Genomic DNA, 70,423 nt, shown 5'->3' with positions numbered 1-70,423 from the left:
CGCGCTCCTTCCGACGAGCTTCTCGTGAGTAGCCTCGAACTTTTCCTAGTAAGTTTCGAGGATGTCCCGTTTGGCGTGCAGTGTGGTAATCGTGAGCTAATCCGCATCCTCGGCGAGAACCTCATTGTGGACACGCTCGATGATGGCACCCCTCGACGTTTTCAGCCCCGTGGTGACTTCGAAGGAAGCCATGGCTGTCCGGCTGGTACCGGTGCGAGAAAACGCTAATAAAAAATGTAAAACTGGATTCTCTTATGCTCCGGAAGAACCCGGAAAAAAATACCAAAAAAAACCACCGCGGGTGAGCAGTACCAATGCGGAAAAAAATACAAGACTTAGCTGTAGGTGAGTAGACTATCAGGAACACCACCAGGGATGGGCAGTTCCTTCCACACGGATGAATTGCCGGCGCGGGCCCTCGGTGATGGCGAGTGAGCACTGGCAAACGTCCTCTGCAGTTGCCGCGCTGACTGGATTTTCCCCACTGCGGCCAACCACAAAAAAGAACACAAAAACCCGAAAATATTCCTCCGATCCCGCTCGAAGGACCAAAATGTTTAAAGAGGGACCTGGATTAGAGAGCATCGGTGCGGGTGGGGGTGAGCAGCTCCAGAAAAAAAATACACTCGGCGCGTGTTGCGTATGGAATACGCAGAACATACAAAAAGATGGTATCGCCAGTTATTTCTATTTTTCCGGATTAACGGAGTTCATTTGATTTTTTATTGACACCAAAATTCTGTTTGATTGTAATTTTAATCCTCGCGTCTGCTCTCAATCGTTTTATTCTTTTATTATCCTCAATTCTCCAAATCTCCTGGGGAATCCCCAGTTGTCTGTCCCCAACCTGGAGAAACACCTCTACCTGCTCCCGCTTTCCTGCAGATACCTCTACCTGCTTCCCTAGCCTCACTTAAGGAGGTCCTACCCTAGTTGTCCTCTTCCCATTCAAATCCTCAACCTCCTATCCCTCCAATGATGGTTACTTCCCACCTACCTGCGCCCAATAGCATATAAGCCGGACATTTTTCAAAATTATTCTAGTATCACCGCATCCTTCACGGCTCTGTCAAAATACCTCTAGTGAATAAACGGAAAGAAAAAAAAGACAAAAGTGTTTCACCCGATTTATTTCAAGTCCCCCGGAATTCACCCGTCACATTCTTTCCACACATTCCTCAAGATCCATAACTACTAAAAACTGAATCAACTGCACAAAGAACCGATTTGGTGTGCAGTAGTTAGAGTTGAGATTGTTTCTACAGAGTAGAAATCTAGAATTTACAACTCTAGAAAATTCAAGTTTAATTGCAATCTCAACCCCTAACAGCGCGTGTCACCACAGGTCACTTTCATGTAATAAAAAAACATAGTGACTACACAATATCAATTATACGAAATACTGATGAGCGCTTCCACGTACAATAATAATAATAATTGAGCGGTCGGAATAATTAATTAGCCCGATATGAGCAATACAAAAGGAACCGTTGACGAGCGGGTCGAATTTTCGAGAGAGTTCGAATGTAGAGCTGAGCAGTACACCGAAAATACGTGTTGTGATTGACACGATGTGAAAACGAATGACCTGGCGATTAGCGCGATCGATGAAATTGTTCCGATTTCCAATCCCACGTGACTTTTGGTGGGGCTATTATACTATGCAGGATAATAGTGAGTTGTGTCCAGGAAATGGCGCCCCGAAACCTAAGATATGCCACTTAGACCCATGGTAACTATCGATTTGTTCTGATCGTTGCCTAACGGTGAACGGTACGCAAGTGTGGGTAAGTGCGGACCTACCGAAAGGCAGGAATTCCAACATGAGGATTGATTGACTATAAAAATGAGTCCCTACATTGCATATCACGCAAGCGAACCTGGTGGAGGAACAGTGGATAGATATACTACTTTTGGTAGCGTATACTTTGAAAGCCCTTACCAGCGAGGCCATGGAATTGGAGCTTTCCTTGGGGGCCATTTCCGACGCGTTCTACCCTACCTGGGAAGAGCAGCTCGAGCTGTCAGCACGGAAGCTCTTAATGCGGGTATTAACGTTGTTAACGATATAGAGACAAATGGTAATCCTTTGAAGGTGGCGCTGGAAGACCGATTAGCCGAGTCTGGATTGAAATTGAAAAAGAGGTCCCAGGACAAAATTGGGTCCATCATGCGTTCAGGATATAAGAGGAAGCGAAAACGCCTTGCCTCTCATACGCTACCGGCCGCGGATCTGCCAAGACACCCAAATCTCGGAAGAAAAAAAAGAAGAGCGCTATTGCAAACAAAAAAAGGAAGAAACGGAAAAAACTGACGAGACATAAAGTAAAACGAAGACTCGTGATTTGTACGATATTTTCACCTAATCATCATCTCTTTTCTAAATGCGCAATCTTCGAAGTGTGTGAAGGATGAGGTGACCCCATTTACCATACCACCTACCCAAACAAGTATTGAAAATTCTCAATTTGATTATTACAATCCCGTATCTATGCTCTTGAACGATGCCCCGATTGAATTCATCGTACCAGGCCATGGAGAAGAATATATTGATTTGGCACATACAAGGATCAAAGTTTGCGCCAGAATGCGGATACCCGATTGCTCTGCTGCTCTGGAGGACTCTGTTGGTCCTGTGAATAATTTTTTTCATCCAATGTTCAATCAAGTGGATGTATATTTCAAGCAAAAGACTGTTACGCCTCCAAATAATGTGTAGGCCTATAGAGCATACATTGAAACATTACTGAACTATGGAACAGATGCAAAGTCCTCACACCTTCGAATGGCTCTTTGGGCTACGGATAGCTATCGTGCAATCGATTCTACTGCTGTAGAGTCGGGCAATGCGAGAAGCAACAATGGGCTAGCCGGACGTCAGGCATTTAATAAAGGTAGAAAAGTATCTGATTTGCTGGGGCATTTACATTGTGACGTTTTCAATCCAGTTAATTTTTTGATGAATGGTGTAGAACTACACGTTTGTCTTATCCGTGCAAAGGACGACCATTGCCTTACGGACGATAGTACACAGCATTATAAGTTGAATATAGTAGCAGCCTCCTTGATTGTTCGCTGTGTTAAACTCAGCCCTGGAATTTTTATAGCTCTCGCTAAAACCCTTGGAAAGACAACTGCGAAATATCCTTTGACACGGGTTGATGTCAAATCTTTTGTTCTCGATAATGGGATTATGGGTGAGATAATAGACAATGCGATTTTGTGACAGATGATCGATGAAGAAGCAAATCTTCAGCTTTCAAACATTTCGGATAAACTTTTGATGCCTGAATATAGATGGACGTCCAGTACCTACCAAACCTCTGCAGCCAAGTTTCACCTCTGGCGTTTGCCTAGATCTGGAAGCATTATTGGGGCGGAAGGAGCTTAGACTGATTGGTCTGTAGGCTTTTGCAATGTCATAGCTGCATTTACCCGGCTTAGGGATAAAAACAACTCTGACTTCCCGCCACCCGCTGGGCACATAGCCGAATACTAGTCACGCCTTCAGTGCCGGTAGCTGTCTGCGCGGGAGCAATGGACCCCCTTTTCGCAAGAGGGCCGGATATATCCCATCCGGATCCGGGCTCTCGTACATTTCGAAGAAGTCCACCGCCCACCGCAGCCTGTCCAGCGTTCCTATTTTTGCAGCTAGCTACCAGTCGGGATCGCCGCTTCCTGTTCACGTCCAGTCTGCCTCAGGGCACTCTCCTGGTTGCTCTATAATAGAATCCGGAAAGTGCGTGGAAACCAGATGCTCAAGGACCTCTCGCGGTTCTGTGATGGTCTCTCTGCTTGTCAGCGTGATTCCACCCAGCCTTTGAGCAGGGCCCTCCGAGAAAACCCTGCGAAGTTCGGAGACCCTTGATAGTGCCTCCAGTTCCTCACAGTATGTTCTCCAGGTGAGCTCCTTCGATTGCTTGATGAGTCTCTTGTACTCCCTCTGCGCATTTCTGTACAGAGTCCAGTCCTCGGCTCTCTTGGATCTGTGCGCTCCGTTCCAGAGTCTCCTGGACTGGCTTCTGAGCCTGTCCAGGAGACTGTCCTGTTCTCGACTCCACCAAGGCACTTTGTTCCCTTGCCTGCATGGTTTACCCGGGCATCCCATCTGGAAGGACTCGGTCAGGGCGACGTGGATCCTCTCGACCACGTCCTCCAACCTGTCCTCCCTGCAGGGCCTTACGCGTCCTACCCTGAGCTTTTTCCTCCAAGTTCCTCTCGAAAGAGTCCCAGTCGGCGGCCCTGGGGTTTCTGCGCAGGCGATTCTGCTGTAGATTGGCACAGCCCTCAATGCAAAATTTTATGCGTCGATGATCGGAGAGTGTGTCCTCCCGGTCCACTCTCCAGTCCATGCATCGCCCCGCCAGTCGGCGGGTGCACATAGTTATGTCAATGTTACATTAAGAGCGCAAGGTGACAAATGTAGGCCTAAAGCCCCTATTTAGGATCTCCAGGTCCACGGGTGTCATAAATTCCAAGAGATGCAGTGACAGGGGCACTGCTCTCTTGGAATTTATGACACTGCATGCGGGAGGTAAGCCGAGCAGAACACAATGTCCTCCACTTCTGCCGCCCCCCGAAGCCTTATGACAACCGCCACCAGGTCTCTGTGACAGAAGTTAGCCGTTCCCCTGACTCCGCACGCTCTTTTGACAGCAATCCAGACCCTGGGGCCCAGGTCACCACGGGCATAGAGAAGCTCCTCCTCGCCTCCAGATAAGCCTTTAACAGAGCCTCCATGATGCCACGGCTCCTGCATTAGGCATATTAATACTAATAATAATAATAATAATTCTGTTTATCCCTTTTTTTAAATTCATACTATTATGTACCACCCCTCATACAAGAATAATTTCTGAATAAATGATTCATATACGTCAATAAATTATGTATCATAATTAGTTCATTTTCTACACATGTACGCACATTTCCGACACCACCCACTTTGCACCACCCCGTTTTGCTGCATTTTTAAGCCACGTTACCCTGACCACCCACCCACTACCCACTTCCTGTCGAACAGAAAAACAATTTTTTGGGGACCCTCACCCCAAGGAGTCCCCCAGTGCGTTGACGTCCTTTTCAAAGGATATGGCGACAAAGGGAAAACCTGTTCGGACGGGTCTGCACAAAAGGGGTGAAGGGGGAGAATCCTCGGAATAAATTCACCAATCGTGCTCACCTACTGGAATGGACCCGAGCGGTTGGGTTCGAGTTTCCGGATAACACACGCGGATAGAGGCTAGGAAGAGATATCTTCAATCGATTAACTACCTTTATTGGTTATTTCCCAAGTTTATTAACAATTAAAGACTCGCTCGTATAAGTACAAAACGCTTAAAGACTCGCGAGTATAAGTACAAAAGAGATAACTCTTAATGAACGGTATTCGGATAACTGGCCCAGAGAATACGATCCTACGAGTATTTATTGTCTCGTGGATTCGTATTACACCGTGCACGGTGACGCGCTGGTGGCCAGTTCGAGGTGTAAAGCGCTGACGCTGCGCCCCAGGTATCTACAAAAGTTGAATATACGTGGATTTATCCACATATATTCATTGTTGTTATTTTTCTTTCTTCATATGTTTCGCATTCCGAATAATACGTGCCACTTTCGTGTCCTCGTATTCTCCGGATTACGAAACTGAAATGTTATGGCATTTTGGGGCATAACATCCCTCGCCGCCGGAGAAGAAAATTATAACTGATGATAATTTTCATCTCTAACCCTGCCTCATCAATAATTATGAAAACATTCCTTTTTCCTCCGTGGAGGTAAAGAGAAGTTCCCTGGAAAAGTAGAAATCCTAAGAATATCCACGATCATCACTTCTGGAGGCATGAAATAGTGAAAGGTTAGACAGTTGAGCAGGACTGTACAGCCTTATCTATGAACAATTTCGCGGAAAGGGGCCAAAAACCCTATTCTATATTTAATTTGTAAAATCCGTCCGCAAGAGATTTTTCCTCGATAAAATCAATATTGAAGAATTTATAGCCAATCAAAAGTCTGGGTCGATCGAAATTCGACCAAAACTTCAGTGCGCCTTTAAGAAAGTGAAATCGCATTTAAAAAGAAGGAAACATGACTAAACATGAAAATTAATGTCAATAGGTATTTACAGGTATATCTTTCAACTTCTTTCGCTTCTCTGACAGACGTAGGCTAGGGTTTCCGGCACCAGCAGTACAGACATGCTCCTAGTACAAGGGCAAGAACCATCAGAACCATTGAAAATATTGTTGATGGGTGTAGTAAGAATTCTGGGTAGTCGAATTTCTTTTGAAGCTTCCCTAGATCTTCCTTCTTGGTCTCTAGTTGCACATGCAGGCCTTCCAATTCCTTCAAGTTCCCGATGACGTTTGTGAGTCGAATGTTGCTCACGTTATGGTCCTGTTGTTGTAGTTGCGTAATGGTGTCATTATTTAATGTCAAGTTCACTCTAGGCTTGATATGCTTCTCCCAGGTTATTTCCTTTGATTTTCGGCCACGGATACTGAAATCAGGAGCGATAACCTCACCGAAATCTTCTATCCATATTATTCCTGAACCTTCAAGGGTGTCTCGAATTTTCCCCTCTCCGCAAGCTATAGCAATTGCTTCAGGTTCCGGTGCCACATAAAACCATGCGTTAGTCTTCCGCATTTTGATGAGTGTGAGACCTTGTAGCCGCAGATGTCTTGTGCTACAGGTTTCCGGTATCTTATCTGGGCTCAGGTACATTCGTACTTCACACGGGCTAGTGTCTCTCGTTTTTTGAATCGGCAAAGAGTCGGTGCATGAGTATTGTCCCCGAACTTTCTTGCAGCAATTCAATTGCCCTTCGGTCATTGGCACGTAGTGATATGTTGCGCCATGCATGACCAGAAGTGCATTTGATGCCTACAAGTACGAGTGATACTCGTTCGTTATCCGCACAGGAATGCTATGCATCAGCATAACGTCGAATGCTTGGAAATCCACCAGGGGTATTCCTATTACCGTGATGATTTTCATGCCAACTGCGGATATACAGGGTGCTTCAGAAAAATGTATACACACTTTGAACTATTGTAGTTTTGGCGCTCTACAATATTAATGTTTTATTTCTTCGCCAGGTGCTAGCACAATCCTCCCTCTATGTTATATTATCAGTTGGAATTTGCAATAGCAACATGGGGGACGTACGTTTGAGTTTTGAAGAACGTAAGCAGGTTATTAAGTGGTACTGGAAGTTTGAGAATGAAAGTGAAGTTCAAAGACAATGGAGAAGGGAGTATGATACAGAACCACCTTCAAGATTAACAATTACACGCATACGAGACAAATTCGAAGTTCATGGAACAGTGTGTCATGTGCATAAAGGTCATTCAGGTCGGTCTCGAACAGCTACAAGTGATGAGTCATCAGCGGCAGTCTTGGAACTGTTTCAACGCTCTCCTAACAAATCTTCAAGACAAGGAGCACGTGAAAGTGATATAAGTGCTAGCAGCGTGCTACGCATTCTGAAGAGAAGCAAGTATCGTGTTTACACTCCAAGGCTGGTGCAACAGCTAAATGACGGCGATCCAGATCGAAGGTTGCAATTTTGTGAATGGATTCAGGAGATGGTGATACGTAAACCGGGATTTATGGGTAGCATCATTTGGTCGGATGAAGCCCAATTCAAACTTAATGGAACTGTTAATAGGCACAATTGTGTTTACTGGGGTGAAGAAAACCCTCACATTACAATTGAAAAAGCTGTAAATTTGCCTGCTGTAAATGTGTGGTGCGGTTTGTCTTCAAGAGGACTCATTGGACCTTTTCGATTTGAAGGCACTGTAACTGGTGTTAATTACCTAACAATGCTTGCTGAGTCCGTATTTCCTGCCATTCGTGCATTATACGGTAATGATGATTTTTATTTTCAACAAGATGGTGCTCCGCCGCACTATCACAGAGACGTACGAGCTTACCTGGATCAGAATTTGTTGGGCCAGTGGATAGGACGCAGGGGGCCAATCGAGTTTCCAGCACGCTCTCCAGACCTTACACCACTGGATTTCTTCTTGTGGGGCACAGTAAAAGATGAGGTGTACAAACGTAAACCACGTAACCTGGACATTCTTTGGAATGAGATTCAAGCAGTGTGTAGAGAAATCTCATTGGACGTTTTGATACGCTGTACAGAATCAGTGGTGACTCGTACTCAGAATTGTATTGATGCTGCAGGTCACCAATTTGAACAGTATTAACATTTGTTATTTATGTTTCATTTACATTGGACTTTCAGCTTTCTATTTTCCTGAAATTTAACTTTGTAGAACGGTAAATAAATTTTCTATGGACGTTCAAAGTGTGTATACATTTTTCTGAAGCACCCTGTACTAACAGTTGATACCTCTTGCAGTTCATGTATTCCTGCTACCTCCAACTCAAAGGGGAAACTTAAACCCTTCGGTAATTTGGCATTCCTGAGAAGGTCGACCAATCGTTCCTCTGTGAACACTCCTGTGTCGAATATTAGCAGCTTGGAGTCAGTCCGCAGTTTTTTTAATCTCGCAGCATCCCGCATCACTCCAGTGTAGATGACATCGACCACCAAAAAATGCTCATCTACGAGTTGCCGGTGTGCCATCTGTGTATCCTCATCCCTTATTCGTTTAATAGACTTCAACAAGATGTTTTCGTTCTTCTGAATCATCTATTCCGTATGAGCTAGATGAAGAAGCGTAGAGTTAACAATCCGCAGCTGCTTCCCAGAACTATCCAGTGTCCCTTGAACTCCAGCCTCCAAACGTGAAATCCTCTCGCGTATTTCCCGTTCATCCTCAGCATCCATAGTCCCGAATAGTGACTTGGCTACCGTGCCCAGGTCATTTATAAGACCTCGATGGCCCTTCCTCCTGTCATTTAACCCAAACAACACCGTGATGACGTTTCTCGTCTCCTCAAAATCGATAATACATTGATCCACGAGGTGATGGAAATTGAAACCTCATGGTCCAGCCCTGAAGCAAAGTTGCTTCGTATAATTCATATGTTCTTGCAGTTGGTCAGCTCTCGCCAGCCATGATGCAGCATCCGTGCTTGCAGCAATGGTCCAAACGTAGTTGCCCAACTGCAATTTCCCAATCGGCTCAAAATAAATTCCCGGGGTGTGGCTGAACCTCTCAATCACATGTTCCTCCTCCCGAACTTCAGCGATGCTCCCCAGCATTAGCCACATGGCAATAAAAATTAGCGCATTGCTTGATTTGTCAATCGGGAAGTGCGTTGAACTTTCCAATTTTACCTGACGTGGACGATGTCGCCAACCCGATGGCCGCCATGTTTGATGACGCAGCCCCCTTGAATATAAAAGTGGCTGCCGCCCAATTGGGCCACAGTCTTACAAAAAGTTAACAGTGAAGAAGTTAACATCCCAAGAACCAACAACATGAACACCGGAAAGTGCTTTAAGTGCCGTAGATTTGGACACACTGTTTCCGACTGCTTCCAGCATCTTTCCATCCATGTTGACCGGATAAGATCTTCACCATCCTGTATTCGGGGTCGGCTGTGCTCGAATCGCTCCTTGAGGAACCATCCATACCTGCGACACTCCATGGATGACTTCGTATTCGAATATCTGGTGAGTACGGATACCTCCTTCACCTTCCTGTTACTCTGTTCCTTATTACCATTCGAAGTCTCTATTTTCCCTAATTTCTTGCTATTTTTGGAATTTTTTAGCGCTATCGATACCCCTACTATCCCGGGTACTTGAATTTGGAATTCAAGGCAACGATGAGGGAGTGGACGGCCCGCAGTAAGAAAGATCTCAATGCCCTCTGGGATCTCTCCGTACGCTCCGACATCGAAGCTGGCATAGAGGACGTTTTCAGCCTGCGAAGACTCTTCGGCGAAACTCCAGCTCCACAACCGTGCCACGTGCCCCAGTTCCTGGACGATAGCGAAAGGACGTGCGACAGCTGTGCCTCCTATCTGTGGGATTACCCGGGGTATTATTGAAGTGAAAACTTTTTATAGCGCGTTGGGCACTTTTGTGGGTGAGCATTTTCTCGTGAAATCGCGACAGATGAGATTTTACAGTGATGCCAGAGGCGGGACCCACACGTCTCCCACTGCCCCACTCCGCAGCAGTAGTTGCGCGAGGGAGTTGCGCATGAAACCCCCACGCGTGGGATTTTTGCCCCCGTCTGGCATCACTGCTATTAGTATACGCATAGGTATTATATGAGCTATTTCTTTCTTCCGCTAGGGAATCAACTTCCTGTTTTACAACAACAGTGTTGAGGCGACGGCCTCATGTGGCTAAGGGTGGCAGCACCTCCTGGGCGAGGTCTGCTTGACCGGCCGCGCTGGCATTCAGGTGCGTAGCTAAGCACCTGAGGCGCTGCCTTTATCGCCGTTTCCGGTGACCTTTCGGGAACGTTCCAATCGAATCTGGAACATTCGATGTTTCCAGAGGTTTTTCTCTCGGACGTTCCGATAGTCACTTCTCAACGTGCTCTCATGGTGATCTGTAGTGGTGTTATATCTCTCTCACCAAATACGTCTCTACCGCGTTCAATATTTAACTGTTTGTTCGCGGCTCAAGTGCAACGCACATAATTGTGCTTTTTATAATTGTTGACAACGAGTGACGTTAAAATAAAACTGTTTTTATAGTGACAAACCCAGTGCTTCTCGTGTTACGTTTATTCTCCCCGGTTAACCCGCATCCCCCTCTCTACCGGTTTCTTTGCGCGCTCTCGCCAGAACAAACAGTTACATTGAAAGAATACAAGTTTGGCGCTAGCGTTTAAAAAGGCGCTGCACTTAAAGTTTGAAGTTGATAAATTTCTACAAAATTACAGAAAATCTCGAAATTTTGGGGAATTACGAGAATTATCAGTATGCTCATTTCAGCTAAGAATGAAAAATTATCGGAAAGCCGGAAAAGTAGGAAAACCTGAAAAATCGACAATATAGTCGTTTTATTAGAGAACTTTACTAGGGACGTGATTCAATGGTCGGAAAATCGCTAAAATTTATGAGAAAACCGGAAAAGTAGAAAAACCCGAAAAATCGAAAATATACTCAATTTAGTAGATTATTTTTCCTATCCAAAGTTCAGCCAATAGAATTGCACCATTTGTTGATATTTTGTATAGCCTACCGCGAATTTCAGCGATTATTTTTCCCATCCAAATCTTGGCCAATAGGATTGCACCATTCGACGTTATTTTATATAGCCAACACGGTATTTCAGCGGAAATTGTTGGAAATTTCACTGGAAATTTTGCATGTTGCCTATACAAAAAAAACAAATGATGAAGTAACCCTCAATTGTATCTGACAGATTAAATGGCAATTCGTTGAAAATTATGTCTCATGGTGCAATTCTATCGGCCAACATTTGGATGGAAAAAATAATCCCCCGAATACCACTCGAACTTCGAAATTATCTGATATTTCCCTCAAGGTTCCCTACAAACAAATAAGCTTGTCAAGTTTTCCAAAAAAATCACTCGCGCTTCACGCTGGTGATTTTTAAACTGGAAAACTTGACACGTTCATTTGTTTGCAACGAACCTATCGGGAAATATCCGATAATTTCGGAGCTCTTGTGGTATTATATGCGATAATTTTTTAATAATTCTGCGGGTAGGCTATATATAAAAAACAAACGATAACTTAACCAAATAAACTCCTTCTCAAACTGACAGATTGAATTTTATTGTGGTGATTTTACGCAATTGTATCGAAAATGAGTCGATTCGGAAGTAGTTCTCTGGAAAATATTGATAAGGCAATACAAGGAACTGTCCCCGTTAATACGATCAAGACGAAAGCACCAGCATGGATGCAATTTTCGAGTTTTTCTGATGAGAGGAAATACACTTTGAGTGCTCTTTTTATTTCATGGCACAATTCTCTTGGCCGAAATTGGGATAGGAAAAATAATCTCCTGAATACCACTCAAGCTTCAAAATTATAGAATATTTCCCTCTAGGTTCCCTGCATATAAACGAAGTCGTCAAGTTTTTCAGGATAAATCGCTCGTGCTTCGCACTCGTGATTTTTTAGCCTGAAAAACTTGACTCCTTCATTTGTTTGCAACGAATCTATCGGGAAATATTCGATAATTTTGAAGCACTTGTGGTATTATATGTGAGAATTTCACTAGGGACGTGAATCGACGATCGGAAATTCGGATGGCCGGAAAAAATATATATGCTACGATTATAGCTTTAAAAAGATCTACATTTTTATTTTTGATTATAGATTTGTCTTGAAAATGGATGCGGTTTTATATGAAGAATTTGATTTAAAGATGTCCAATGATCGCAATCTTAGCACAACAAAATACAAAACTACTAGTGATGCAGTATTCACAAGAAATATAAATGGATTTAAATCAAAATTGTTCATTTCACACTTTAGTTGCCATAGACCTTGTGACCTTTTGTCTAATTATTAATTATTAATTAGAGGGCGGGTCAAATATTAAATAAAAAGGGGCAGAGGCTGTTGATATTAAATATATTGAGTTATTAATAATAATCAGTAAGATATTACAAAGTATGTCCAAATTACAATGAAAAGAAATAATGCCTGTTTCTGGGAATTCTCAGGGGGGGGGGGCAGGCAGGTCGCTTGTCGGACCACTTATGATTTTATACAAAGAAAAAGGGGGTGACTCTAATTTGTGAGAAAAGGGGAGAATTGAGGGATCCACTAATAATAATAATAAGAATAATACAATGATAATATTAATGATATCTAGAAAAAGAATAGGGTTAATTGACACCGTTGGAGGGGTTCCGAGAATCGCAATTGGGGGGAAATGACGCCGCTGGGCAATGAGGGGAAAGAAAGGGTACTCACTCGGGTGATGCTTTTGTCCTGATTTTCCCTGTCTCTTCTCTGGGTTTTTCTAGGGGGTGTCCACCTTTTTCCTGGGGTTCACCAAGGTTGTCTCTGGTCCAGATGAGCCTCTCTTTTAATTCGGACGATCCTGGGCCACTTCACTAATTGTCTTCGATTTATTATATCAGATAACCATTATTATGACAGCTGAACGACGAGTGGCGATCGATTAGCCACTTGAGGACCTCCTCGAAGTATTCGGGGGTCCTCGGCCCATTTTCGTCCGTTTCCGGGGTGAGTTATTCGCCTTCCCCTGATCCACCGATCGATGCTTGTGGGCATCTTCGTAGGCCGAGGGGTGGCGGGGTGACGCACTACGCAACGTGCGTGTGCGCCCATTGTCCTGCAACGCGTGGTGAACAGGGGACTGCGGCGGGGGGGGGGGCGCTACGTCATCCGCTTCTTCTTCCAAGTGGGAGCGTGGCGAGTTGTGGACCGCGGGAAGGAGGGGGGCGGCCTACGTCATCCCATCCTTCAGTGGTGCCTCTTTCTGATGTTTCTCGCGCTGTCCGAGCGCGGGGAGTAGGGGATTGGGGGAGGGGGAAGGATTTATGGGAAGGGGTTCTCCAACGGTGTATAAATGAGCAAGTAGATACTAATAGAATAGGGAGCGTGCGGAGGAGAATATCAACATAATCTCTAAGGTTATGTTGCCTCGTCACAACCTATTGTTTCAGTTTTAGAATTTGATGAAAATGCTGATAATGATGATGTAAGAGTTGTTAAAATTATGGATGAGAATTGATAAATGTTGTATTTACCATTTACTAATATTTATTCATTTAAATAAAATCACTTCCTTCGAATATAGTGTCTATATTATTATACTTCATGTCCATTCAAAAAGTGCTCATATTACTTTGATAAACTTGATTTTTTATGTACAATTTCTCATGTCGCGAGCGCACCTAAAAATGCTCACCCAAAAAAGTGCCCAACGCGCCATAAGTTCAGAATTCATGAGCCTATGGAAAGTTGCAGGCCCGCCCTTAACCCCGAAAGGCAATCTACAGAACTCGTAGTGCCCATACGGTGTGGAAAAGGCAGTTTTACACCTATCCTCTTCCCCTACAGGAATTTGATGAAATCCTGAGGCCAAATCCACAGTTGAGAAATATTTGGCATTTCCCAATCGATCCACTATATCGGATATATTGGGCAATGGAAATGAATCACCAACCGTGACTTCAGTCAAGCGTCGGAAAGCCACCACAATGCGGAATTTGACCTTCCCTGACGCATTCATTTTTTTGGGAACCACAAGCAATGGCGCATTCCACTGGCTTTTGCTTGGACGCCCGATTCCATTCTGCAACATCTCCTTGACCTGGCGATCCACCTCCTCCATCTGTGACTCTGGTAACAGATGAGGTCTGACATTAATAGGCGCTGTCCCTGGTTTCAATGGGATCGCATGTATCAGATGATCTGTAACTCCAGGAGGATCTCCTGGTAGCTGTACGATGGAGTTATATTCCTCCAAGATTTCCAGAAGGGAATATTTCTCCTCCTGCCCCAGGTGCTCAATCCTCAGATTCTCGCGCAATAATTTGATGCGGTCTTTCACTTCGCCTCTCTCGGGATGCCGCAGCATCATAATTATTTCCTCCGACGGTAGCGATTCCAGTCTAACCGTCCGTAGATTGATGAACACATCGCTATCGTTCGTATTCACTACACAAACGAGCACTTGACCCTCAACTGCTTTCGTGAGACATTACCCCATGAAGACGCCTTTCGTCAGTTGGTTTTTTTGGACGATACCAGTTCCCCTGCTTCGTGTGGCTACCGTTAGTACTACCTCACTTCTAGCCCTGATTTTCGTCGGTGCTTGATCCTGGAACAGCTTGAACGGAAGTCCATTGATCACCAACGTCTTCCCATGGACTGTTTCCACTGTCAACGTAGGTGAAGACAGAAAATCTTCGCCTAAAATTCCCTCAAGGCAAGGAAAGTTCTCAGGGGCGACATGAAACGTATGTCCCAGACATCTATTGCCGATTTCCAACCGAAGAATAACCTCACCCAAGGTGGCGACGTCATGATTCGATATCCCCCTCAAGATTCGGCTCCTTGGGGTAATTTCAACTCCTTTCGTCAGCTTGTCCACCCTCACTGAGGAGATCTTCGCTCCGGAATCTGCCAAGAACATAGTTGGCAACTCCAGCTCCAGCGCAGTGAGTAAAATCTGTGATTTTATTTCCCCCTGCAGTGCTGGTTTTATCATCGTTGTATTTTTCCCTTGAAAACTTCCCCCTTGCCGTGTAGGTTTTACCATCATAACTTGATAGGCTCCGACAGGCATAATTTTCCCCTCATCAGACTTATCAACCCTCCTTTTTGGATTTAAGTTATTGCTGTCGGTACCCGAATTATTATTTTGCTTACCTGCAAAATGAGACTTCACGAGCTCCGCAGGAATTTTCTGTCAATCAGATATTCCCATTCTTTTCTTTAGTTCACGGCAATCAGCGTCCTCATGACCTGCATATTTGCAATATTTACAAACAGCGCCGAATCCTTTGACACTGCGTCGCTCAGACGCAACTGGCAACGACTTGCGTTGACCTGCTTGCGAATTTCGACAGTCTTTGGCAAGATGACCTGATTGTCCGCAGTTGAAACAATTCCCAGTGGATTGCCGGCCGAAAGAAACTCTAATCCCGCCACTGAAGTTCCTCTGAGGCATCTTAAAATTCCTCCCTTTCTGAGGGCCAGAGACGGTATTCTCCAATTCTTTGGCCCCTACACACGACTCGTGGAGTGTCTTGAAATTATGGGCTCGCACCAAAATCTGCAACTGCCCTCGCAATCTTCGTTCGAACGTAATTTTAGCCAAAGACATTAGACGGGTTTTAGAAGCTACCTTTTCTCCCTCCGTGAAATCAGCGTGCAGACTCAGTAAGCCATTCAATAAATCAAGGGTGGCTTCCTCCATGCGTGCGACATATTTAGAAACGTTTTCATTCTCCTTTTGCTGTATTTTGCTTAATTTATGCTTGAAGCCCAACGAGAGTTTTTGTTTTCTCAAAAAGTGATCGCAATTCATCTTCCAGTTGTTGAAATGAGGTGATCGTCCGATATTTCAATTGCTTCATAGGAGCACCTTCAAGTTTACCTCCCAGAATACCTTCTAGAAGAGAATCTTGAAATTCTGGATATATCAATTTCCTAGCGGCTCCGACTGATTTAAAAAAAAACATCTAGTTTATCTGCATCTTGCCCCGCAAAACGACGTACCATTTGAAGTGCTCTCCCCGGTGCCCCATTATTCTGCATGTTTTGATGTGCCCAGGCCTCCGCCAAAAGATCTCTAACCTCATTTTTCTCCTTTTCAGCTTCTTCTCGACGCGGCCGCTCTTAATCCAGGAGGCGTTGCATTTCCCCCTGTTTTACTTGCCTCTCTATCTCCATCTCGGCCATTCTTTCGCGCAACTCTGCTATTGAGTCCCGCAGGTCGTCGGTTCGCCGAAGTGGTCTTACCCCCCCGGGAAGTTGGTCCGCCCCATGGCGTTCGCCCCTAGGAACCAAACCTCCCGTCGCTAATGTTCCTGTACGGTAAAACACGTTACTGGGTGTGGAGTACTCGTGTCTGGGCGTGACATCCCTTGCCTCGACTTCCTGGATCTCATCCAAATCCTCCAATGGATTTCCAGGAACATTCGGAAGATTTTGGAAAGAGGATCATTGATTCCTTCCTTCAACCCCTCGCATGCTGTTAGCCAGCTGCTCCTCGGGTAATTCCTCGGGCAGATCGTCCTCTTCCCGATGGACGTCAACCCTGACCTGGTGTGCATTACCACTAGGTAACAAGCTGTGATGCAAAGATCGGTTATATCTCCGTTGCACATTAACATTCTCGTTAATATTCCCATCAGAATTAAAAAAATGTCTCCTTACCCCTTGCCCTGAAATGGAGTAAGACTCGAAATCTGATTCCGATCGGCGACAACTATTTGCTCCAGTAGTCGACATTATTGATTATTTATTTCTTGGCCAAAAATGAAATAATCCCAGTTGCATAGATACTTATCACGATACTAGCCCCTCTTCACAGGGTAGTTTCCTGATTTCTGATACTAGCCTTTTTGGTACGATGAAGCACTAAGGTAGGTTTCCCTGGTTCACCCCAATGGTAACCACTCTGGTTCCTGATGACAGGTCCCCGAAAATCTTTGTCCGATTTACCTTAAAGGCAATCTCCTCCCTCCTTCGATGTGACGGTCCGCTGCAGCTGCTGGCCAGTCTACCCCTAGGCAGTCCAAACTCCAATATTCACTTCCTCGTCTATCACTGTGTGATAAGACAGTGGTTGATCAGGCCTCCGTCTTCCCAAAAGATACGCTGCCACCAAAAATGTAATGGACCCGAGCGGTTGGGTTCGAGTTTCGGGATTAACACACGCGGATAGAGGATAGGAACAGATATCTTCAATTGATTAAGTACCTTTATTGGTTATTTCCCAAGTTTATTAACAATTAAAGACTCGCTCTGAGACAGAAAGTATCAGGCGAGTATAAGTACAAAAGAAGTAACTCTTTACAAACGGTATTCGGATAACTGGCCCCGAGAATACGAGTCCTCGAGTATTTATTGTCTCGTGGATTCGTATTACATCGCACGGTGACGCGCTAGAGGCCAGTTCGAGGCGTAAAGTGCTGACGCTGCGCCCCAGTTATCGACAAACGTTGAATATACGTGGATTTTTCCACATATATTCATTGTTGTTATTTTTCTTTCTTCATATGTTTCGCATTCCGAATAATACGTGCCACTTTCGTGTCCTCGTACTCTCCGGATTAGGAAACTGAAATGTTATGGCATTTTGGGGCATAACATACTGCTGATCAGAAACAAAGCAAATTTCTGTCTGGTTACAAGTTACGTGTTTTGGGCAATTCGTCCTGGTTGTACAATTTTTGGGCGTACGCCGGAAACGCCCAATATTGTCAATGACACGAGAAGAATGGGGTTTTTTTTAACGATCTGAATGCTGTAACGGACTACTTTGACCCTCAGAAGTTTCATCTGAAGATGGTCCACCATGTACCTGCAAACGAATTTGAGGCCTTAAAAGTGTAACAGACATGTGGGGATGTCTGTTAGGAACACCCAGATACAGGAAGAATACCACCTAATCCCGAGATGACCAATATAGGAAAGCGTGAGTAAAAGAGAGTAGAGAGAGCATATTATTTTAGTCGCGTAATTTTCCACCACGGTGTGGCTAAACCCGATTCGTATGCTTTTCTACCCAGGTGTAGCTAAACTTTCTATGGGGTTCACCCTTCGTCAATCTTATGGGCATTCGAATAAGCTCGGCTGAAATACCGGCGCTACAATAGCGGATTTTAGCGGGATTAATTTGTTACATTTTTGGTGGAAGATGACTCGAAACAGGTACCGCCCCTGTCTCCGACGAATTGCCAGGCTGTTTCGAATTTGAGCAATTGTAAAGGGGATAGCTAGGCACGAGGTTGAAACATTTAGGCTAGAGAGGGTGACACCACCCCGGTGCCCCGCAGAAAATTGCGGGGGGACTTCGGGAAATAGGGCGGAGCCTCCCGGTTCTTCCCCATCAGATCACATCGACGTGATCGATAAGTGGCGATCTGCGAATCGAAGAGATAAGAAGTAAAATTGAAAGTAGCTTGTGCATAGTTTGTTGAATCGAAAATGAAAGGAAAGGGCAGGCGTAGACGGCTGGACTGCATGGTGAGTTAATTGTTGAAATTGTTCGCTCGGGGTTAAACCCCAAAGCGCCTTTTTCCACTTCCGGGCGGCCAAGAAATAATGGTGATTTGAAATGATAATGGTGATAAGAAATAATGGTTATTTTCCCAATTTTGTGATGATTAACCCGCCAATTCATAACGGGTGTTGTTCGCGCGTGGAAATATCGTAAATGATTCCAACCCGAACTGTTGGAATGGCGAAAAGTCAATGATGGAAAAAGACACAATTCACTATGTGAAAGAACTTATAAATTTAATTTGTCACAAGTTTACACATAATTAAACTAACTAATTCTTACTAAATACTTAGTGAACATGAAAAGGAAACGGAACTATGAAATAAAGTGTGCCGAAATATAAGGACACGCTCTTGATCAACGCGGAGATCGAAAGTACTGATCTTGTTGAAAATACAATGTTAACTGAACTTGGGAGAGTGGAAAAAAAAAGAAAGGCGAGGAAATTTGGAAAAAGGAAGGGGAAGGTTCGACATTCCGTTCAACGGAGGAGGTCCATGGGCCTGAGGGTGTTGATAGGTCAGGTAAACAGGGAACCATTTTGGACAGACAGAAATAAATCGGAAAGGTTTATTACTGGTCCGAAAATGATATAAAGGGAGTTGGGATCGTGCACTCAGACGAAAATGGGGAAATCCCAACACGACAACCCAATAATCATAAAAGCTTGAGATCAAACCTTTCCGCGACGGAACATACTCTCCTGTTACGAAGTATTGAGAAACAATTAAACATTTCTATTATCATCATGAGGTTCATAAAACAGGGGCGCGAGCTTTTTGACATTCCGATTGAATGTTCCTTTCGATGTTCTAACAGTGACGGTTCGGATGATACCGTCTTCCCTTGGATATACATGGACAACTCTACCTATAGCCCATTGTTGTGCGGGTAAGTGGTCCTCCTTGATGAGCACCATAGTGTCCTTCTTTATGAAATGCTCCCCGTTCATCCACTTTGACCTCAGGCTGAGCTCGCTTATATATTCGCGATGCCAGCGAGCCCAAAAATGCTGTTTCAGCTTCTGCACGTGTTGCCATGATGATAGTCGATTAGTTGGTATCTCTTGAAAGTTGGGACTGCGGAGACTTGTCAAGGAGTCGCCAATTAGAAAATGTCCCGGAGTCAGAGCAATCAAATCGTTGGGATCTGATGAGATTGGCGTGATTGGCCGTGAATGTAAAACTCCTTCGATCTCGATGACAAATGTATTGAAGGCTTCCAGGCTAAGGAGTTCATCGTTGATGATGCGTTTTAGATGGTATTTAAAAGATTTAACAGCAGCCTCCCAAAGACCTCCGAAATGAGGCAATTGTGGTGGTATAAAATGCCATTGAATCGATTTTGATGAGATGTAATTTTGAATTTTGTTTTCGTTCTCCGCCTTTTTCAAAAAGACATAGATTTGTCTGATTTTATTGTTTGCACCCACGAAGTTTGTTCCATTATCTGAATAGATATCTGTGCAAATGCCTCGCCTTAAGATGAAACGACGTAGGGCTGCGATGAACGTTTCGGTGGACAGGTCGCTAACAACTTCAAGATGTACTGCCTTGATGGCAAGACAGACGAAGACAGACAACCCAACTTTTAACTCGACCTGTGTTGCGCAATTTTTTCTCCTTGATAAAAAAGGGCCCACAGAAGTCGATTCCGACATGGGAGAAAGGGCGAGACTCAGTTGCACGAGCCCTCGGCAAACTCCCCATGACGTAGTCCACTGGAGGAGGGTTGTGTCGTATACACTTTACACAACTACGTACGAGATGACGAGTGACATTTCTTCCATCCAGAGGCCAAAATCGTCGACGAACCGCGTAAAGAGTTGTCTGTGACCCTGCGTGAAGATGCTCTATGTGCTCATTTCTGATGATGAGGTTTGTGATGTGATGACGTTTTGGTAGTATCAGAGGATGTCCTTGATCGAAGGAAACCGTTGCGTGTCTTAATCGACTACCGACTCGAAGAAGTCCTCTGGTATCCAGGAAAGGGCTGAGCTTACTGAATTTTGAAATTTCTGATAGTTGAGTGCGAGTCTTCTTATCTTGGCGTAGGGCTGTTATTACCGGGATAAAATTTTCTTGCTGCACCCAGTGAATGATGCCTTGAAGAGCATATTCAAGTTCCTCCACTGAAAAACGACCCGTGTTGTGATTTTTCATTCTCAAGCAGTAAGCGATGATTCGTTGAAGCTCTTTAATCGATGAAAACCACATGGGGACATTCCCCTGTCGAGTGATTTTCTCTTGAGTCCGATGAAAGGTGACCGGGCAGATTTGTGTAGGTACACTTATTTTAGCCTTCCTTTCTTCAAGCGCTGGTGATGAAAATTGGAGTTCCAATGTAGGCCAGGAGTGCTCCTCAGAGGACAACCATGGAGGTCCAGCTAGCTAAAGCGATGGTTTAATAAACTCTGCCGGTGACTGTCCCCTAGAAACTAAGTCTGCTGGATTCTCGTGGGTCCTCACGTGTTTCCAGTTGTTGACGTCGGTTTTTTCTTGATTATTTTTCCCACCGAAATTTCAGCCAATAGAATTGCACCATTTGTTGATATTTTGTATAGCCTACCTCGAATATCAGCGATTATTTTTCTCATCCAAATCTTGGCCAATAGGATTGCACCATTCGACGTTATTTTGTATAGTCAACACGGTATTTCAGCGGATATTCTTGAAAATTACACTGGAAATTTTGCATGTTGATATATATAAAAAAAAACAAATGTTGAAGTAACCCTCAATTGTATCTGACAGATTAAATGGCAATTCGTTGAAAATTATGTCTCATGGTGCAATTCTATCGGCCAAGATTTGGATGCAAAAAATAATCCCCCGAATACCACTCGAACTTCGAAATTATCTGATATTTCCCTCAAGGTTCCCTGCAAACAAATAAGCTCGTCAAGTTTTCCAGAAAAATCACTCGCGCTTCGCGCTCGTGATTTTTAAACTGGAAAACTTGACACGTTCATTTGTTTGCAACGAACCTATCGGGAAATATCCGATAATTTCGGAGCTCTTGTGGTATTACATGCGATAATTTTTTGATAATTTTGATAAACAAACAACACCTAACCAAATAAACCTCTTTTCATGTCATGGCACAATTCTCTTGGCCGAAATTTGGATAGGAAAAATAATCCCCTGAATACCACTCGAGCTTCAAAATTATAGAATATTTCCCTCTAGGTTCCCTGAATACAAATGAAGTCGTCAAGTTTTTCAGGAAAAATCACTCGTGCTTCGCACTCGTGATTTTTTAGCCTGAAAAACTTGACTCCTTCATTTGTTTGCAACGAATCTATCGGGAAATATTCGATAATTTTGAAGCACTTGTGGTATTATATGTGAATATTTGTGACCCGATTGCTCACAAATACTGGCAATTTATTTGGTGAAATGTGGAGCCAATGCAATACGACGGTTGAATCTGTCCAATAACAGACACGATCAATTTTGTGATGAATAGACTGTGTTACACTCTCGATAAGGCTGGTTAAAAGCAGAGCTCCACACAGTTCTAACCGTGGAATCGTTTGTTTTTTAAGTGGGGCGACACGAGATTTAGCACATAGGAGGCTGACATTGACGTTTCCGTCTTTGTCCTTCGATCTTAAGTAGACACAGGCTCCATATGCTATTTGGCTGGCGTCACAAAATCCGTGGATCTGCAACTCAATGGCTGCATTTATGCGAGCTCCCCGTGGGAAGTTGATAGTCTCCAGCAGTGGTAAACCTTCGTAAAACTTATTCCATTCCTCTTTGATATCCAGAGGTAAAGGAGTATCCCAATCGATTTTTAATTCCCAGAGTTTCTGAATAAACGTTTTAGCAACAATAACAACAGGTGCCAACAGCCCAAGGGGATCAAATAATCGTGCAGTTTCTGAGAGAACAAGCCTTTTTGTTGTTTGCGCACCAGCGGAAGGTTTTACGAAATATTTAATTGAGTCATCAGTAGAATTCCAAGAAAGTCCCAGGGTTTTCAATGTCTTAGAGTCTCCCAGTTAAAGATGACGATTGATATCATCAGGAAGGACTTCGTGAAGTAATGAAGGATCATTTGATGCCCATTGACGCAGCTTGAAGCCTCCCCGTTGGACTAGATTTTCAGTTTCCCGTTGGATGGCGATAGCTCCTTCCTTTGTGTCTGCTCCTGATATCAAATCATCCACATAGCAATCAGTCTTCAAGGCTCTGGCGCCTGCTGGGTACAGATGTCCATCATCATTGATCAGCTGGTGGATTGTTCTGATTGCTAGGTATGGCGCAGCTGATAGGCCAAACGTCACAGTGTTTAATTGGAAGGTCTTGATGGGTCCGTCGTCCGTTCGCCACAATATTCGTTGATACTTGCGATCTTGTGGATGTATGAGAACTTGTCGATACATTTTCTCTATATCAGCAGTCACAACGTAGCGATGTATACGAAAACGGACGAGGAGAGAGAATATGTCCTCCTGAATCGTGGGTCCGATATGTAATGTATCATTCAGCGATATTGCGGAGTTCGTTTTAGCGGATCCGTCAAAAACTACCCTAACCTTGGTGGTGAGGCTATCTTCCTTGAATACTGCGTGATGCGGCAGATAGTATCCATAGTGAATGAGCGAAAATGGGGAAACTTCGGCCATGTGCCCCAAGTCGAGGTACTCTTGAAGAACTGCATGATATTGATGAGCGAAGTCTGGATTTGATTTCAAGTTCCTTTCGCATGATTTCCAACGATGATACGCATGTGATCTCGATTCCCCAAGTTTTTCAATTTTGTCGTTAAATGGTAATGCGACAATATATCTTCCCGTACAATCGCGAGTCACGTGATCTTTATAGTGTTGTTCAGCTGCAGCGTCATTATTCTTGAGTCTCGTGGTGGACATAGGCTCTTCAATTTCCCAGAAACGTGATAAATCAAACTCTGGAGTTTTTATGGTTGTGAAATGGCATGAATGATTGTTAACAGGCCTTGAAGTCGGTGCTCCCCCTCCAACGACATATCCCAGGGCTGTTTCCAATAAATACAACTCTGGCTGATCCTCTGGAGACAATCGCATCTTCCTCATTCCCAACAGTCCAATGGTGCTTCCTGTCCCTATCAACATATCGACTGGTGCTGGACGATGAAAGTCTGGGTCCGCTAATTTCACATGCTTAGGTATTTTTATTTTATTTCTGTTGAGTGGCTGATCTGGTACTGAAGTCGAAATGCTGGGAATAATCAAAAAGGTCAATCTTCTTGTCTCGTTGTTAATTCGTGACTTTACCGTTGTGGTCACCAATTGTTGAGCACTTGTTGTTAAGTTGTGCAATCCTCCAATGGATGCTGAGAAATTTTTTCGAGGGAGTTCTAGAATAGTAGCTAGCCTTTCACTGATGAGATTTGTAGTGGAACAGGTGTCCAGTAGTGCACGACAATTGATAAATTCATTTTTGTTATTATTTACCCTTATTTTTGCAGTGACCATTAGCTCACACGTTGACGCATTGATGATGAGTGAAGTATGTCGAGAGGAAGTACTTGAAGATTGACCGCCCTCTAGTCAGGATGAATTATCAACGGTTGGTGAAGCTGTTGGGGATCCGCTGGAAGTTTCTCCGTTGCCCTCCTTACCCCTATGGAGGAGAGTGTTGTGTCCCTCTTGACATACAGAGCAATTGCGTAAATTACATTGCGTTACAGTGTGTCCTGGTGCAAGGCAATTGATACACAAGTTCCGTTTCTTCGCTTCTGTGTACCTTTGTTTTGGATCGAACGCTTTGAATTTGAGGCATCGCATGATGCTGTGATTTTCCTTGCACATGCCGCATTTCATTTCGTTGGTTGTTGTAGTAGTTAGGAATGTTTGTTTCTCGCGTCGATAGCGTGGGGATGGGCTTTCCTTCTCGTCAATTGGCCTGGAACATTTGGATCGTTTTTTCAAAAAGGTTAACAATTCTGTATATTTTGGTAATTCTCGTTGATCAGCTCTATGTAAATCCCAATGGCTAGCTGTGTATTGGGTGATTTTTGATAGGATCAGATGAACCAGCGGTATGTCCCAGCCTACGATCTTCTGGTCCAGATTTTTCAATTGCATCAAGTGTGAATTGAGGGTATCCACTAACTTGCCAAGTGATTGAGGTGTATCTCTCTGTGAGCGTGGATATTCGACGAGGCGTTGCCAATGGCTGAGAATAATTTTCTCTTTGTCTTCATATTTCTCCTTGAGAATTTCTAGTGCTGCTGCATAATTTGCATCTGTTGTTCTGAGTGACGCGATCGCTTCAGCAGCAGGCCCCTCCAAATGAGTTCGTAGGTGTTGTAACTTTTCCACTGGGGATATTTGTATATGGCTGTCAATTGTGGCCATGAAAGAATCGTAAAACATGGGCCATTTTTCGACTTTGCCATCAAATTTACCGAAGTCGAGCTTTGGCAGTCGTAAAATTAAACCTGATTGTTGGCCTGATGTCCCTGATCCTAGGGATTGATTTAAATTCTCTTGTAGAGTTGATGCAACTGGAGGCGTGTTAAGTCTCAAAAATTCTCCATGCACATCATCGTACATGGCCTGGATTTCGAAGCGTCTTGGTTGTTCCTCTTCATCTAGATCTTCGATTTGATCTTGAATATCTTCAAACGGCTCATACCGTCTCTCCAATCCATCCCATGCAGCTTGAAGTTTCTCAGGTATTCGCTCTTCTACACTGACCTTCTCATAAGTTTCTACGAAGGCTTGGAAATCTCTGATTGCTCCTTGGATATTTCCACGTCTCCTCCTAAGAGTAGAAAGTGGTGTGTTTTCGGTAGGCATGATTTCCTGGGTGGATGGGGCTGGTTTATTCTTCACTGGAGACCGTTTTACACTCATGGGATATATCAACCGATTATCGTTAAAAGTTGAAATTTGACAACGATAGGTCACCCTTGGTTAATTATTAAGTCGCAACGATATGCCACTGGAGTTTATTATTAAAACGATATGTTAAATTTGAGTAATTGAGCAGGTGCAACGATATGCCACTGGAGTCTATGTTTAACAACGATATGTTAATGTTTGAAATTTTAATGCACTTGTACTTTATTATTCACTCATTCACTATCCGGCTCGAAGGACCAAAAAATGTTCGCGCGTGGAAATATCGTAAATGATTCCAACCCGAACTGTTGGAATGGCGAAAAGTCAATGATGGAAAAAGACACAATTCACTATGTGAAAGAACTTATAAATTTAATTTGTCACAAGTTTACACATAATTAAACTAACTAATTCTTACTAAATACTTAGTGAACATGAAAAGGAAACGGAACTATGAAATAAAGTGTGCCAAGATATAAGGACACGCTCTTGATGAACGCGGAGATCGAAAGTACTGATCTTGTTGAAAATACAATGTTAACTGAACTTGGGAGAGTGGAAAAAAAAGAAAGGCGAGGAAATTTGGAAAAAGGAAGGGGAAGGTTCGACATTGCGTTCAACGGAGGAGGTCCATGGGCCTGAGGGTGTTGATAGGTCAGGTAAACAGGAAACCATTTTGGACAGACAGAAATAAATCCGAAAGGTTTATTACTGGTCCGAAAGTGATATAAAGGGAGTTCGGATCGTGCACTCAGACAAAAATGGGGAAACCCAACACGACAACCCAATAATCATAAAAGCTTGAGATTAAACCTTTCCGCGACGGAACAGGTGTCCTCCAGGTTTGACCTGGCCAAAAGTCCCTTCACCGGTTCATTTTCCGTGTTTTTATTGATGTTTCTTTTTTTGTGTATTCAGAAAGTGATAAATTAATGAAACAGAAAGGAAAGAATAGCTTTTGCTGTACTGCGTTGTGATGTGAAGGGTAGAGTGGGGTGTAGATTGTGTCATCCACCCGTTCGATATCCCGAAAGCACTTCCGTCGGAACATCTAATAGTTCCAGGTCGGCTCATAATGACTCAAAATTTCTCGTATTTTGTGAGATGACTTGGGGAGTTATTCCACTTAAATAGATTTGGATTTCGGGAATCGACTCAGCCATTCCCGAAATATGTGTAATTGCCGTTTTGCCGGTTAATTCCCCCCTTGGTAACATACCGTGGGTGGGCCCATTGTCTTACGCAAAGGGGATATACTAAAGTAGAGGCTGAGTTCTGGGGGTTTGAGTGACGCCCGGCACTACACGTTACCGACGCAGTTTCACCCCACGGGAAGCGAGGCGCCACGAATACTACTGGTGTGTGTCCATATCGGCCAAGCCGGTACCGCCTCAGTAGTAGTCCCACTGCTACAGGAACAAGTCGAGAGTGGAGATATAGTTTTTTGCGCCTTTGAAATGTTTTTTTAGGATTTCTCAGCCACAATATGCCTTTTTAGGTTTAGAAAAATTAATTCAAAAGATTTATTCTTTCCGGTAAGGAGAGAAATATTTTCACCTGCCCAATTAGTTAGGCATGTACCAAGAGCTAGATAAAATATTTCAATTGCTATGTTGGCACGCAGCCAGCGTATACAATTCGCATGCTGTGGACTCGAGTGCGATCCCAGCCTCCATCGTTTTTTTATTCTTTATTTATATTGTTTCATTTTTTTTCTATAAATGGTTAATCATTAAGCGAAATACCTCATGCGAATCATATCAAACGGTAATTCGATTGATGATTCACTATTTCTCAAAAAAAAAAATTACGTCACCTCACGTGAATGATGAATAGTGAGTGAGCGAGAGAGGGAGAAAGGGGGAAAGATATTTTTCTCTCGCTCATTGGCAATTTCACGACAGTCCTTTCAGGGGGGTAGGGCAGGGGGATTCGCGTTTTTCTTGGCTACTGGGCCTCCTAGAGCAAAAAGGGCCCGGAAAATCTTTTTTATTGTGAATTTAATTGACAACAAGTAAGGTATTTTGAAAAAATACTGTAAGCCTGTTGCATCATGAGAGAATTAATATTTAAACAATTATTTCTGGAATTCCAAGGAGGATGCCTGTGATTTTCGGAATTTTTCTAGTTAAAAAAGCTTTTTGAAAATTATCTTTTATTATTATTTTTTTTTTATCATTATTTGTAACGTGACATTTTCTATGGGGGTCGGAAAATGCCCATCACCTTCGCCCTACTTCCCCTTTATCTAATTAGACTCAAAAATTTAAATCAATGGGCGCCAGATACTTTTTAAGCCGGGAGTATCAAACCGGAATTTGGGCTGAACCTCAATCATTAAGTTCTAAAATACGCAAAAAAAACGAAACCGTAACTAAAATCTATATCTAAAAGAAAAAGAGAGACAATTAGATTTCGGGGAAAGGTAACGGTCCTCGGGTCCCTCAGTGTGCTAGGTTATGGGGAGAGGGGTGAGTTTCAGGTGGAACCAGAGGTATTGGCTACAAAATAAGGGATCTAGGAGGGGAAACATTAAAAAAAACGTCACGAGAATAGACAAATTACGTATGTTCTTCCAAATTTTCCGCCCTCCTAATTATCTACAAATAATATGCAAAACTTTACTAACATTAATTCTCTTCGACATTCCCTTTAATTTCTTTCAATTTTGGCCAGGATTAATAACCCTGGATAATCTTTAATAAATTCCCAATTACTATCAAAGCTTCGGGATATGTTGCTAAATACTTCGTCTAATTCCCTAAATACGTGTCCCTTAAAAATTCTCCTCCGAACAAGGTGCAAATAATCAACAAATCTTAGGGATTTTGCAGCGCATCTAATATAACGGGTGCGAGAGAGAGAGAGAGAGAGATAGAGAGCGAGAGAGACGGACGCGAAACCCACCACGCATGGGGGAGATTTTCGAAGGCCGGGAATCACGCTTCCGGAGATTCGCAAAAACGCCTAATCCGTAGAGGCGAACATCAAAAACTTTAGCCCATTAAATCGCGATATTCTAGTAGATGCTCCCAGTAAAATTTCAACAATTTCTAATCATTTCTGGCCGTACAGGATCACCGTAATCCTGTCGGAAACGCGAACATTCTTCAATGGGCCCACCCAAGGTGTTACACCAAGGGGGGAATTAACCGGTGAACCGGTGATGTAACATATCTCGAAAACGGCTGAGTGGATTTCCGAAATCCAACAGCCTATTTTAAGAGAATACTTCCCCGACCAATCTCACAAAATGTGAGAGATTTCGCATCATTACTGGCCGACCGGGAACCATTAGAAGTTCCGGCGGAATTTCGATCGGGAGATCGAACGGGGGGATGATGCAATCGCCACCCCGCTCTATCCTTCACACTACTACGCAATACCGCAACCATTATTTCATCCTTTCTTTTATTCACTCATTACGGTTTGGAATTCCCCAAAAAGAAACACTAATTAAATGCTCCAAAAGGATTTTTGGGCCAGGTAAAACCTGGAGAACAATCGTACCCTATTGACGGGTAAATTGTTGCAACTTTGAGAAATGATTGTTAACCCTGGTCGTAAACCACCCGGAAGTGGAATAAAGAAAACAATTAACTCATCCTTAAATCTAGGCGTCTACGCCTGCCTTTTCCCTTCATTTTGGACTCAACAAAACTTTCTTGTAAACGGGTTAAACTTTTCAACTTATCCCTTCGATTAACGGATCCCGACTGATCGATCACGTCGATGTGATCTGATGTGGACGGACCGGGAGGCTCCGCCCTATTTCCCGAGGTCCTCCCGAAATTTTCCGAGGGGCACCGCGTAGTATCACCCTCTCTACTCTAATTAGTCCCACCGTAGTCCTGATTCTCCCTTTTACCGACCGGGCTCTAGGGACGTGATTGCTCACTAGGGTTTCTGGGGTTTTGGTGCTTCCTGCGGGTTCGACTCTCCGGGATCTAAGGGGGTTAAATAAATGTATTCGTCGAAGGCAGGGGCTGTACCTGCTTCGAGCGACCTTCCACCAAAAAAAAAAAAAAAAAACTAACACGTAGACAATTAATCCCCCTCAAATCCGCTTTTTGGAGCGCCGGTATTTCAACCGGGCTTATTCAAATGCCCGTAGAATTAACGGAGGGTGAATCCCATACAAAACTACCGGATGACTCGTAATTTGGCCCTTCTTCGCGATAATTTTAATGGGCCCACAAAACTCATACTTGGGTCGGTAAAAGGCGAACAAATTCCTTAAGGGGTTACATGGGTTTCCTCGGGCAAAAAACGGCCTTTTTTCAATAATTTTTTTTGCATATAAAAAATGAAATATTTAGATGAAACTTTTTATTATTTAAAAGATACATATTTAATAAACATTTTGTGAAATTTTCAAAAAAAAATATCAAGATGGCGGCCATTACGATGCCATTTCCGGCAGTCCCTCGGAAAAAAGGTGCCTCCGCGTTGTCAGCAGAACTTCTTTCAGGATTATCTGAAATGAAAGGAAAAAATTCGAGTTTTAGTAAAGACAACAAACTAGGTATTGGACGAAGGAAAAAGAAAAAGAAAATTCGATTTTTGGCAGACATTTTTATAAAAAAATGTAAATTTTCATGAAAATTTCCCGAAATTTTTTTATTTTTAAATAGTTGTAATTAAAAAAAACAATCCTTCGTTCAAGACCTTGTAAATGATATCTCGAAGACTTGTGTAAAATTTCATTAAGATCGGTTGAGTAGTTCGCGAGAAATCTTGACAACCGACTTTGAAAATATAGTTTTGAGAAAAACGCGTTTAAAGTTTTGGAGACAATAAAAATGGGAAAAAAAATCTTTTTTTCAACTTACATTGAAACGTCGATTCCTGGGCCATAAAGTAGAGAATCTGCTGCAGCTGCAATGTCCAGGGCATCCTTTTGATCCTGTCGATGACGAACCCTGGCTTATCTGGGCTCTAGACGTGGCTCTCCTTAGCACTCATTATCTACAATAAGGGGCAGAATTATTTCAACTAATAGGCCGTTGATTACTTTGATTTTGAGGTTAACTAAATGCCTATTTTTCTATATTCATAACAATAAAATAATGATAATAAACAATAAAATTATTCGTAACAATAAAATAATTTCGTGTATAACAACATAACTTACCTAAAACTCTGTGAATAATGTGGCAATGGATGTATTGTACACGTGCACGTTTGTGTGGAAACGCTAAAAATTGTGAAAATGGCGGACTAAACAATTTAATGGGGTTCCCGAATGACTCCACACGAGTCTTTTCACAACACAATGAGTCAGTCTTGTTTGTTTTTCCAATTTTTAGTTTTATTAATTTACAAGTGATTGAACAGACAAATGTTTTATGCCGGCGATGTAGAGGATGAACGCAGAACAAACGAACGTTCACCTTGAAGTCCTCAACACCACTGAATACATGTGCTACCCCCACTCCACACCAACGTATACACTCCCCGGGTCCGGCCGCTTACTTGCGTGTCCTTAAGAGTCGTTGGCATCGCAACTACAATAAATCGTGCATGCGAACCGACATTTTTAACTTATATTTAGAATGCAAGTACAATGAATAGTCTCTACGCGAAAAAATAAGCCAAGGAAATTTCTCGGAATTTCCATCTACTTCATACTCTCCATGATTTAGTCAGGATCCGTATGAAGCAGGGAAATGATGTACTCTTTCTTCTGAATTGTCAACGCCATGCACTTATATTTGACCTGATTGAGTGATAAGAATCCACTGATATTAGACCACTTCTTAAGTTGAAAAACTCCAATTTGTTGTGAAGGACACCCAATACATCCCTCATTCCTTCTTCTCTGGACCCCTCGATGAAAATATTCTTCCGATTTTCTACACGACTAAAATATTTTTCTTTTATCCATAAACTCGTGATGCTGAATAAATGTCGATCAATCAATTGTACTATATTATTTGGTTCATTAGTACGTAAAACAAAATTATGAAAAGTGACAGACTCCAGTGAAACGAACTGTTCTCCATTTTTTAGGATCTTTTCAGTTATTTTCTTCCTCTTCACATCTCGAATCAGTTCACGTTTCTTTATCTTGATATTTTCACCAGATTCAAGAGCATTTAGTCGATTGATAATTTGGGGTAAAGGTTAGGCTCTGCTACTGACATAATTTTTCAGTTTTCCAATGTAATCTTCTCCCCAAAATGCTGAGTATTCATACAAAGAAGTTCGAAAATACTCAGCATCATCAGGTACGTGTAATAAATTATGAAATGTCATCGTCTGGGAATCATCCCCATAATAAAGTGGCAGGATTTCAAAAAAATTTATCAATAATTTTCTGGTTAATTTTAGATGGTTCACGACCCATACATTGTTGCAGAGGATACGACATGACACGTAAAGTAACAAAAAGTGCTGATACCTTTCTTCATCAAGGACATATTTGAGTATCACCCCACCTACATACAGTAATAGAAATGCATATTGAGTAGCCTTCCAATGAGAAATATCTTCTGCATCGAAATTCTTTCGTTGAAACTCTGTAGGTATGAACGGCGTCACGGAATCCATCAATTCCTAAAAAACACGTACTTGAGCTGTCGTTAATCTGTATGGATTTTTCTCCCTATTCACCCACTTTTCACCCCGGATTTTCATCGCATTTAAGAACAAACAATGCATGATATCTATGGGGACCTGCCTGACTGCATCGAACCCAGGAATGCTTATTAGAGGTGATACGAGTGATTCTTTGGTTATTGGATCCATCAAGTGATGTTCAGATTGAACTTGGGTATTAAAGGTGTCTTTTGTGCGTAAGGAACATTTAGTTTTTGGATGAATTCTCTTTTTATTCCGAGTTTGACCTTCAGTCGTACATCGTTCACACCCATCGAAAGCAGTCGCACCTTTGATACATTTTAAAAATGCTCTAGCTGCACTGTCAGCGATCATAGCTGCTATTTTGAAGTTATATTTTTTACCATCAATATTTATTCCCTCAGTAATCAGTTTTCTCAATTCTTCCACACAAAATCATTCAAGTACCGCGGCACATGTTTGGGCTTGGATTTTCCATAAAAGAGTGCTACCACAAATGGAGTTGTCAGATACTGAGGGTGTGCAATTTTGGCTGAAATTGGCCACATTTGACCCTTTGACTGATGATAAACTCTCATTCCATCTACGTGTACCACAACACTAATTGTTTCTTCTGTGTATTGTGACGTATGTTACACCCCTTGCGGGAAGATGCAATAATACGGAGCCTTCGGCGACCAACCGCAATCCACAAAGTTGAGCGCCAGTATCTTTTCTAGTTCAAAACGCACAAAAACGATCTGTGGGGTTGAGCAGGTGATTGAATAAGATTCACGCCAGTGCGGTGGTCGAATATTTTATTTCCTCTTCGAAGATACAACGAATGGTATGTTTGAGGTAGACCGGGGAGTAGTGTCTCCGACGAAGGTAGAGGAATGACTGTGTAGAAATCGGGAAGAGTGTGGGCTTATAAAGGAAAAGTGTAGGAAAGGGAACGCCTTGGGATCTCTGATCTAGGGTTCGGAATGCGCCGGTTCTGGGGAGTTCCCCAGTCTCTAAATAATGGTTTATTGCTTGTAAATGACCAGGGTTTGGGGTGTTCCCCAAACTGATGATGGTCGAGTGGGTAATTAGCCTCCGAGGGTCAGGTCCGGGGCTAGACTCGGTTGGGGAATTTCCCATCGAGTTGATGGGGTGTCCTGGCGACACTGTCACCACAGATCGAAAGCCAAAACTCAATTAGATTCCAAAACTTCGGAACAGCTCCCGATAGCTCAGCATTCCCACCGCGGAGGCGGCTGGGTCCAAAATACTGTTCCGGAAAATTGTCTGGACGGGCTGGACTCGGATCCGAAATAACAACGCCACATTAACAAGGAATCACTTATTTAATCAAATTCTTAAATCCTCTCTCTCATTATCCAGTAGCCAACATTCTCGGTATTAAAAGAAACTATCACAAATAAATTAATGACCTTGATACACATTTACAATTAATCAGTTTACCGCTTAAAATTGATCAGTCAAAACAATATAAAATCTATCAGTCGCACTCGTCTCAGCGACGTCCAAAATAAAATAGATATCAGTCACGCAAATTAAAATATTAGTCAAAGACATTACAATAGGACACCGAAATATATTACAATAAGAAACCGAGAAACTTGAGTTCACTGATACACAATAATATTCGTGACCGAGCAAGGAATTTGGGGATTATCCGGCGATAAGTGAAATTGTCTCGAGCGACCAATACAAAGCCGTGACCTTCAACGGTAATTAAGCAACGAAACCACAAATTCACTCGAGCGTCGTTACACGCTACAATTTCACTTTCCGCGGTAATTTATCATGAGCCATTCCCCGACTTAAAAATATTATAATTTACTGAACAAATTTGAAATGTCCGACATGAGAGAAATGCGAGTTAAATACTATCCGAAACGAGAGTTCCGTAGTTGCACTAGGGTCACTGATTTTCATTAATAAATTTTACAAAATAATTGAATTAAACTACAAAATAACAACGAATGCCACGGTTGGGGCTAAATTTTAAACTCTCCACCGAGCCAGGGAGAAGCCGACAGCAAATTGAACTCCCTCACTAATGGCCTTACAACGCCTGACGCAAAGCGTCTAAAATTAAAAAGTAAAAATCCAAAAATGGTTGAACAAAAATCACCATTGAATACGAGTAAGTTCCACGCTCACCGTCTCCTCCACTTCAAATCCAAAGCTCCAGGATGACCGGGGGAGGATTAGCCGTCCAACTCTCCGCGTGGCCTCTCAGCTTCCACAATTAACACGCGGTGACAGAGACACACAATTTTCCTGCCACACTCGCTGTCGTCCAAACTGGAAGTGACCCGTCACCGTGCTTTCCCGCAGGTGACGATTCCTTATCGATACTAGCCGGCTCCCCATTGGTCGGTTCTCTGCATCGGTAAGCAACCGATACTCTAATTGGGTCACTCAACTCGGACCTCTGAACCCTGACCGACTGAGAATCCAAATCCGTTCTCAATAAAACGCAATGGACATGCAAATCTCGTTGCTCCAGCCTGCTGTCGAATCCCAAGCATCCTGAACAATTTTTCGAGGTCTTCCCCATAATTACTGGACCCCTAGCCCACGTCCAGAATTTCCAAAGATCGTCACTTGACTCATCTTCCGCTCTGAGACCCCCCCACTACCACGGTAGAGTCCAGAACTTTCCACCCGTCAGCTAGCCACATCCTCCCAACGGCTGCCCCAGAACAGGAGCGCGGCAACTACTCGACAATTCAAAACTGCGTTTCCAGCTGCTCGCGCCTTCAGCCCGGTCTACATCCTCCAACAGGTCTCCATAGCCACCAACTCCTCTCCAACGGTGGACGGAGACGGGAGGGCTCGACGAAATAATAAAAAAAACAAACAGTCCAAAATAATCAAAACAAAAGAACATAAACGGATAACTCTCGTCTCGCCCTGGACGACATAATTTCACCGTCTAACGGTCGAATCAAAATAAGACGTTACAGTATATATCTGGAACAATTTGTTTCTGCAGGCCATTCTCAATGCCAAGGTAAACATAATCACCAATTTCATTTTTGTGAGTGAGTAGATTTTTCGTTTTTAATTTATGTTTGAAGCCCAGCAACTTGTGAGCAGTCTGTGGTAGATCGGTAAAGCCCACACTCCTCCATATTTGTAACATTTGAGTTACAGCTTTCAACTTTATGGATCCAATATTATTCACAGCCCATTGACGTATCATCTGCTCCAAATGACAGGGTTCAGGAAATGGTGCGTTCTGCTCTCGAACCACAGTTGGTTCCTGCGACAGGGAGATCAGTGTAGAAACATAAAACGAAGTAGAAAGCTAAGCGATGATCACGGATCTTTTACTGGTGGATACTTTATTTGTATTTTGAAATGTACGAAAAAAATTTTTTTTTTCGTATTTTACATTTGTAACATATATTTTTTTAAAGTCAAAGCAGTCCCCAACAAAAAAAGGTAGTTCACTGGTCAAGGTGATAGCGGCTGTTCATGTTGTCTGAGATTAAAAAAATCGAATGGATTATTATTCAGTAGATCTGCGGCTATCGTCCCTTCCAAATATAATCAATTTCATTGAAAAAAAAAATATATCGAACTGGAAAAAAAAAATTACGAAAATCTTATTCTTTTTCGCTAAAAATCGTTTAAAAAAAATATGAAAATATTTTCGAAAATAAAAATTTCTGGTAGGGACGATAACTATAAAGGAGTAGAAAAACATATGTAAATTTTAAAGCAATCGGTTGAATACTTTTTCTTGTAGGACCATGACCGTTTCAGAAAATGATGATTCGAGAAAAACGCGTTTAAAGGTTAAAGCCTGATAGACAATCGCTTACGACACGTCGGCGACTATGAGCTGTAACTTATCAAATACTATGAATTTCGGTCTGAATTTTTCACAGCATGTGTTCAATAGGTTTTACTGTCAAAATATTAAAAAAAAATCGATTTTTCGAAGTGATCACATGAGAGTAACCTCTTAAATTGAATTATGTTAAAAATGATTACGTTGACCTTTTGAATGGATATGTTGATTCAGATTGGGGTGGTAGCAATGGCACTGATAGGACAAGTACGACAGGTTATTTGTTTAAATTATTTGAACGATGCACGATCTGCCGGAACACCAAGCATCAAGCCTCGGTGGCTGGTTCATCTACAGAGGCCGAGCTGTAATGGAAGCCTTGTGGCTAAAATTGTAAGCAAATAGTATTAATATACTTGTATCGGAGCCTATTATAACTTATAAAGACAATACTGTTTGTATCTGTATTGCAAACAATCCCACTAATTATAAACGATCTAAACACATTGATATTAAATATCATGTTTCTAGGGAACAAGTAGAGAAAAATGTAATAAAATTGAAATTCATTGCTACAGGTCATCAACTGGCAGATGTACTGACGAAACCATTGTCAGCTGTGAAATTCCTGGAGTTCAGAACAGGAATGGGTCTAGGATAACGACGTTGCAGCATTATAACTGTTTGTTTAATAGTGTGATAAGAGATGGACGGTCTGGATAGGTTTTCTGGGTTTTCCTAAATCCCTTGCAACGAATGTTGGGCCGTTTTTTGTATTCCCAGTGAGATAGCGCGAGGATGGTCTGCCTTAAGTAAAATAGTGATTAAGATGAAACATAAAAACTCAGTTGAGACCGCTAGGAGGTGCGCGAGCGATCAGACGTGTGAACGAGTAGTGCGGAAGAAAAAAGCAAACTAGTACGAAAAAAAAGAGAAAAAAAAGGTGAAAAGTGGGTGGAAAAGGAAGTGAGAGTGGGGACGACAGGTGAGAAGATAAAAAAACGCGGTGAAGTAAGTGAGAGGGGGGCAAAAAGAAGAAAAAGCGTGAGGGACCGGGAAGGGGGAGGGCTGAAAAAACCGTTGGGACAGGGACGAAAGTGGGGGAAGGGGAAGTCGTCGAGAAGGAACAGAGAGAGAGAGGCAGGGACCGGGAAGGAAAGGATGGAGAGAGAGATGGAAGAGAGAACAGGAGACAGGATGAAAAGGAGGGGAAGGCCAAGGAAAGGAGAGAAAAAAACAAGGGAAAAGCAAGTGGGGAAGAGTGACGAAGGGCTGGAAAAATATTGGATGGGCACGGAAACGGAGGAGGCAAACAAGGTGGAAAAAAGTGAAAGTGAACAAAAGGGAAATGAACAGAGGGAAATAAAGGACGATCGGGAGGGGGGTGGAAGAGGGGTTCAGGACGAACAATCGACTGGAGAGAACGCCACAAGGAAAGGGAAGAGGTGAGCCGGAGGAGTCGGTAAAGAAAAGTGCATCGGTAACGAAGAAAGCGGAGCAAAGGAGAGAAGGAACAGAAGATAAGGAAGAAACGACACAAGCAGAAGGTAAGAAGATAGAGCAGAGATAAGAAGGGAATCGAAGCATACAGAAAGGGTGGGAAGTGACAGAAGGGGTCAAAGAGGAGGGGATAAGTAAAGATGAGGGAACAGGGAGGGAAAAAGAGGAGACGAAAGGAATAAAAGTGACAGAAAGAGAAAATAACAAGAGGAAGATACGGGATGACGAACCAGGGAGGGAAAATGAAACAACAAAGGGGAGAGAAGCGGAGAAAACAGAAGGACTGGAGGAAAAGAAGGAGGAAAGAATGAGGGACGTGGAGGCAATAATAAGGGAAATGAGGGAAAGTGGAGAGAAAAAATGCAAATGTGAAATCGGGGAAAGGGAGAGGAGAGAAAATAGAGAAATGAAAAAAAAGTTAGAAGCAATGGAATACATACTGGAAAAGAGGGAGGAGCAGAGAGAGAAGTTACGAGAAGAGGTAGAATACCGGAGGAAAAGAGAGCGTGAAAGGGAGGAAAGAGAGAAGGAGAGGAAAGAGGAGGAAAGAAGGAGAAGAGAAAGACGAAAGGAAGAAATGACAGAAAGGGACGAAAGGGAAGAAGCCGCGAGGGAAAAAGGGGGGCGAGGGGGGACAACGAACAGTGGTAACAGAGGGAGGGAGGAGGGGCAGGGGACGAAGGATAAGGAGGAACAGCAGAAAGAGGAGAAAGGAGGATGGCCTCAGGGAGAGAGGAGGGAGAAGGAGGAAGAGGGGAGAAGAGGCGGAAAGGGGGACGGGAGGGAAGATAAGGAGGAGAGAGGGAGCGCACCAGGAAGGAAAGGATGAAGAAAGAAAAGAGGGGGAGAAATGACTACGAAAGAAAGGAGGGGGGAGGGGGAGGAGAACGAGAGCAGATATACAGGAAGGAAAATAGGGACAGCGCCGGCAGCACTGACAGAAGCGGAATGAAAGGAAGAATTAGAAGAAAGGAGAGGAAGAAGAAAAAATATAAAGATAAAGGGATTAACATTAGTAACAAGGAGAAAAAAGGAGGAGCTGGAAAAATTTTTCAGGAAGGAAGTGGGGGTGGAAGCCAGAATAGAGAAAATGAGCAGGATGGAAGAGGAGGGGTGGCTGGTGAGATTGGACGAGTTGGAGGACAAAAAGGCAATAATGAGAGAGAGAAGAGGACTGACAGAAAAGGGGTGGGAGGTATATATTACAGATGATCTGACGGAAAGGCGGCGGAAGGTGAAAGGATGGCTGGAGGAGCAGGCGGGGAAATGGAGGGAGAGAAACTGGCCGGCCTGGACGGCATATAATAGTATATGTGTGGACGGCTCGTGGCTAGAATGAGATGAGAGAGAGGGGGAACTAAGGCAGAGAGAGGAAAGAGGAAGAGAGAGGGAGGGAAAACCCTTTTAAAAAATGGGCTAGGGACAGGAGGGAGATTCCCGAAGTACTCAAAATTACACACTGGAACGTAGAAAATATGGGGAATATAGGGAAGAACGAGGAATGGTGGAGAGAAATGGACGTAGTTGCATTTCAGAAGACGCATCAAGTGGAGAAGGGAATGGAGAAAATAATAGAGAGGTTGAATAGAGATTTTTAGTGGTTCGGGAAAGGAGCGGTAAGGGAGAAAGCACGAGGAAAGGCAAGCGGAGGACACCTGATGGGGGTGAGGAAATCACTAGAGGCAGAATGGAAAGTAAAAGAGTGGGAATATGGGCTAAGGCTGAAAATAAGGGAAAGAAAGACGGATAGGCGATATGCGATAATAAGCATATATAATAATAATAGGAAAAATGTAAACAAAGTGCTGAGGAGGCTGGGGGAAGTATTAGAGGAAAGGGAAGAGGAACAGGAAAGGATAATTATAATGGGAGATTTTAACGCAAGGATTGGAGAAATGCAGGGAGTGGCAGAAGGAGGAATGGAACAAATAGGCGAGTTCAAAGAAAGAAGATCGCAGGACAAGACGACAAGGAATGAGGGGAAAAGGTTAATAAGCTGGTGTGAGGAACAGGCATTATTAATACAGAATGGGAGAGGCAAAGGAGACGAGGAGGGGGCAATCACGTTCATAGGGGAAGGAGCGGGGCTGGGACGTATGCTAGACTACGTAATGGTAAAACTGGAAGGAGGGGAGAGCCCTGAATGGTTCAGGGAAATAGTGATAGGGGAACAGGAGGGCTCGGATCACTTACCAATAAATTTCAAAGTGGAATGGGGGCAAAGGAGCAAAGGAGGGGGAGAGAGAAGGAAGGTAGAAAAAAGACTCAAATGGAAAGAGGCAAGAAGGGAGGAGTTCATAAAGAAATGGCAAGAAGAATGGAAGGAAGAAGAGGGGTGGGCGGAGGAAGAGGTGAGAGGCAGATGGGAGAGTCTAGTCGAAAGCACGATAGGAGCAGCAATAAAAACGGGAAGGACAACGGGAGGAGCAGGCAGAGAGAGAGCGCCGTGGGATAATGGGGAGTACACGGAGGAGAGAAGAACAATGTTTAAGAAATTAAGAAGATACAGAAAGGAAAGAAACTGGAAGAACAAGTGGGAATATAACCAGGCAAAAAAGAAACTAAAGGAAGTAAGAGGAAGGCTGTCTAGGGAGTGGATAGAGGGGGAGCGAAGGGAGGTAAGGGATGGAAAGTAAGACGATGGCGGATTGGTGGAAGGCGATGAATTGGTTTAGACAATCGACAAAAAAGACAACAAACAACATAACGGAGGAGGAATAGTTGAGACATTTGAAGGAACTACTGGAAGCAGAACAGGGGACAGAAGAAGAGGAAGGAGAACAGGCGAGGGGGGAGTAAAAGCAATCCGGGGAGGAAGGGGACAGAGAAAAAAAGAAAGAAGAGTGTGCAGGAGCAGAACGGGCAGAGGAAGAAAATGCGGGAGAGGAGGAGGAGGAGTTGGATAAAGAAATATCGGAGGAGGAAATAAGAAAGGAAATTAACAGGCCGAAGAGGGGGAAAGCGGCAGGGGAGGACGGAATAACGCCGGAGTTCTCGAAGAACCTGTCGGAGGACGGGAAAAAAGAAACAATATGGACAATCAAGGAACTGTGGACAAGGGAGCAAATGATAGACAGATGGAGAGCAGCGACAATTTTCCCAATCCACAAAACAGGAGAGGAAGACGATGCGGCGAACTATCGGGGAGTATCACTGCCAGACATTGGATACAAAATAATGGCGGAGATAATGGCACAAAGATTAGGAAGGTGGTTAGAGGAGATGGGGAAGCTGTCAGAGGCACAGGCAGGATTTAGAGCAAACAGAAGCACAATGGAACAGGTATTCGTGCTAGATGAAATAAGAGGAAGCAGGCTGAAGAGAAAAAAGGGGAAACTATATGTGGCATTCGTAGATTTCAAGGCGGCATTCGATAAAGTGGATAGGACGAAATTGTGGGAGAATATGGCGAAAATGGGAATAAAAGGGAAATTCCTGAGAATGACAAAAAAGATATACGAAGAGACACGGAACAAGGTTATAACAGGAAGGGGGTAAGGCAAGGATGCCCACTGAGCCCGGTATTATTTAATATATTTTGTTCGGGGTACTTGCCGCGATGGTCTGAATGATTCTAGTCACACGATTGGATAATCATTGGACCCTTCTCTGAGATTGTACGTCTCAGGTATATCAATGATACGGCAAGGTGTCTCCCAAACTGCTGCAAACGGATAGTGAGCCGAAAGCAGGAAGTGTTTTTTTTTATTAAAATTTTGACAACTTGAAATAACCGAAACGCGATTTTATTTTTCTGATTTTAATTTATTCATACAATGGTGATGAGTTTACAATTTAAAGGAAACTGCATATATCACAAAAAAAAAACGGATATTAGTATATAAAACAAAAAAGAGAGAACAAGTCTAAAGGTCTTGTCTCGACGGAGTCTTAACGAGTAACTAACTCTCAATCTATCTTAAAAACTATCACCCTAGAGTATAAGAGAGTAAGGGGAGAGAATGGTCTTTTCGAACAGAGAGGGGAGAGAAAATTTTATTGATTTGTTGACGGAACTAAAAGCATTTTGAGTCTTTTATTGAGGGAATAATAAAGGTAAAAATTCAGAAAGGGAAGAGTTTTGGCATAAGGTAATTTCTACCTGAAACCCAAAAAATAAAACAAATTATGACCGTTAGTAACTGCTAAGTGCAAAATGAAATTTAAGGGATTTTAGTAATCCCCAACACATTAAGGAAAACCTGAGAACTATAAAAGGTCGTCTGAATTTTATATATATAATGTTCACGACCGAACATGCTCCCCTTTTCGAGAAATTCATAATTGATCGAAACATTGACCAAGAAATTAAACTAGGTTATAATTATTAATAGTAAAATATGCATCACGTGACAATACAAAACAAATATGAAGTTCACCTAAATGTCTATCTTTAACACACAGAATTAATCACTTAGAGTCTGTAAAAAAAAAAAGAACCTTCACATAATCTCAGTCCTTTGATGGCCCTTCAAGATGATCGCAAAGAAGTGGTGAAAGTTTTTTGATATTTCTATCATATTCACCCTTTTCGGTTTTCACTCTTACGACTCGAATGATTCCATCAGTGCCTGGATACACCTTAATAACTCGACCCAGACACCATTGTCGGGGGGGGTAAATTGTCTTCACGGATGATCACTAGTGAGCCTTCCTTGATGTTGTGACTCCCTTGGTCCCATTTGTGTCTGATATTTTGCTCATTAATATATTCCTTGTGCCACCGTTGCCAGAACTCCTGCTGTTTCTTCTGGATGAATTCCCATGTAGATAAGCGGTTGGGTGGTACATCCTTGACATCAGGTTCTGGTAAACTCATTAGAGAATCGCCAGTAAGGAAATTGCCGGGGGTTAAGGCTATTAAATCATTAGGATCGGTGGAAATAGGAGTAAGGGGACGGGAGTTCAATATTGCCTCGATCTCGATCACTAACGTATTAAATTGCTCAAGGGTCACTAAATCATCACAAATTCTCTTCAAATGATGCTTGAAGGATTTTACACCAGCCTCCCAAAGTCCTCCAAAGTGAGGAGAAAGGGGAGGAGTGAAACGCCAGGTGATTCCCTTATCAGTAAGATGGGCATGAATTTTGTCGTTGTGATCTGTTGTCTGTAGAAATGAATATAACTCTTTTATATCATTATGGGCTCCAACGAAATTAGTACCATTATCTGAATGAATGCAGTTGGGTTTGCCACGTCGAGCGATGAATCTTTTCAGAGCAGCAATAAATCCTTCAGTGGTCAGGTCAGTGACTACCTCCAAATGTACTGCCTTGACGACTAAGCACACAAAAACAGCGACCCATACCTTTACTCGATTCCTATTGCGATGTTTTTTCTCCTTAACATAAAAAGGTCCGCAATAATCAACTTCAACGTTGCGAAAGGGTTTAGCCTCTGTCACTCTGATTCTTGGAATATTACCCATGATGTAATCTGACTTAGGAGGGTTTGCCTTGATGCAGATAGTACAGTTATTAATGACCTTTCGTACTTGTTGACGTCCGTCTACCAACCAGTATTTTCTGCGAAGAGCGTATAGTGTCGATTGGGCTCCAGCGTGATGATTTGAAGCATGTTCCTCCCTTATGAGTAGAGTGCTGATATGATGACCTTTGGGAATTAAAACCGGATGTTTTTGATCATAAGGAATCGAAGCATTTTTTAAACGTCCTCCGACACGTATAAATCCATTCTCATGTAAGAAAGGGTTGAGGATTCTCAGTCGGTGATTACGAGAAAGTAGTCCCGTTTTATTTAGCTCCTTGATTTCTCCCGAAAAAGCAGACTCTTGTGTACTTCGAATGATACGATCATTGGCAGCCTTCAATTCGTCGACGGAAAGTGGACCTTTTAATTTATTTTTAAATCTTAATCCCAGAGCAAATAATTTTCTTAAAAATTTGATTGAAGAAAATCTGCAAATGTAGGACGTTTCCGCTTCTTTCTTAGATTTTTTGTCTTCTGTTTTATTCTGGGGGATTGTGAGAAGACATTGAGCCTTTCGCATTTCAGGGACTTCAGGTAAAACTGTTAATTCACTAATCGGCCAATTATTTCCGTCTTCAGAGAGCCATGTTGGACCACTTTTCCAATTGGAATCTTGCATAAATTCCTGAGGAAATAAGCCTCGTGAAATATGATCTGCTGGATTATCTTGCGTCCGCACGTGTCTCCACTCTGCATCCTTTGTTTTTTCTTGAATACCAGCGACTCGATTTGCAACAAACACTAGAAGTTTATGGGGAGAAGTGTTGATCCAATGAAGTGTGATTGTCGAGTCAGACCACAGTATAATGCGACTGATTTGATGATTGATGGCTTTTTTTACTGCCACGTATAAATCTGCCAAAAGTAATGCTGCGCATAATTCTAAACGGGGTAAGGATGGTGAATTTATGGGTGCAACACGAGCCTTGGAGCACAGGAGACGTGTCTGGATATTTCCTTGGATGTCAATGGATCTTAAGTCTATGCAAGCACCATAACCCTTCATGCTTGCATCGCAGAAACCATGAATCTGAATTTCCTGGGCTTCAGGAATGATTACCTTTCGATGAAATGATAAATTATTCAATTCAGTCAATTGATGAGCATAATCTTTCCATTCAGTCAATATGCTTAAGGGAATGGAATCATCCCATCCCAACTTTTCGATCCATAAGACGTGCAATATCATTCGTCCTTTAATTATCACTGGACCAAGGAATCCGAGAGGATCAAAGATTTTTGAGACCTCTGAAAGCATTGTTCGTTTGGTCACCTTTGACCTTAAAGAAATCGGCTTTACTGTATACAGGGTGTCCCAGAATTGCACGTCCAAACTTTAAACTTAAGTTGGGGGTGAAATTCTGGATCGACAAGTCCTTAGCGACTTTTTGTTCAGATGCACCCTCTTCGAGTTATTGAGGGTTGAAGTTGGATGAATCAGGGGCGTGGAATACCCAGTCGCACGTCGGTGAGAAAAACATGCGAGTGTAGTGGTGTCCCCACCATACCGTACTACTCCCTTGTGGCGGCAGAAAGAGATGACTGGCGGCGGCGGGTAAGAGGAAGGGGAGGGAAATAAAAAAAATGAACACCCGCCCGCTACATAATAGTAGATTATGACATGAGGACGATAGGTGGAGGATTGTGAGAAGTGTGAAGTTTGCAGCACGAGGCGTGACAAGTCGCAGTCGAGGCGAGCCGGAGGCTTCGCCCCCCCCCCCCCAGCGAAAAACAGAAATAGACTTAATTAAAAAAAAATTATTCTTTAGAAAAATACATAAACAATATCAAGTAAAGAAAACGAATCTTAACGTTTTGCTGAGGTTCTATTGTCCATGGTTGTGTTCATCGAAAGAAGAAATCATACGATTGCAAAATTTATTCACCAAAAAACATTTTATAATTTGTATCAATTTAATTTTATAAAATTTTATAATATTAAAGCATTATTAATCTTTTAGTATTTCGATTTTTTTTATTTCCCTCCCCTTCCTCTTACCCGCCGCCGCCAGTCGTTTCTTTCTGCCGCCGCAGGGGAGTAGTACGGTATGGTGGGGACACCACTACACTCGCATGTTTTTCTCACCGACGTGCGACTGGGTATTCCACGCCCCTGATTCATCCAACTTCAACCCTCAATAACTTGAAGAGGGTGCATCTGATCAAAAAGTCGCTAAGGACTTGTCGATCCAGAATTTCACCCCCAACTTAAGTTTAAAGTTTGGACGTGCAATTCTGGGACACCCTGTATACAATTGCATCTTGAGATGAGTCCCAATGGAGGCCTAATGTTTTAATCGTGGAATCAGTGGAAGTGTTGAGCTGTAAATTCACACTCCCCTCTGGTAGTCCTTCCAGAAGTCTTGTATCATTAGAGGCCCATTGTCGTAGATTGAGTTGACCTTTTTTCAGCAACGCGGATATTTCATCACGTAATTTCAACGCTTCCTCGAATGAATTGGTGCCTGTCAAAAGATGATCAACATATAGATCTCGCTTGATGATTTTGGCAGCTTCTGGAAAATGATGGCCTTCGTCATCCGCTAATTGATGCAAACAACGAATGGCTAGATATGGGGCTGCAGATAATCCAAAGGTGACAGTGTTCAAGTGGAATAGTCTTTCTTCACCGTTTTTATCATACCACCAAATTCTCTGGTATTTGCGGTCCTCATCTCGGACCCAAAACTGGCGATACATTTTTTCTATGTCTCCAGTTAAAACGTATTGGTGAGTGAGAAAACGAGTCAAGAGGGAAAAAATGTCCTCTTGAATAGTGGGCCCAGTCATCAAGGTTTCATTGAGAGAAAGATGGTTCTCCTCCTTGGCTGACCCATCGAATACCACCCTTACCTTTGTCGTGAGGCTGGTGGCCTTTATGACGGCGTGATGAGGCAGGTAGAAGCCTTTTTCTTCTTGGGGTTCGGCTTCAGCTGGTGACATATGCCCTAGGTTGATATATTCTTCCAAAACAGCTGAATATTGTTTTTCCAATTCTGGATTACGTTTAAACCTTCGTAACAGGGCCTTGAAGCGATTCCTGGCTAGTTCCTTAGAATTTCCCAATTGATCTTCCTTTCCGTTGAAAGGTAAAGCGACCACATAGCGCCCAGTTGCATCTCGAGTTACATGTTGTTGGAAGTGGGCTTCACAAGCGTGTTCTTCTTTTGACCAATGTTTTGCCATGTGAATGTCGTCCATTTCCCAAAAGTTTTTTAGCTCTTTTTCGACTGTAGTGACGTATGAGGTTATAGGAAATTTTTTATGTGGAGGGCCGTTGGAGAGAGTACTTCCGCCGATTATCCATCCCAGACGAGTCTCTTCCAAAATTATGTCAGGATCATTCGGACCGTTCAATTTAATTTGTCCTTGACAGATAAGTGCGAGTGTAGTGCCGACGCTCAACAGCATATCCACTGGCGCAGGTTGATCAAAAGTGGGATCTGCCAAGTGGAGATGCTTCGGAATGTTCAGATCATTGCGATTAATAGGTTGAAGAGGGAACAAATTACCAATTTTAGGAACAGTGAGAAAATTGAGTGATTTGGAATAGCCATTCACTCTAGAATTTATTGTCGCTGTTACTACGTGATTTGTTGAAGATTGGGAGTTGGTCATGGCTTCTATGGAAATTTCTAGTTTTTCTGACGGTAATTTTAATTTCCTTGCCATACTCTCAGTCATAAAATTAGAGCTTGACCCAGTATCCAGAATTGTCCGACAACGAATGGATTTTTTGGTGTTGTCTAATACGTTTATAACTGCAGTAACGATGGCTTCCCTGTGCGGCATAGAGGCGACGAGTGCGGTTACTGCAGGTAAGTCCGAGGTGACCATTGGTTCTGGTCATGCCGATGATATCTTGGGTTGTAAATCTGCTTCAGTCAAATGTACCAAATGATTGTGTCTTTTTTGACACACGGTGCAAGTAGCAGCCTTACAAACACGAGTCTTGTGATTGTTTTTGAAGCAATTCAAACACAAGTGTAATTTGCGAGCAATGTCAATACGATCTGATATAGTTAGAGCAAGGAATTTTCCACATTTCTCAATGGTATGTGGATCTTTGCAAATGGGACAAACCTTTGACTCTGTGGACGTCAGTAGTGCTTGAACCTTCTCACTACTGCGACCGTGCGTCTTGTACCCTCCATTTCTTGGTCTGGATTGCGAAGTGCTGGCCGTGCTGACGGTTTGACTCCCCAGTGATGTCTTAACGCAAGTCAAACGGGTGGCTTGATCTCTTAAAAATTGTAAGATATCCTCGTATTTAGGAACCTTAAGTGTTTTTTCAGAACGATTCCATTCTCTTTCTGTGTCTTTATCTAGTTTGCTTAATATAATGTAGGAAAGCATAGTGTTCCAGCCATCAATGTTCTCCCCCATTGCCTGCATTGCGTAAATTTGAGCTTGAATGTGGTTAATTAATTTTCTAATCTCTTCAGCAGAGCTTTTCTTCATGGTGGGAGTTTCTAATAAGAGTTCGCAGTGACGGAAGAGTAGAATGTATTCGTTATCGTACGTAGACTCAAGTAGTTTCCAGGCGACCTTATAATTTTCAGCGGTGGTCTGGAATGGACGAATCATCTTTTCTGCTTCTCCAGTGAGTGTCCGCTTCAAGAGATCAAATTGCTGATATTCGGAGAGCCCGTGACGATTGTGAATCGTCACTAAAAACCAATCTCTGTATGGACGCCAATTTTCTAATGCTCCATCGAATTTCTTGAGTTCGGCTTTCGGTAGGGAAGACAGGTAATCCGTCGCCACAGGATAAGCGAGAGTAGAAGAAGGATGAGCGTCATAGGGGAATTTACTCGTACTCGCAGCTTCGCGGTGGGGTTCTTTGAATTTTCTGATGAGTACCATCATGTCTTCATAATCAAACATAATGTTTTCCGACTCATCTGCGTGGTTTCCATCGGGTTCTAGAGCCATGAGCTCCAACTCCAGTGAGGGAAGTTTTGTTAATTCTTCGTTAATCTTGAAGAGATGCTCATCAATGTGTTTGGCAGTTGCATATAGACCAGAATTGGTTAAATAATTAGATAACCTGGTGATTCTAGCCTTTATTCGCCCACGTGCTTGAACTAGAGTACTTCTTTTTGCCTTTTGTTGCTCTGTTAATTCAGGCATTTTGATCGAGATCGATAGGGGTCGATTTACGGAATTGAAGGGACAAAAAGAGGATAGACTGACGATTCAGATAATAATGAGCTTACCGTTGATGGCCCGTGATACAGCAAAGGGAGGTAGGTGGATGCGATGTCGCCGTCACAGCTCCTCGTTGACCCAGGGTTCAGGTTTTCTCGTCACGAAGTTAGATATCGTCAGGATTCTGCTTTATCCGCGTCATTTGTTTCCAACGCACAATTTTTTATGAGTTTTTTTTTGTCAAGACTTCGATTTTTAGAGAATGCACTGCACTAGTTTTTATTTTAAACTAATTATCCGGCTCGAAGGACCATACATATGTTCGGGGTACTTGCCGCGATGGTCTGAATGATTCTAGTCACACGATTGGATAATCATCGGACCCTTCTCTGAGATTGTACGTCTCAGGTATATCAATGATACGGCAAGGTGTCTCCCAAACTGCTGCAAACGGATAGTGAGCCGAAAGCAGGAAGTGTTTTTTTTTGATTAAAATTTTGACAACTTGAAATAACCGAAACGCGATTTTATTTTTCTGATTTTAATTTATTCATACAATGGTGATGAGTTTACAATTTAAAGGAAACTGCATATATCACAAAAAAAAAACGGATATTAGTATATAAAACAAAAAAGAGAGAACAAGTCTAAAGGTCTTGTCTCGACGGAGTCTTAACGAGTAACTAACTCTCAATCTATCTTAAAAACTATCACCCTAGAGTCTAAGAGAGTAAGGGGAGAGAATGGTCTTTTCGAACAGAGAGGGGAGAGAAAATTTTATTGATTTGTTGACGGAACTAAAAGCATTTTGAGTCTTTTATTGAGGGAATAATAAAGGTAAAAATTCAGAAAGGGAAGAGTTTTGGCGTAAGGTAATTTCTACCTGAAACCCAAAAAATAAAACAAATTATGACCGTTAGTAACTGCTAAGTGCAAAATGAAATTTAAGGGATTTTAGTAATCCCCAACACATTAAGGAAAACCTGAGAACTATAACAGGTCGTCTTAATTTTATATATATAATGTTCACGACCGAACATATTTATAGACGACCTAATCGTGGCACTGGAAAGGAAAGGGGAGGGAGGCACGGCAATTGAGAGAGGAAAAGGGGAAAAGGTATATACGTTACTATATGCGGTTGACGCGGCAATGGTGGCAGAGGAGGGAGAGGAACTAGCAAGGATGCTGAAGACTATGGAGCGGTGGGCTGGAAAAAATAAAATGGAAGTGAGCGTGGAAAAAACGAAAATAATGATACTCAGAAAAGGGGGCAAAAGAAAAAATGAGCCGTCATGGGACGCCTGGCAGATGTGAAACATCGTGTGTGTACAAGTAATATGCATAAAAGATAATATTATTACAGGAATTAAATATAGCCTAATGAAAAAATGAAGTATTACGAGATTCTTACAGTAAATGGTAACTTTATTTAACAAACATTTATTTACATGATATAAAAATCCGATATTAGTATCAAGTTGCCACAATTCAAATATTTTCATCTGTGGCTTCAATAATAGTTATATTCGATTTTTCCTCTGCCGGTATTACTGTGACGATTGGTCGATGATAACTAAAGTACGTTACAAAAGTATTGGATGAAACACCATCAAGATATCTCACAAATAGAGCATCTATTGTTGTTCTATATTTGGTAGTAGATTCTTTTGGATCGTTATTGATTTGCCATTGAAATTCTTTTTGAAGAAATGTCATTAATGGCATTGATTCAGCTCTTGCAAAATTTACCTTGAAATATGCAGCTAAAAATAATGGTAGTTTATGTTTATTCGTTTTAAGAATTGTTGAACCTGTTTGACTATAAGGAAATAACCTTTCATGTAAAAATGAAATGATATGATCCATTTTGTTATTAGGTGAAATGTATATTATAATCATAATTAATTCACTTCCGTCTTGTAGTTTAACATGTGAAGAACCCATATATCCAATAGATGCAATAGTTTAAAATAGTCTGGTACTATTCGATTAATAAAGTCTTACACAACATTGATAGTATGCCTTGTGTTTAACTGATCAGGGTGGCGTCCAGTTTCAATAATAATATTTTGTGATCCCTGTGATGATTGTTGGGAACTGAAATATTTAAAACAATATGATATTAAAATACACAATGTGACGTATTGGCCTCCGCCAATGCGTCGTTTTTTGAAAATCGATGCCCAGACATTGGTCAGCAGTCCCACGATGTCTTGGAGACGCTGTGGTCAGCTGCCCCAGTGTTTGGAGGATCGGTTTACTCCCTGCAACGCCATTTGGACAAGGGACTGAACAATCCAACGGATGTTTAGACCATTGTCACCACCCAAATGACGCCACAGCAGGGATCAAATAAAGCAGTTTCAGGGCTTTTGGCACGTCCAGTATACTGTGTGACTGTATGAGTCTTGCGTCAATGATGACACAAGACAATATTGGTGCAAAAAGCCGTGGAACTGCTTAGATCAGCGATTTGGACTTGGAGGAGATTTTTAGAGTCTCGCAGAGAGACAGATACCTTCCAGCAGCAGACCAGACAGGGTCTTCCGCTGCTCGTAACCGCGCTCCAAGTCCAACTCATAACCACCTAATAACGCGATACCGACCCACTCGCGCAAGGAGTGTATACCATTAAGATCAAATATATATATATACATTTAATACATTCCGCGAGTGAGATTATTAAGTGTTGTTCCCAACCCGTCACCAAGACACCCCTCCTAGAAGAGTGAAGCCGAAGGGCTCACCGAGATCTAGCCGGACGGGGCACGACGGCCCAGCAGAAGGGGACAAGACACAGGAGTGTCCCATCACCATCAGTCCCAAGAGGGGATATATATATACACCAGCTACTAGTAACCGCTAGTAGCATCCAGAAATATATATATAACCCCTTAGTGAGTACACTGGGAAAAATACGAATCAGTTTGGCTATCCATTGCACCAAAAGAGGGGGTAGCCAAACTCCAAACGTCACATTGGCGCCCAACTAGTTTTTGGCACTCATCAGGAGATAGTGCAGAAGAATTATGTGACACTAGAAGTGGGAACACACTGAATTACGCGTACGGAGCCGACGGTCGACGAAGGAAGGAGATTAATAAATAAAAACACAGAACCCCAACCAACACCAGAGAAAATTAAACCGACAACGCAGACCGATAGCCGAGACGGGAAGTATAGCAGTGACAACGCTTGACACCAACACCAGGAACAACCCAACGCCAAGCCAGGAGCAGCAGGAGAAATTTGGGACAGGACAACTCGCCAACAGCGGTACCGGAGACAACTCAGCGCCAAACCTGAAAAATAAAATCATCATTAGCAGAGACAACAAACGAGATCCGGGACAACAGGATGAATATCGGACTACTGACAATCGTCATGGGACTCGCGTAAGTACTGAACAAGCTTAAAAATTCCTCCTATTCGCACACCGCGATCTTTGGCCAGTCGGACCCAACGACGCGACCGACGGAACCGAGACTCGCGACCATATTTAACACACACAGAATTAAATACAATAGACATGGACGGCGCGTCAAACGAAACCACCACGGGAGGACCGACGGAACCGGTCAACCGCGAGACGACAACAAGTAACCCGACGGCAATATCATGCGTAGCAAACACGACAACCACATTCACAACCTTACAGTCGAGAATAACAGCAAGTACGGTCGCACCAACATCAGTCGGTATTCCCCAACCTTTCGCGTTCAGTTCCCCAATACCAGGGAACATTAGACCAGAAATGGGACAGATGGGTCCGCCCTACAGAAATAATCGATCGGATTTGGGATTAGGACCATTTAGCCCTATGCTAGGAATGAATTACGCGATCGGGAGACAAGAGTTGGGACAACAATTTCACAGGGGCAATGGAATCGGTAGATCGGAAAGGGTACCCGGAAGCCCTATGTCGGAATTGAGTGCGAGATTTGGAAGGGCCAATTTCGGTCTCGGAGGACCGAATACGGTCCCTCAAAATACCTTCGAAGACGGGAATGTAGGACAGGGAGCTTTCTCAGGTCACGCACCACAAGCTCACGGATTGGGCTTGGGATACAATCCATGGGCAGATCACGGCTACGGAGAAGATCAACGAGTGAGGAATGCAATAAGACCATTGCCGAAATATGAGGTAGGGGATGATGTAGAGAGATTCATCACCAGCCTGAATATGTCACGAAGACTTTTGAGGCCGGGAGATGAGCTAAATTTTCTGCACCAGTGCCTGCCAAAATTCGGTCCGAAAGGAAGATTGGCGGTAGAAAGCGCGCTAACAAGCATAAACTCGCTCGATGACCTTGTCACAAAGCTTCGCTTATCATTCGGAACTAGGGAAAACCTACATCAAATTCTGGGAAAAATGTCGCGCCTGTATCAACAATACGGAGAATCGGTCACAGATTACGACGTGCGATTCAGGGCTCTGCAATTAAAAGCTCAAAGTCGACTTGACACGGATCCGACGGCAGATTACGGGATCACGATCCACGGTATTAAATTAAATATGAGGGAAGCCTTTCTCGCCGGACTCAGAAGAGACATCAAGAGTATGATGTTTCCCCTGACTCCAGCATCTTTTGACGAGGCCGTCGGACTCGCGGTCACGATCGAGTCGAAAATAAATGAAACCGAGGATTTCGAACAGCTACGGAGGCTGCATGCAAAACCAAAACAGTCTCAAGGGCAAGGGAAGATTCGAAGAATCGAATCAATCGATGATGACGCGATTGAGGCTGATTTGAGAGCGATGAACATCAGGTTCACAAACTCCACAAAATCCGACGGACAGAAACGCGCAGTCCGAAACGAAAAGAACAAACCCGAGTACAGAGGGGGAAAACAGTCAGACAAACGGGTGACGAAACCTAACACCAACGATAACGTTTGCTACAGATGTGCCAAACCGGGGCACTATGCACGGGATTGTAGAACCCCCGCTCACCTAATAAAAAAACAACGTCCAACGAATAAAATCGCGACTGAAGAAAAAAGAGAAGACCCAAAGAACGACCAAGAGGCGGTCGCTAGTAGCAGCCAAAATTTAAACTAAAAACGAGTCCAGAAGAGCTGCGCGATCTAGGACTCGAAGACATGGGCGAGTCAAAAGCGCAGTAAAAAACAATATATAAAACGGCCCATGTAAATTTCCGCGTAATGGACATACCTCCCACCCAAGTACATCTAAAGGTAGATCGAATGAAGGGAAGGGAGGGGAAATTCTTTGTAGACACGGGAGCGGATGTCAATCTAGTACGATCAGACAAACTCAGTCCGGAATTAAGGATAAATCGTGAAGAAATAATAATTATTAAAGGGGTTACACCGGGGAAATCGAGAACGATAGGGTACGTAACTCTGAACGTAGAAGGAATCGAAGACAAATTCCATGTCGTCGATTCGAGTTTTCCCCTTTCAGAAGATGGAATGCTGGGCAGGCCATTTCTGAAAAGCAGGGCAGTCAAAATTGACTACGGGGAAGACACCCTTACAATAGGGGAGGGGATACACACGTTTTTAAATACGGAATCAATTTCCCTTCCGCCTAGGACAATTAAATTAGTCTACGTCAGAGTAGGTAAATTCGACGCAGAAGTCGGTTACCTCCCGCGAAGGGACATCAAATCAGGGGTGTACTTCGGGGATGCGATAGTGAAACCTAGGGAAGGTGTAGCTTTTTCATACGCGTACTATACCCGGGAAACCGAAGAACGAGTTAAAATTCCATTTGTCGACTTAGAAGAAATAGAGTCAATTGCAACGGAAGCGGAAATTAAAGCATTCAGCGAATCAGAGAGTTCGGAAAACCGGTCGGAGAGAACCAACAAAATAATGGAAATGCTCCGGCTGGAAGGTCTGGATGAGGAAGAGCAGAAAGAAGCAGAAAATTTAATAAAATATAATCCTTGGGTATATAAGCTTGATCACGAAAAACTAAAAGAAGCCAAAATACCGGGATATCAAATTAAACTAAAAGACGACGAACCCATCGTAGTCCGACAATTCCGCCTGCCCTTCCACATCAGAGACAAATCTAAAGAAGAAATAGATACCATGCTGAAAGCCGGTATCATCGAACCCTCTGACTCACCGTATAACTCGCCAGCGTGGATGGTTGCGAAAAAACCAGGCCCCGACGGAGAGAAACGGTGGCGTATGGTAGTCGATTTTCGTCGACTAAACGAAAAAATGGTCGCGGACGCATACCCACTACCCAATATCACGGATATACTCGACCAATTAGGGGGCATGAGATACTTCTCAACATTCGATTTGGTATCCGGATTCCACCAAATCCCTCTAGCCCCGGAGAGTCGCCCCAAAACAGCCTTCTCAACCACGGGAGGACACTATCATTATACCCGAATACCAATGGGCATTGCGAACGGTCCACCAGCCTTCCAGAGGTCAATGGACGTAGTATTATCCGGACTACAGGGGGCAGGGTTATTTGTGTACACGGATGATATAGTCGTCTATGGAAAAACTTTAGAAGATCATAGAGAAAAATATAAATCGTTCGTGGACAGACTCCATGATGCACAAATGAGCCTGCAGCCCTCTAAATGTGAATTTTTAAGGGAAGCGGTAACCTTTTTGGGGCATTGCGTCAGCCACGAGGGAATAAAACCTAACCCCAAAACAATAGAACCCATCCTAAAATATCGAAAACCTAAGGATAGGAAGGGAATTAGAGAATTTATCGGATTGGCGGGGTACTATCGGAAATTCATGGAGAATTTTGCGACAAAAGCACGCCCCCTAACGGAACTCTTAAAAGAAGAGGTCCCCTTTGAATGGGGAGAAAAACAAGAAAATGCATTCACAGGAATAGCCCGAGAAATAACGTCATACCCCATACTACGACACCCAGATTTTTCTCGACCGTTCATCGTCACGACCGACGCATCAGATTATGCGGTCGGGGCAATCCTCAGCCAAGGCAAGATAGGCGAAGATCTGCCTATAAGCTATGCCTCGCGAGTAATGACAAAACCAGAAAAAAACTATACAACTACAAAAAAGGAACTCCTAGCGATAATATTCGCGATTAGGCAATTCCGATCATATTTATACGGAAGAAAATTCACCCTGATAACCGATCACCAACCACTAGTGTGGCTGAGGTCAACAAAAGACCCAGGGGCCCAATTACGTCGTTGGGCAAATGAATTAGAAGAATACGATTATGAAATCAAATATAAACCGGGAAAGTTAAATTTAAACGCGGACGCGCTATCACGAAGCCCGATACCTGAGGAGACAGAAGAAGTCACTCAGGAGAAAACCGTCGCAATCATAGCCGGAATGAACGCGCAAATTTGGAACGTAGAGGTCGGGGACGCGATATGGTACACTATCAGACCAAGTGGCCAAAGAATAGGACCATGTGTGATCGAAGAAATATGGTCAGATAACAAAGTACTGGTCATGCGCGGCGATAGACCAGATATCGCTCGGGGGGAAAACATTGTGGCAGTGAATACCCCCCCGACAGACTGGAACACAAGCGAGACCGGGATTGAAGCGGTCTCAGCTTACGTCGACATAAAGGTCGGTGATATGGTATGGCACAAGAAATTCTCACCATATCACACGGTGGGACCACACGAAGTTATCGCACTCCTTTCGCCCGACGTAATTAAAGTCAGAACAGGGAATGTCGATACACACGTGTCAAAATGCCGAGTCGTCTCAGTAAACGAAGAACCAAATAAGGGTCCTGGAACGACTTCACACGGAAGCCAAGACGCCGGTCGCCCAATAGAAACCCAAGAAAACCGCCCGACAAAAAGGAAGCGAGGACGCCCACGAAAAATTCCTGTTAAACCAGGGATACGAAAACGGCCCTCGAAATTACCAGCAGTTAAAAGAAAAAGAGGACGACCGCGAAAAATCCCACTCGAAGAAATATCTACAGAAGAGGAAAATATTGCAAAACGCCCAAAAAGAAACACGCAACCTCCTCAGCCAAATGAAGAACCGGAAACAGAAAGAGAGAGCTCTAACCCCGGAAGCGAACCCGGAAGTATATTCGACCCCACACAAGAGCCAATACCAACGTCAGATGAAGATATGGGTCGACAAAACTACCAAGAAGATAACGCAACACCTGACGAGGGAAACGAGACGACACTCGACAACCGAAACGAGATCGACAATAGTCAAGACAGAGAACCACTGGATGACGCAAATTACGATGCATGGGAGCCGCCGACGGACGCTGATAACAGCGAGGGAGAAGACCCCCCTTTCGTCGACAACGAAGAGCCACCAGAGTATCAACTTTCTGAAGAAGAAGACAACGAGAATGTCCGACACTCTCGAATGCACGTGACGGAAGAAAAACAAAACTTCGCATTTTTTCTCCCAGCATCCGGAGAGCCGGATAACGCATGCCTTAGGGTATTAATCGAAAAGGAATGGATACAGGCGGAAGAACTGACGTCACAACGGTGTCAAACGGGAGAGGTAATTAAAATAAGGAAATCCGACAAATGGGGATTTGGCCTGGTCATTAAAGATGACTCAGAGGCAGAAGTCCTCGAGGATAACATTGAACGAACCCTAGAAATATTTCTCGAGCTAATAACAACCGAAAATATAGAAATAATAAGAATGGCACGCGACTATGATTGCCTATCGGGACGATCACGAAGAACAATCAGAACGACCCTAAAGGAAAAATTACGCGGAACCAACATACAAGTAATATTATGCGCAAGATTACTCGAAGTGCCGACTACGGAAGATCGCATTTCCATCGTTGAAGAAAAACATACATCAAAGATAGGAGGACATAAATGTATCACCAAAACCCTATACGGAGTGAAACTCCAATACTATTGGAAAAACATGTCCCAAACGGTCCGGGAATACGTGAACCTCTGCCAAACCTGCCAACGCAAGAAACTAACGAGGGAGAAGGCCCGCCACCCCATGATCATTACCGATACACCAATCGACGCGTTCGAGAAGGTGTCTATGGACATCTATGAGCCCTCCGGCAGGAGCTACAGGGGATATGCATACCTATTGACAATGCAGGATTGTCTAACGAAATACGCCCTAGCCGTGCCATTGAGAACGGAACGAGCGGAAGACGTAGCACGGGCTCTCGCACGCAGATTAATATGTACATTCGGCGCGCCACAGGCCCTCTTGTCGGACAGAGGCACAAATTTTACAAGTCAGATCACCGCGGAATTTTGTAAATTATTTAGAATTCGCCACTGTCTGACTACCGCGTACCACCCCCAATCAAACGGATCCCTCGAACGCAGTCACCATGTCCTAACCGAATTTCTAAAAACCCAAATCGGAGATAGCGGAGACTGGGATAAATGGATAGATATGGCGATGTTTGCGTATAATACGAGCGTACACGAAAGCACGGGATTCACCCCTCACGAGCTAGTTTTCGGAGTAAAACCACGCGTACCCTCAGCAAGATCGATCGAGGGAATCGGAGGCAAACCCTATCGCGTATTATTCCAAAAATTAACCGAAGGACTAAAAAGAGTACGCGAACAAGCCCGGATAAACCTCATAAAATCGAAACAAAGATCAAAAAAATATTATGACCGAAAAGTGAGGGAAATATCGCTTCAAGTAGGAGAATATGTTTGGCTCTTTAAAGAGCCCAGAACGGGAAAAAGGGACGATGATTGGAAAGGACCATACCGTATTCTGGAAATTTTAGATCACAACAACGTGAATATCCAAATGGAAAGAAGATCAAAAATTGTACACCGCGACAAACTAAAGAAAGCGCGTCTCAGGGAAACCGAAAACCGCCCCGATAACTGAAATTAGAAAAAAAAAAACGAAACGACGAAATATTACCCGTTTTTCGAAAATTTCCGATATATATAAAAAAAAAGGGGATATAAAATAAAATAATAACTCACCAAAATTGAAGAAGGGGCATCATCTAATTTGGCAGCAGTTGACTCCGGAAACCGAACTGGAGACGAGCTGGATGGGGAAAGAAAAAAAACAACAATGAAATTTTCAGAAAATAAAAAAAACATATATTAAAATATTTTTAGAAAAAAATTAAAGAAAAAAATATAGATCCTGGACGCAGTAAAACCGGGTACGATGGCCGCATCAGGAGAAAAGAGGATTCCTTCAGCCTTAGACACCGCGAAGACGATCCTAGAAAAAAAAAACAAAGTATAAAAAGATTGGCAAAAAACGAGGATCATGATCAGGAGAGACAAATAGAAAAGGAAAATAAACACATACAAAGGCATCCCCACGAACATGCTCAAAGAAGGCAAACCAGTCGTACTTGTCGACGATCTCCTCCCCGAGAGTAGGATCCCCGGACAAATATCGTAGATATTCCAGAGGATCATCCCCGTATTGATACATACGGGGAGCCTGAAAAAAAAAAAAAAAAAAAATATACCACAAATTTGGCATCAGCAAAAAAAAAAGAAAAGGGGAGGATAACTCACCACCGGGCAGGGACCCTCAATAAAGAGACGGGGGAGACAAAAATCACCCGATAACCATAGGCGCAGATTATCCTGTCGCCGAACCTCACGAGTAATCCCCATCCTGAGGATACTCTCCACACGATCCCAACAAGCATCGTAGAGAAGGTTAAACAGGAGACACGGGGCAGAATGGGAGAACAGAGGGACGCGATAGTAATCCTCCACCGTCAGGGTAAGCCAGAGTTCGGTAACCTCTTGCACGGTTTCCCAGGGAAAGGACTCCTGAACAACAAAGGGGAATATATATATTAAACAATAAAAAAAAGAGAGAGAAAAAAAAACTTACCAAAGATACCGGGAGAACTACGTCAAAATCCCCAATCTCAAAACCCGGAATCCAGAAAGGATGGCCCGTCATCTCACTAGAATCTCGCTGGCTATTGAGGAGATCGACCAACCCCAACCCAAAATATTGGCCAGACCGGATGGCGGGAAGAGTAAGAGCTATACGGTACTCAAAAATTTCCCGTGGAGCCCAAGAGGGAAGAGGCTCTAATAACAACTCGTGGAAATCATAGCATCGCGAACCACCACGAATCAGGGACCCAACGAAGGGAACCGTCTCTATAAGGTCCTCCAACACCCGCACAATCGGATCACCAGCGGATAACACCATTATATGACAATAAAACAAACCACAAACGAACGACGTGACAGACGGACAACGACTGAATGACCACACGTCAACGAAGAACAAAAAGGGAGAAGAAAAGGAAAGATTCCTAGAAAACAGATTATAAACACTCCACACAGCATAGAGGGTAATGATAAAAAAAAAAAGGGGGATCAACTTACCAACTATGGAGCAACACCTGAGTCAGACGGAATCACCGACGACTGTCGGGATTCTGGGAGACGACGTCCGGATCCACGACGACGTCCGGATCCACGACGACGTCCGGATCCTCGTCGACGACCGGAACCTCGAGGACGCCCGGCACCTGGGCGAGATCAGGACAAATGGATAATCGACTTATCCAGTCCCGGGGCGTGAATCGACGGGACCGACGAGCCGTCTGTCGACCCGATCCATACCCCGATTCGGGGCGAATCCCTAAGAAAACAAAAAATAAATTAAAAACGAAGGGGAATAAATTATCGTGAGTAATAAATTAAACCAAATTTGACGAGACATAAAGCCTTCCCCAAGAAGCACCACTGAAGGAGGAAGAAGCGGGTGACGTGGGCCGTCCCCCTCCTTCCCGCGGTCCCCTACTCGCGACGTTCCCACTTGAAGGAAGAAGCGCGTGACGTAGGCCGTCCCCCTCCTTCCCGCGGTCATCTACTCGCGACGCTCCCACTTGAAGGAAGAAGCGGGTGACGTAGGCCGTCCCCCTCCTTCCCGCGGTCACCTACTCACGACGTTCCCACTTGAAGGAAGAAGCGGGTGACGTAGGCCGTCCCCCTCCTTCCCGCGGTCCCCTACTCACCACGCTCCCGCTTAAAGAAAGAAGTGGATGACGTAGCGCCCCCCCCCGCAGTCCCCTGTTCTCCAGCCTTATTGTAAATGGACCCCTCAATTCCCCCAAAAATTAGAACCACCCCTTTTTAACCACAATCGGAAATCAACATTGAGCATATATCACCGTAAATACGTTTAATGTTAAATTGACCCGTCCTAATAATTAATAACTAGAAAAAAAAAAAGGGGAAAATAAACTCACAAAAAAAAAATTTTTGTTAATCATAAATCTACCAGGCTTGGATATAGCCAAATTAAAATATTTAAATTATTACGCCATAAATAGACGAGCCAATTTATCACAAAAAAAAAAACATTTTTCTTTTTCTCTCAAATACCCCACGGCCAAAATTATAAATATTTAATGCAATTTAATAATAAAAAAAAAAGGGACTTACCGGTAAAAGCACCGCCGGTGGAAATAGGCTCATCCCCATTTGGTGATCGGGACACCTTGCTTAGTAATCCGTGTTGAGACATCCTTCACCAATCGAAAGAGAAAAATCCTCACAAAAATATTTATACACGCACTCACAAAAATATTTAGACACGCACCCACAGAAATATTTATAAAAACTTCAATGTTCGTCAAATGTCACCAAGCGACTGGTGACACACGCCCCGCAATTGCGACCCGATAATCCGACACCCCACCCCCCGGAAGAGCATACTCTTGGGCACCAAGAAAGACGTCGGGCGGCGCCCGATATCGATACCGAGAAAAATTACCAATCAATCTCGCTGGCGCACCAACGACGATTATTTAAATTTCGAAATTCCCTAGGGACACCCTCGTTCATTGTAAATTTACACTAATTTGTAAAACATTAATCTATTTAGAATTGTGAATTAGGGTAGCGAGAAGATGAATGGAATTGGGCCCAGAAATGATAATACGGATGATTATCGGGTGCTGAGAGAAATCTTACGGTTTTGGGGTAAAGGTTATACATTGATGCATGAAAAAAATATTGCGTATTTTACTGGAATATAATTCCAGAAATTAGAGGGAATAAAGAGATGGGGTGAATATATGCGTCCCGCAGGGGGTGTCATGGCGGGTAAAACCGCCCTTACACACGGGGTGTGACGACCCCGCGGACCCTGAGTCGAACTTGGTGTAAGGATTGGGATCCCCCTTTTGGGGGGTCTCAATAATTATACCAAGGGGGGGTTGCGGGTGCAGAGTGAACCCCTGTGCCCAGGGGGGGTTTCGGAGGGGGGTGAGTCGCGAATTGGGTCGCGAGGGAGGGCGAAATCGGCCGGTGGAGGGGTGGTTCCACGTGGTGGAGGAGCGGGTCCACGTGGTGGAGGGCGAGATCGGCAGGTGGTGGGCCGCGAGACCTACCTATTGCGGGGTTTGGGAGGGGAGGGTCGCGGTGGGGTGGGCCGGACTTCGGGAGACGCGAGGGAGGGCGAAACCGGCTGGTGGAGGGGTGGTTACACGTGGTGGAGGGCGGAATCGGTTGGTGGACGGGTAATTCCACGCGTGGGTGGGGGTTCGGGGGGACTGGCTGCTTCGCAGTGCGAAGGGCATGGACGCTGCGGTTCTCGCAGGTGGTTCCAGCCACGCGTTAGTAGTGGGAACCTCCCGCAACGGTGGAGGCCGGCGAAAACGCGACGCCACACGTGGGGGTTGGGTCAGGGGGAGTGGGTGGGTATCCCTCGGGAAAGGGACGGTTCGCGGGGTGGGTCGTCGGGTGGGATGGGTGGGTTCCCCCTTTCTGTGGGTCTGCTCCCTCTCTGCTCCTCTTTCGAGGGGAGTCGAGGCGGAGCACTCCTTCAGCGCCTCCACCGGGCCCCGATCCGAGCTCCCCAGCTCGGCGGGAACCGGAGGGCCCCCTCCCAGGGACGGTGCTCAGCGTCCCGAGCTACCCAGCTCGGTGCCGCGGGGAACCGCCCCCTCTAATCCTTAATCCTCTTATTTTTACTTTTGTTTTTACTTTTCAGCTTTTCAGCTCCTGCCTTCTGGCACGGCCGGCGACCGTCTCATCAAACAAACTTCAACCATGGCAGAGCATCTTTGCAAATCTTTTCCGGAGACTAAACTGCCCTCAATCGGATCACCGGGGGGGCACAATGATGCGTCCGTCGTGCGGCGAAGTCTGCGCATCGCTTCCCAGCATGCCAGAGGATCTTCTACAGCGGCTACATCGAGGGACCCAAGGAGGGTGGTGCCCTCAAGGGTTCGTAGTCGCCCGCCGTGCGCCGGGGTACTGCCCTCCCGACGAGGGAAAGGTTCCAGCCTTCGTGCTGTCCACGAGGACGTCGCAGAGGATGAAGGAGTGACTGCGCATCCGAGCCAGCCAACGCCGGGATCTTCAAGATCATCAACCGGTGAGTCCACTCATTTATTAGGTAGGGTTCGCGAGTGCCAAGTTAGTTTAAGTAGGATCGATAGTCATCGCGTCGCGACCGGAGGCTCACCGGTACCCCCCCTTCCAATAGGTCATCCTCCCCGGACCCCTGCGATCGAGGGACCGGGCGCGCAACGCGACGTTAGAATACTGCAATTGAACATGTCCCGCTCAATTGCAGTAACCGGGGAGGTCTTCCAGTCAATTCGCAAAGAGCGTCTGGACATATTGTTGCTCCAAGAGCCGTATGCCATTCGTGAGGCGAACACCTGGGCCATCGGAATGCGTATTGCCGCGAGCTCAACGGAGCGACCGTGGGCGGCCGTCGTTGCGTGCAACTCCATCGTGGAGATTGCTTACGTGTCCCAATTAAGTAATGCACATTGCGTTTGTGCTGAAGCCCGCGTCCCCGGTGGATCCTTCTTCGTCGTCTCCAGTTAGTTTCAATATTCTTACGACATAGAAGTCCACCTGAGGCAGCTTGAAAAGGTTCTTAGCTGTCTCAGGGGTCGCCGCGTTCTGGTGGCGGCCGATTCCAACGCCCAACACTCCCTTTGGAGCCCCAGGACCACTGACCGTGGTGTCCTCCTGGGTGAGCTCATCGAGTCTTTCGGTCTCCGCGTCGCGAATGATACTAGGCAGGGCCCAACGTTCAGGAGTGCCGCAGGTACGTCGTTCATCGACGTCACACTGGCCACCCCTGGCATGTATAAATTCATACGTGCATGGAGGTTGGAGGACGAGTGGTCCACCGGTGACCACACGTCGGTTTTCTTTCGTTTAGCGATCCGGAGTTCCTCACAGCGCGTCAACAACTCGGGAGTCGGCGAGGGCTCTACCATGCGGTTCAACGTTCGTCGGGCCGACTGGGAAGAGTTCGAGGCGACCCTCGATGAGGAGGCCCGTGAGAAACTCGCGGACCATCCGCTGGATTCTACAGCGGATGTTGAGAGAATGGCAGAAGTACTGGGTGACGTACTCACCAAAGCCTGCCAAGATTCGATGCCGCGCCGCAGACATTACCGTCGCGCGAATCCGTGGTGGACCGAGGAGCTGACCAGCAAACGCAAACTGGTCAGTCGTCTCCGAAACGGCTACCGAAGGGAGACTAACCCTGACGCGCGAAAAATTAAACAGAGCAGGTATCGTGTAGTCCTGCGATCATATACCAGGCTACTTAGGACAACTAAAGAAAATAGCTGGCGCGGTTACATAACGAGGGAAAGCAACGCGAATCCCTGGGGCTTCCACTATAAATACGCGGCTGATAAATTGCGCGTAGGCACGGTCCTCAGCACACTTAGAACCGCGAATGGCACGACACTTACAATGCGTGAGACTGCTGAGGTACTGTTGGACACACACGTACCTGACGATGACCCCAACGAAGACACACCCGAACAGACTGACATCCGTGAACGCGCGAGGAACTTAACGGTCCAGACAGAGGACGCACGAGACTTGACGGACGACCAACTTAAGGGTCTCGTCAAGACCCTTAAGAATGACAAAGCCCCAGGATGCGATTTAGTTGAAGTTAGGGTCCTGAAAGTCGCGGTCATGAGGATGCCTCATATCTTCACGCGACTCTTCAACGCCTGCCTTAAGCACGGCGTTTTCCCCACCGTGTGGAAAGTCGGCACACTTCGTGCTCTCCTCAAAGGAGTTCACAAAGATGTGTCCGACCCCAAATCCTACCGTCCCATTTGCCTCTTGTCGGTTGTCGGGAAATTTTTCGAAAAGGTCCTGCACGGGATCCTTATGGCGAAAGTCCTTACTGAGGACAAAATATCAGGACGTCAATATGGCTTTCTGCCTGGACGCTCCACGGAAGACGCGATAGTAGAGTTGCGTGAATTAGTCGAACGCGGTAACGACAAGAGGTACGTCATTGGACTCCTTTTCGATATTTCAGGAGCCTTTGACAACGTGTGGTGGCCCCTAGTCCTCCAGTCTTTGGCGGATCGAGACTGTCCGAAGAATGTCTTTGAAGTGCTCCGGAGCTACTTTGACAATCGGACCGTCAAGATCGCCTGGAGCGACCAAGAGGTTTCCAAGCCGGCCACCCGGGGCTGTCCACAAGGATCAGTCCTGGGCCCCGCTTGCTGGAATCTCATGTTCGATGCCCTCCTCAAGAGCATCGAGCACAACTTCGGCGCAATCGAAGTCGCCTACGCGGACGACCTTATCGCAGTCGTATCGGCCGACTCGCGTAAGGAAATAGAGAGGATAGGCCGAGCCGTCGTTGAACACATCGCGTCGTGGTGCGCATCAGCGAAGCTCGAACTCTCGAAGAGCAAGACAGAGGCAATAGTCCTGTCATGCAATTCGCAGAAGAGAGCGCCGCTGATGGAGTACAGATGGGATCGGGCGCGAAGAACACGCCGACGCGTGAAACCGGTGTTAGATATCCGCCCACCCGAGATTAGGCTCGCCGGGGAGAAGATTAAATTCAAGGATAGCGTGAGGTACCTCGGGGTACGCTTTAATAGGAATATGCGGGTCCGGACCCATACCGAACATATTCAAGAAAAGGCTAGGGTCCTCTTCACTCGGCTATCGGCCCTAATGCACAAGCATTGGGGACTCCGATACCGATCGGTTAAGGTAGTATTTCAGGGCGTTTTTCAGGCTGTCGCGTCGTATGCAGCCCACGGGTGGGTGGACCGGTGCACACTGTACGACTGGAGGAAACTCCGTACCGCGCAGAGGAGCGCGCTGCTGACGGTGACTGGCGCGTATAGGACGGCCTCACACGAAGCACTCTGCGCAGCGGCGGGAGTCCTTCCTGTGGACCTATTATTGAGGGAAAGAGCAGCGCGCTACCAAGCCAAGAAAGGCATTCCGGTCAGAATAGGAGACGTAGATGTAGACCCCGCGAATCCGCGCGTTGGTAACAACGGCCGCCCGATCGAGGCCGTTGAGGAAATAAAAACAGAGATCCGAAATCTCTGGCGGAGTAGATTCGAGCGGGCTTCAACCGGGAGGAACGCCTTTGCGTTCTTCCCCGATACTGCGGCGCGCCTGGACGCAAAGTGGGTCGAATGCGACGACTGGGTCTCGCAGGTCCTGACAGGGCATGGGCAATTCCGGTCCTATCTTCACGACCGGGGCCTTGCCCAGTCACGCAACTGCGAGTGCGATCAGGCTGAAGACACAGTCCAGCACCTCATCATGGACTGTCCGATATATGCACCACAGCGGGAGTGCATCGCGGGAATAATCGGGAATCGCCCATGGCCCCAGGCGGCACAAGCGCTAGTGTCGTCCAGGGAGTCATTCGCCGTGTTCGCGGATTTTTGCAGGGAATGTATGTGGTTGAAATGCGTGGAAGCGTACGCGGAAATTAGAAATCGCGGCGACGATGAGTGAACGAATGAATGGGACCAACCAGCTCTCGTTGTCGGAGACGAGAGTCGTGGGACAGCAACCCGGTAACCTTCTCCGGGTAACCCTGTCCCGGTTGGAGATATGAATGAGAATTAGATTCACCTCTTCTCTTCTCTTTTCTTCCTCTTCCTCTTCTATTCTATTTCTTTTAATCCCAAATACCCTTATCCACTTTTCACATTCTGGGTGTCAGGCTGACACCAAGGACCACCGCCCCGAGGTTCCCCGCGGGAGCCATGCCTGCGTCAGTCACTTGTGACCTGGCGCCGTCATGGTTGCAAAGTGTCCTTCGGCCATCTGAACCGGCCGACAGTATGGATTTTTCCAACCCCCCCCTTGGCAGTGGGTAATGGCCTAAGTGTGTGTTATTATGTAAGTAGAGTAGATTAATAGGCCATGCGAGGTTTCCGAAAACCATAACCTGGCAAGGTTGTTTTCATAATACCGCATTGAGTGAATATATGCGTGGGATGTTAGAAATTTTTTTTTAATTCACTTTGGTGATTGCGGAGATATCTGAGACTCATTTTTAAAAAAAAAAAAGGGGGCTTTGAGAATATTAATTATCGCTCTCAGGGTATTTTTAATGAATCAATAGTTCTAGTAACTATTGCACCTGAAAATTTGGTGATTTGAACCCGTTAAAATTTCGAGAATAATAAATTATAGTTTTTGGGATAATGAAATAATTATTTTGAGCTGATCACAGCCCCTTTAGTTATAAAATGTTCTACAAATATGTTACCAGGAAATTTAATAGAGGATCCCGCATAATACCTACCTCTGTCAGGAATATATTTTAATGTTTTCACATTTCGCCCGAAAAATATTCTTATTTCTGACTGATGAACTGTAGAGTACAATCAGCCAGGAATAAGAAGGGGAGTGAAGGACGAAACGTAAACAAAGAAATAGCCGTGTATGATTGGATGTTTCAGGCTCGCAGGGAGCCCGGAAACTCCAGGCGTGGAAATCACACGATTAGAGGGAGGAAACGGAATCCTAACCACTAAATATGCGAGCCTGCGAATCTATCACACGGTGTGGAATATGATTACACATATCGACATAACAAAATTCCTAGAGAAAAAACAAATCCTCACACGACACTGGTTGGGAATGAAAGGGATCTGTACCCAACTACGAGGCAATTGTAATTTTGAAGACCAATTAGACCAGGTAATTAATCGGCTCGATATATTAGACGGTACTCATCGACACATGAGAGAATTGTTAGCACAAACACCGGAGAGATCGAAACGAGCGGTCCTCGGATTTGTCGGGAAAATAAGCAAGATTCTTTTCGGGACAATGGACGAAGATGACGCGGACTATTACGACCAACACATAGAATCCCTACAGAACACAACTAGGGAAACCCTAGCCCTTCTGGCGAATCAAACGCACATTATTCGATCCGAATTCGAATCAATCCACCAAACTATTCAAGGTCTAACTAAAGAAATTAAGACCTTGAACGCGACAGTCTACGTAGCCATCGGAAACATTCTCGAACGTATCGACACTATAGGGATTAATGGGAAAATGGCGAGCCTTATATCAGCTTTCGATGCGGAACTGAGCGAATATGAGCTCGACACCCAAATGCTGATTAACGCCATCCTATTCGCGAAAAGAGGACAATTGCACCCGTCAATTATGTCGCCAGAAAATATCCTGGACGCGGCTAACGAAGTAATTCAACATAATCGGGGGGCGGAGTTCCCGGTCCCCCTAGAAATCCCATATATCACCGAATTATTAAAACTCGCGGATCTGACGGCCTATTTTCATAAGGAAAAGGTCGTATTCGTCATCACGATACCGATACTTGAGGTAACAAAATATATCGTGTATAGACACTTGACATTGCCGACAAAAATTAACAATACCTCAACGTCTCCAGTGGCCTTTATAACGCCAAGTTATCCCTACACCGCCATTTCGGAGGAAGCCAATACGTATCTCAAGCTTGACAGTGAAGACATCAACCACTGTAAAACGGGAATGATCGGCCTTATATGCAAGACCGCACGACCCCTATACGAGGTCAATGGGAACAAGGATTGTGAGGTACAAATGATCTCCAATCCCCGTTTTTCGAGCTCCGAAATATGCGATGTACGGGTAAAATCAATGGACCGAACATATTGGGCCCGAATAGGAAATTCCAACACATGGGTTTTTTCCGTCGTCACGGAAGACGAAATACGGGTAAAATGCACAAGACGCGAACCCGCCACGATCATCATTACGGGAACCGGAACAGTCACCCTAGCGCCGGACTGCGAGATTCGATCGCGATCCGTCACCCTCACCCCATTCCAAGAACTGACGTCGAAGTTCGACCTAAAATTCGTGGACCGAGCCGTCTTCGACATACCGACCCTACTAAACAAGACAATACGCGGACTCGGACCGAACAATTTGACGGAAATCTTAGGCGAAATAGGCCTACTACAAACGGTACAGGTTGGACAGAACGACGAGGACAGCGTCACAAGGGACAGTCTCGGGCTGCAAGTCATTATCGATAAAGCCCGAGCGCTGTCCAGACAAGGAGACACAAACAGAAGACTGAGGAGGGTTGAACACGGGTTAGGATACGCGGGGATTTCGCTAGGAATTCTTGGGGTGATTGCCGGGGCATGTTGGAAATTCTCCCTATGGTCGAAGGTCGCGACGCTATGTGGGGGAGTTAGGTTTTGTTCAGGTACTCGAAACAGGGAGAACGAGCCCCACCAACCGAGAACCAGGACCCCATCGCCGCAGGCGCCACCACGACGATCACGCGCGAGAAAAACAAACCAAGAAATACACCTTCCGACGAAGACGCTCGCTCGAGGAGTACGACCGGGGCCTACAGCCACCATCACGGAGATTGTGGAGCTGGACGAACACTTGGAGCCTGTCGAACCAAGTCGCCCAGTCGAGACAGCCGCCCCCCTCACCACTCAGCTTGCGCTGATTCCCCAAAATCGAGTCACGCACACCCAACAATATCAGGCCCTTCCGATGATCAGCGGGCCGCCGGAACGAACAGGAGCCCAGGGCTGGCAGATCGTCAGCCCATACTGGAACGGGGAGACGTCTTACTCCAGACCACCCCTCCAACACGACCTGGGAGGATGGTAACCAGCAGAACCAACCCCGAAAGCACCTATCAACGACCTCGCTAACTTATTCTTACGCTTATCCGAAAGGAGTTAAATACTGTTCTTGATAAGGACTTTAGCAATAAGAAAACTGTAAGGGTCCGGTCGATAGGGATAGTTTTAAAATTGCTCATATAGCAGGGATTTTGGCCCTTATGGCAGGGAAGTTGATAGCCCTTTTGGCATAAGCCAAGGCCCTTAAGGCACAGACTATATTAAAATTCGTTTCTCTTAGTTTAGTACTATTGCCACCTGATTGTGAACCAGGGTAGCAATAGTTTTATCAGGGGAGTGTGACGTATTGGCCTCCGCCAATGCGTCGTTTTTTGAAAATCGATGCCCAGACATTGGTCAGCAGTCCCACGATGTCTTGGAGACGCTGTGGTCAGCTGCCCCAGTGTTTGGAGGATCGGTTTACTCCCTGCAACGCCATTTGGACAAGGGACTGAACAATCCAACGGATGTTTAGACCATTGTCAGCACCCAAATGACGCCACAGCAGGGATCAAATAAAGCAGTTTCAGGGCTTTTGGCACGTCCAGTATACTGTGTGACTGTATGAGTCTTACGTCAATGATGACACAAGACAATATTGGTGCAAAAAGCCGTGGAACTGCTTAGATCAGCGATTTGGACTTGGAGGAGATTTTTAGAGTCTCGCAGAGAGACAGATACCTTCCAGCAGCAGACCAGACAGGGTCTTCCACTGCTCGTAACCACGCTCCAAGTCCAACTCATAACCACCTAATAACGCGATACCGACCCACTCGCGCAAGGAGTGTATACCATTAAGATCAAATATATATTGTAACAGACATTTGGGGATGTCTGTTAGGAACCCCAAAGACGGGAGGAAGACCAACAAATCCCGAGACGACGAGTAGAATAAGAGCGTGAGTGAGAGGGAAGAGAGAGAGAGAATTATTTATTTATTTTTGTAACTTCCACCCCGGTGTGGCTAAACCCGGAAAATAGGGATTTTAGATTTTCCCCTCCACCCTCGGGTGGTCAATTAAGGAATTCGTTCGCCTTGTACCGACCCAAGTATGAGTTTTGTGGGCCCATTAGGATTATCGCGAAGAAGGGCCAAATTACGAGTCATCCGATAGTTTGTATGGGATTCACCCTATGTTAATTCTACGGGCATTTGAATAAGCCCGGCTGAAATACCGGCGCTCCAAAAAAAAAATGGATTTTAAGGGGATTAATTGTTTATGTTTTAGTTTTGGGTGGAAGGTCGCTCGAAGCAGGTACAGCCCCTGTCTTCGACGAATTGCCCGGCTGTTATTCGAGTTAAAGAATTAGTTTTCAATTTATTTACGTTTGTTTAACCCCCTTTGATCCCGGAGAGTCAAACCCGCAGGAAGCGCCAAAACCCCAGAATCCCTAGTGAGCAATCACGTCCCTAGAGCCAGGTCGGTAAAAAGGAGTCAGGACTACGGTAACCTACTTAGCATAGAGAGGGTGACACTACGCGGTGCCCCTCGGAAAAATTCGGGAGGACCTCGGGAAATAGGGCGGGGCCTCCCGGTCCGTCCCCATCAGATC

The 70,423-nt window shown here is 44.4% G+C and overlaps 6 protein-coding genes across 9 annotated transcripts; 2 read left to right on the top strand and 4 right to left on the bottom strand.

The window, feature by feature from the left end:
* Positions 1–19,361: 19,361 nt before the first annotated feature.
* LOC135163941 (uncharacterized) lies at positions 19,362–25,484 on the bottom strand. The gene is made up of 5 exons (XM_064123847.1): positions 24,245–25,484; positions 22,674–24,169; positions 22,008–22,625; positions 20,293–21,024; positions 19,362–20,234 (listed from the first exon to the last, which is right to left on the bottom strand). The coding sequence occupies exons 1-5, from the start codon at positions 25,482–25,484 to the stop codon at positions 19,362–19,364; spliced, it is 4,959 nt and encodes a 1,652-aa protein (XP_063979917.1).
* Positions 25,485–37,008: 11,524 nt separating this feature from the next.
* On the top strand, positions 37,009–38,176 carry LOC135163940 (uncharacterized). The gene is made up of 3 exons (XM_064123846.1): positions 37,009–37,292; positions 37,337–37,394; positions 37,439–38,176. Exons 1-3 carry the CDS (start codon positions 37,009–37,011, stop codon positions 38,174–38,176), a joined length of 1,080 nt encoding a protein of 359 aa, XP_063979916.1.
* A 646-nt stretch (positions 38,177–38,822) lies between these two features.
* LOC135163939 (uncharacterized) lies at positions 38,823–41,933 on the top strand. The gene is made up of 9 exons (XM_064123845.1): positions 38,823–38,926; positions 39,134–39,979; positions 40,084–40,142; positions 40,199–40,824; positions 40,926–41,024; positions 41,416–41,438; positions 41,525–41,664; positions 41,785–41,840; positions 41,916–41,933. Exons 1-9 carry the CDS (start codon positions 38,823–38,825, stop codon positions 41,931–41,933), a joined length of 1,971 nt encoding a protein of 656 aa, XP_063979915.1.
* LOC135163938 (uncharacterized) lies at positions 41,930–46,677 on the bottom strand. The gene is made up of 4 exons (XM_064123844.1): positions 45,094–46,677; positions 44,840–44,903; positions 44,141–44,245; positions 41,930–44,088 (listed from the first exon to the last, which is right to left on the bottom strand). The coding sequence occupies exons 1-4, from the start codon at positions 46,675–46,677 to the stop codon at positions 41,930–41,932; spliced, it is 3,912 nt and encodes a 1,303-aa protein (XP_063979914.1).
* A 2,623-nt stretch (positions 46,678–49,300) lies between these two features.
* On the bottom strand, positions 49,301–61,161 carry LOC135163218 (uncharacterized). Of its 4 annotated transcripts, XR_010299088.1 has the most exons (4): positions 60,372–61,161; positions 59,307–59,565; positions 58,798–59,233; positions 58,615–58,733 (listed from the first exon to the last, which is right to left on the bottom strand). XR_010299088.1 is itself a non-coding variant. In XM_064122458.1 (3 exons), the coding sequence occupies exons 1-2, from the start codon at positions 60,451–60,453 to the stop codon at positions 59,339–59,341; spliced, it is 309 nt and encodes a 102-aa protein (XP_063978528.1). In that variant the 5' UTR covers positions 60,454–61,161; the 3' UTR covers positions 49,301–50,091; positions 59,307–59,338. The 4 variants fall into 4 exon arrangements, 2 of the variants coding, with proteins under 2 accessions (XP_063978528.1, XP_063978529.1); XM_064122458.1 differs by lacking the exons at positions 58,615–58,733; positions 58,798–59,233 and adding an exon at positions 49,301–50,091; XR_010299087.1 differs by having other exon boundaries at positions 58,798–59,565.
* LOC135163453 (uncharacterized) lies at positions 58,041–58,611 on the bottom strand. The gene is made up of 3 exons (XM_064122903.1): positions 58,470–58,611; positions 58,255–58,392; positions 58,041–58,164 (listed from the first exon to the last, which is right to left on the bottom strand). The coding sequence occupies exons 1-3, from the start codon at positions 58,604–58,606 to the stop codon at positions 58,041–58,043; spliced, it is 399 nt and encodes a 132-aa protein (XP_063978973.1). The 5' UTR covers positions 58,607–58,611.
* Positions 61,162–70,423: the final 9,262 nt, after the last annotated feature.

The sequence above is a fragment of the Diachasmimorpha longicaudata genome, chromosome 6 (genome assembly GCF_034640455.1).
Source record: "Diachasmimorpha longicaudata isolate KC_UGA_2023 chromosome 6, iyDiaLong2, whole genome shotgun sequence".
NCBI classification, from domain to species: Eukaryota; Metazoa; Arthropoda; class Insecta; order Hymenoptera; family Braconidae; genus Diachasmimorpha; species Diachasmimorpha longicaudata.
The sequence above is the reverse complement of the archived record's forward strand: the minus strand, read 5'-3'. Positions and strand labels throughout refer to the sequence as shown.

Excerpts from the sequence above, each read along its gene's own strand:
- LOC135163218 (XM_064122458.1), bottom strand. The coding sequence starts at position 60,453 with ATGTCTCAACACGGATTACTAAGCAAGGTGTCCCGATCACCAAATGGG. Across the intron at positions 59,566-60,371 it reads CACCGGCGGTGCTTTTACCG|GGATTCGCCCCGAATCGGGG; the intron begins GTAAGTCCCTTT and ends TTGTTTTCTTAG.
- LOC135163941 (XM_064123847.1), bottom strand. The coding sequence starts at position 25,484 with ATGAGTGTAAAACGGTCTCCAGTGAAGAATAAACCAGCCCCATCCACC. Across the intron at positions 24,170-24,244 it reads CAACACTCTCCTCCATAGGG|AGGGCGGTCAATCTTCAAGT; the intron begins GTAAGGAGGGCA and ends CATCCTGACTAG. Across the intron at positions 21,025-22,007 it reads CAAATAAATTGCCAGTATTT|CTAGCTGGACCTCCATGGTT; the intron begins GTGAGCAATCGG and ends CCATCGCTTTAG.
- LOC135163940 (XM_064123846.1), top strand. The coding sequence starts at position 37,009 with ATGGAGAGAGAGATGGAAGAGAGAACAGGAGACAGGATGAAAAGGAGG. Across the intron at positions 37,293-37,336 it reads GCCACAAGGAAAGGGAAGAG|AAAGCGGAGCAAAGGAGAGA; the intron begins GTGAGCCGGAGG and ends TCGGTAACGAAG. Across the intron at positions 37,395-37,438 it reads AGAAACGACACAAGCAGAAG|AAAGGGTGGGAAGTGACAGA; the intron begins GTAAGAAGATAG and ends CGAAGCATACAG.
- LOC135163938 (XM_064123844.1), bottom strand. The coding sequence starts at position 46,677 with ATGGTCACCTCGGACTTACCTGCAGTAACCGCACTCGTCGCCTCTATG. Across the intron at positions 44,904-45,093 it reads ACTCATCTCAAGATGCAATT|TGGTGTCCCCACCATACCGT; the intron begins GTATACAGGGTG and ends ATGCGAGTGTAG. Across the intron at positions 44,089-44,140 it reads TCTGGGACACCCTGTATACA|AGGTCTCAAAAATCTTTGAT; the intron begins GTAAAGCCGATT and ends CAATGCTTTCAG.
- LOC135163939 (XM_064123845.1), top strand. The coding sequence starts at position 38,823 with ATGGGGAATATAGGGAAGAACGAGGAATGGTGGAGAGAAATGGACGTA. Across the intron at positions 41,439-41,524 it reads GGGAAGAGTTTTGGCATAAG|TAATCCCCAACACATTAAGG; the intron begins GTAATTTCTACC and ends AAGGGATTTTAG. Across the intron at positions 41,665-41,784 it reads TGACCAAGAAATTAAACTAG|AACCTTCACATAATCTCAGT; the intron begins GTTATAATTATT and ends AAAAAAAAAAAG.
- LOC135163453 (XM_064122903.1), bottom strand. The coding sequence starts at position 58,606 with ATGCTTGTTGGGATCGTGTGGAGAGTATCCTCAGGATGGGGATTACTC. Across the intron at positions 58,393-58,469 it reads TTGAGGGTCCCTGCCCGGTG|GCTCCCCGTATGTATCAATA; the intron begins GTGAGTTATCCT and ends TTTTTTTTTCAG. Across the intron at positions 58,165-58,254 it reads ATGTTCGTGGGGATGCCTTT|GATCGTCTTCGCGGTGTCTA; the intron begins GTATGTGTTTAT and ends TTTTTTTTCTAG.